Source organism: Girardinichthys multiradiatus, chromosome 4, assembly GCF_021462225.1.
Source record: "Girardinichthys multiradiatus isolate DD_20200921_A chromosome 4, DD_fGirMul_XY1, whole genome shotgun sequence".
NCBI classification, from domain to species: Eukaryota; Metazoa; Chordata; class Actinopteri; order Cyprinodontiformes; family Goodeidae; genus Girardinichthys; species Girardinichthys multiradiatus.
Genome location: NC_061797.1, coordinates 52116129 through 52185781, shown reverse-complemented (window position 1 = coordinate 52185781; position 69653 = coordinate 52116129). Strand labels below are relative to the sequence as shown.

General features: G+C 43.4%; 1 protein-coding gene across 1 annotated transcript; it reads left to right on the top strand.

Annotated features, from left to right (window-relative positions):
- The first annotated feature begins 27719 nt into the window (after nucleotides 1-27719).
- On the top strand, nucleotides 27720-28905 carry LOC124867281 (cocaine- and amphetamine-regulated transcript protein). Its single transcript, XM_047363652.1, has 3 exons — nucleotides 27720-27990; nucleotides 28193-28276; nucleotides 28368-28905. The coding sequence occupies exons 1-3, from the start codon at nucleotides 27796-27798 to the stop codon at nucleotides 28473-28475; spliced, it is 387 nt and encodes a 128-aa protein (XP_047219608.1). The 5' UTR covers nucleotides 27720-27795; the 3' UTR covers nucleotides 28476-28905.
- The last annotated feature ends 40748 nt before the right edge of the window (nucleotides 28906-69653 follow it).

Here is a 69653-nt window from a genome sequence, read left to right as displayed (position 1 = left end):
TCCATCCATCCACCCATCCATCCATCCATCCATCCATCATCCATCCATCCATCCATTATCCACCAATCCATCCATCCATCCATCCACCCATCCATCCATCCATCCATCCACCCATCCATCCATCCTTCCATCCATCCATCCATCCATCCATCCATCATCCATCCATCATCCATCCATCCATCCATCATCCATCCATCCATCCATTATCCACCAATCCATCCATCCATCCATCCATCCATCCACCCATCCATCCATCAGCTGACACAGCGTTGCCAGCTTATTCTGGGGAAGGTTTTTAAGCCCCGATTAAATAAATATTTTTTCTCGTGAGTTTTGGGGATCTGCCCTGGAGTCTCCTCAGATTTGGATGTGTCCAGAAAACCTCAGAAGAGACGCAGCAGGGAGACATTTGGATTTGATTCCCAAAACTCAGCAGCAGCTCTAATCTGAGCTGTTCTGGTAATAATTTATATCTCATGACTGAAGCTTTAAATCAAGAGATTTACCTTTTAATTCAGCCCCTTATTCACCACAACAGAGCTGAGCAGCTCCCCTATTACTGAAGATAAAGCTTTTATCCATCTACTCATCTCCAGCTCTGTCCTTCCATCACTCAGAAACAACACATGGACATTCTTAAACTCCTCTGCTTGAAGTAGATATTCTTATTTCATGCCACTGTATTTACATCTTGTTATTGGCCCCTCGTGAATTATTCAGGTAGGTATTTTTTTAACCCATCCTCTTATTCTATTATAATTTAATTTGTCAGACTGTTTTGTATTAAATCTTATTGCGGTTCTGGTTTTAATCCCCATTCAGGCCTGTTGACTGTGATATATGACAGATAATTTCTGTACTTAAGCCAAAATAAAGTCTCATAGATAGTTTTATCAGTGGCACATTACTCCATTTCTGTAAATTAAACTGTTAGCACCCTGAATTCAGGTAAAGTGGGACAGCAAGTAAATAGGGCAAGATACGTAAAAAGCCTTTTAGCCTTGACTTGAAAATTACGACACGATTTTAGTGATATGCTTCCAATGAATGTATTGCATGCATCCTTAGCTTTGCTATGTAACACTCAATGCAATGGTTAAATGTTTTATTTATCCTATCCCATTTTACCTAATGTCCCAATAGGCCTGTATTCAAGAAGATCATCAGCTGTTGAGGTAAAAAGACCAGTGACAGACAACACCTTTAACAACCAAAACTACTAACTGTGAAAAGAAAACAGTATTCACCAACGCTGCATTTTAATGTTTATAATTTAAACAGATTAATTGTGGAATATATTTGCTCTAGTTCAATTTGCCAAATGTAGTTCAACATTGAATCTTAGTTTTTGCATGCAAGTGCAATGAATTCCAAGATTTTATTATCTGCAGAAAATATAATAGAAAAATGTAAATGGACTGAACTTATATAGCGCTTTTCCAGTCATACAGACCGCTCAAAGCGTTTTACATTCACCCAATCACACTCACTGACACTCACACATTCATAAACTGATACACAGATCGGTAGCCAACTTGAGGTTAAGTGCCTTGCCCAGGGGCACATTGACATGGCAGGAGGAAGCTGGAATTGAACCCACAACCTTCTGATTGCAAGACAACTACTCTTCCTACTGAGCCACAGTCACCTGTTTCAGGTTTATCTTTGTGGAAGACTGAAATAAAAATCCCACTCTGATGTGTTGGTGATGTTGAAGACAGCTCAGATCTAAAAACAGACACAACCCTGCATTGAGTCAGCAGTTCACACCTGAATCCACTAATGCAAGATCAGATGTTATTATCCATACATTATCTGTATATTATCTATACAGAAAAAGTAGGTGCAAAGTGAGACCTTTACAGACCCAAAAAGGCACAGGTAACTATGACAACATCCCTTCCATTAAAGGCAAAGGAATCAAACCAAAGTTTTTTTGAAGAACTCCTCTTACGGTTTATTGACATTTTTTAGTGTCAAAGCAACAGCGTTTTTTTTTTCCACATGAAGAGAAGAATGAATCATCATCCCCAGCTGGTGGAAAAATGACTGAAGTGTTTCAAAACTACAGCTTGTGCTTGGACCTTCTACTTGTTGCCCCAGGAGACACGAGCTGACACGAATGAAGCTTTGTCAAAGAGCAGCAGGACATTAAAGCTGTTCACAGCTGACCTTTGAGCCTGAAATCATTGCCCTGACTGGGACCTTACTCTACTTTGACTCAAACAGAACTACGTTGCACAGGTCCGGCAGCAGAGAGAGAGAAGCAGGGTGACTAATGTGCTCATTACATCAGCTCTAATAACAGCTGCTCTCTGGGATTAATTATTTAGGACCTGTAATTGGTTTTCAGATGCTTGTTGAACAGTATCTTATTTTGGTTTTTATGTGTTGGTGTAAAAGACAGTTTTAATGACTCCCGATGAATGAACGGACAATTTCAGAAGCCTGTTTAGAAATTCAGCACTCTGCCTCCAATGCATTTATTTTTTCCCCAGACCTGAAGGGGATGATTACAGTTTAACATCCAAATATAAATACTTGACAGTTCATAGATTTGAAGGTAAAAAGTATAAATATCTCTAAGAGTTTTTGATGGTCTTTACCTTATGTGTATATTTTAGATAGATGTTCTTCAGATTGTTTCCTCCATTAATTACTTCTTAAAAGATTCTGTTTACCAACAGCTTTTGTTATGGAAAAAAGGCCTAAAAATTTGTAGATAGTCTTGCTTCTTTATTATTCATTTCACATTGTTCACTACACCAGTGCCACTGACAGTAAAACAGCCCCCACAGCATGATGCTGCCAACACCATGCTTGACAGTTTGTACAGTGTTGAGCAGACTTCTTTTTTTGATCAGCAGCCTCTCTGTCCATGTTGATGTCAAACTGGCTTCATTGTGGACCATGACACTGGTGTTTCAGTTCACAACAGACTGGAGACTGATTGAGTTCTGGGATGTTTCTGAACATCCTAATCTGTGGTTTTAAACTTCCAGGCCTCAGGTTTGGTGTCCTGCTACTTTTAGATGCATCCCTTGTCCATCTAACCTGAAACAAATGGCTGAATTACCCGCTAATGGTCTGATTATCTGGCTATGGTGTGTGTGAGGCAGTTGGAGGACACTGGCCTAGCGAGGACTTGTCTTTGAGACCTCTGCTGTAGAAGTGGACTGCATGAAGAGGTAATTCAGTCATTTCATTCAGGTGTGTTGGACCAGAGGCCCATCTAAAAGGTGTGGGACATGTCCCTGTGAGAACCTGTACTAAACAACTTTCTTTAATTTGAGAGTGACATTTTGCACCCTCTTCTAAACCAGGGATGCCCAAGTCCAGTCCTGGAGAGCCATTTCATTCAGATGCTGGAGAAAGGATGCATCTGAAAGTTGCAGGACAGTAGCTCTCAGGGACTGGACTTAAATTAGTGTTTAAAAAGGACCTGCAGCTGTACCTGTGGCAGAAGGTGGTTCTTCAAGATATTAATTCAGGGAGGCTGAAAAGAAATGCATCCCAAAATTTAAAGGCCTAAAAATTTGAAATAAATATATACAACATCCATAATTTTTGTGTACTGCAATACTTGGTTTATCACATACTATCCCAACAAAACACACCATTTAAACCTAATGATGTACTAAAGGTGTAATTTGCTGGAAGATAATTTCTTGGTACTTGCTGAAAACCGGCCTTTTTCACTGTACAATTATTTGGTGAATAATTGAAGAGGAACAAATAAAGGATGAGTGCATCTGTGTCACATTGGTCTTCTCACATTTCTTCCAGCTGCGCTGACATTTCCAGCATCTTGTCGGGGAAATATTACAGTTTCTCCCAGTAAGTTCCACATCAGCTGTGACCTTTCTCTCCTCTGAAGTGAATGAAAACTCAGGAACAGAAACAACCGTTAGGAGGAAAAAGAAGCCAGAAAGTTAGCAGAAGTTAAAGTCAGCATGTTTCACAAGTTTTCCAAACTGAGATTAAAGTTTGATGAGCAGCATTTTTAGTCATAAAAAGCACAACATGAGTTCATCTTAAATATAACCTGGACTCTTCACTCTGGGATATTCTATAACTTTTCTCAGCAGTGAGGTAAAATCCTCTTTTCATCAGACGGGGAAAAAGCTGACTAGGATTCACCTGCGACAGGTCTGACATTTTAATAATTATTCTCTACCTGTGGAAACACCTGCTGCTCATCATTCTGGACACTAAGGATTAGATAAACATGCAGCTCAGTCTGTCCTAATCTGTGTGCACAAGAAAAAAACATTTTCATGCATAACAACCAGGAGGAGACCAGATAACTCCAAAACCAGAACCTGGATCTCATCTTTCAGTCTATCCGTCCATCCATCCATCCATCATCATCCATCCATCCATCCATCCATCCATCCATCCATCCATCCATCCATCCATCCATCCATCCATCCATCCATCCATCATCATCCATCCATCCATCCATCCATCCATCCATCATCATCCATCCATCCATCCATCCATCCATCATCATCCATCCATCCATCCATCCATCCATCCATCCATCCATCCATCCATCCATCCATCCATCCATCCATCACCAGAGGACAGCCTCCATGGTCCTGCAGGTTCAGATGCCAGAAAAAAGCTTTATCATAAGACTGGAAGCAGTACGTTCAGTTGGATCAGAAAGGGATTACTTTAACAGAACCAGCTTGGGTATCTGCTGCAGGTTCGGTATCTCTCTGCTGGAAAGGGTCTTCAACCTTGACTCACACAGTTGATGTCAGCCTGGGGAGGTTCCTCTCAGGCTCGACAGCTGTTAGATGTTTCATTATCCTGCAAAAGATTAATGAATGAAATCCAAGCCTGGCTATAGTCCAACTGGGCTTAACATTTTGGTTCTGACTGGTCAGTTGGTTGTTCTTCTCTATCTCTTTATTCACTGACTCAGCTTTCAGAAAGGTCAGCAAGTATTTTTGACATTCCGACTGATATCCATCGGGAAAAATAGATTCTACTGTGTTTTTCAAACCTTTTTACCTTTTTAGGACACAAAATGTTTCCAAACATGCCAGATAAGACCAGGTAAGGTGGTGGAGACAGAAGGACTGAAGCAAAAACAATATCCCTCTTGGACAATGTCTCCCACCACATGCTTGAAGCTGTAGCAGAACTGGAGAGCTCCTTCAGTGGCAGACTGCTGCATCGTAGGGGCACAGAGGAGTGTCACAGGTCCTTCCTCCCAGTAGCTGTTAGACTCTATAACCATCACTGCTCCCAACAAACTCAATAAGTTGTTTGCATACCTGCTGTCATTTGCACAGTTTCACATTTAATATAGAGCACACTTTGTACATTTATTATATTATTATAGATTTCTTAGAGTTTGAGTATGCTATTTTCATAGCTGTACAGTTTTTTTATTAAATAAATTTGACCTTACTGTACAGTCTCTTATTTTTTTGTTAATATTGCTAATCTTTATGTGTATCTGCATGCTTCCATTAACCTTTCACGTTGCTGCTGGTACATCTGAATTTACCAACCCAAGGTAATATTTTCATTCCTTCATTCATCTTCTATACCACTTCTTCCAAAGTGGGTCGTCAGGGAGCTGGTGCCTCCAGCAGTCGTCGGGCGAGAGGCGGGGTCCACCCTGGACAGGTCACCAGTCCATCGCAGGGCAACACAGAGACAGACAGGACAAACAACCATGCACACACTCATTCACACCTAAGGGCAATTTAGAGAGACCAATTAACCTGACATTCATGTTTTTGGACTGTGGGAGGAAGCCGGAGTACCGGGTGTATATCTTTCAGCAGACTTCATTTTCTCTGTAATTTTCTTCTGTGTGAGCCAAGACCCCAACAACTCGGCTGCTGAACAGTCGACCAGCCTGAAAGTTTTGCTTAAATGGCGTGAAATGAACACAGACCTGGAAGTTTAAATCAGAAGCTGAATTACACGGCACAAATTGGGTTTTTCCATTTAAAATTTTTATATTCATTTTTTATGTGCAAACACTGACATTAGTATTCATGCAAGTAAAGCTGAAACGTGTTTGAATTTATGATTATTAATTTGCTGAAGCTCCTTAATGGAGACAAACTTAGGATTTGTCAGAAAACATTAAGCTGTGTTTCAGGGCGTCTCCAGGGTAGGCCAGATCAGGGCCCATTGATGATCCTGGAGTGATCTGTATGAATTTTATTATTCTGTCGTCTTGTGCTGCTGAGGTGTAGGCCGGACCAGGACCAAATAAATGTTATGTTCTCTTTTAAATCCATATTTATTAAATACATGATGCATATAGAACTGTGATCACCAATGCACGGACCTTCAAGAAGGGAAGGGATACTCTATTTGTCACCAGAACTGTGTCGAAGGTTGGTGTGTGTGTCTCTCCTCCTCTTCTCCTCCAGGATGTGACCACCTGGTGCAGCCTCCATAGCTGCAGCTCATCAAGGTTCATCAGGAAGACCTCAAAGAGAAGGTGGTTCCCTAAGGCAGACCCCAGATTGTTGTGCTCATAGAAGTGATAATCAGGCTCACTTTGTTGCTGTCTTTTTGCTCCTTGAAACGCTGGTATTTACTTCCCTCCTTAGATGTCCATCGTCTGAGCTCAGGTGGTTTGCTTCCTTGCTATTGTTCTCTGTGTGGAAGTGTTTTTTTAGCTCCTTCCTCGATCCTCTTCACTGTCAGCTGTCTGGATTTTCTACTATCTCCATCGCTTCACTGACCTGCCTGTGCACATCCCATTGTGTCACTGCTCCTCACCACCAACTGGGAAGATGAACATTACCCTCCGCCATACACCAATCCCTGCCATTCTCCTAGAAAGGGTTACCATCTTGTTTGCATAGGAGAGCGTGATGGATGCAAAACAGCCTTTAAAACCCATGTTGGTCATGTTTAAAGATTTAGTTGTGCCATTCAGTTTCACTAATGCTCCTGCTGTTTTTCAGGCTTTGGTCAGCGATGTCCTCAGGAAACTTTTCTGGATTAGGTTTTGGAAGGTGGACAGGTGAAGATGGATCCTGAAAAAGTTGTCCAGCAGTGGCCAATTCCTAATTCCAGGAAAGAGTAGCATGTTTTCAAATTTGGATTGCAAACTTCTACAAAACTTCTACAAGAGCTTGATCAGGAACTTCATGTTTCTGCTCCTCTCATTGCTCTCACTTCCCCTCAAGATTTCTAACCGGGTCTTCCGAAGATGAATGTGCATTTTCTGAACCAAAAGTGAAATTCTCCACAGCTCAAGTCCTGGTTCATCCTCGAGCTTCATGTCAGTTTATTCTAGAAGTGGATGCCTCCGATTGCGGAGTGGGGTCTGGCTCGTCCCTAAGAGCCAGACTCTAAGGTGCATCCTGTGCCTTCTTTTGAAAATGTTTTTCACCGCTCAGACATTGGAGATTGTGAACTCTTGGCTCTCAAATTAGCCTCTGGTGAGACTCTGGTAAGAGGGCACTGAAGAACCTGGCATTGCTTGAACTGAACATAAAGATCTTTCCTATCTATAGTCTGCCATACATCTCAGTCCTCGACAGTCACGCTGGTCCCTGTTCTTCTCCAGGCAGACCTGGTTCCCCAAATGTTAAACCTGAAACGCTTTCCCAACAGTTCACTTCTGATGAGGTAACTGGAGCTCCACAACCCATCCTCCCTTAATCTTGCACTGCTGGGCCTCTCTCCTGGGATCTGGAGAGCCAGATCCAACATGCTCTGAAGGAGGAACCAGATCCTGGCAGGGTCCCCCTGGTCACCTCTTTGCTCTTTGTCAGTTTGACCCAATGTCATTCATTGAGCTCATTCTTCCAACTTCTCCTGTGATCCTGGAGTTAGCCATGGTCTTCTCTGTAGTTGTTTCTTTCATTCCTGAATAAAGATGTGGTCGATTATGTCTCTGCCTGCACCACCTGTGCTACAAATAAAAGCTCTCATCGACCACCCTCTGGTCTGCTTCAACCTCTACAGTCAAGCCTAGTCTCACATTGCCATGTGTTTTGTTACCAGACTCCCTGCTTCAAGAACCAAATCCATCATCTTAACCATAATCAATCACTTCTCTAAGGCTTGCCATCTTCCCAGAGTCCCATGTGCTTTTTAACTATCAGAGTTCTCATCCAGCATGGAGGACTTCAAGCTTCTGTCCCATCTTTGTGTCCATCCTGTCTTCCTTGCCTCACAAGTAAAACCAGTCTTGTTCAGTTCTGAAATATAATTTCTCATTTATCTCTGCAGGAAAATAGTTTTTTCTTGTAGATAGATTTTTAGATGTGTAGCTTTTAGTTTTAGCATCTCTTTAACAGGTTTATTTAACTTTAGCGCAACCAGCAGTTTGGTCTCGGGGGCAAATGTCACGTTACATACAAATGACATTTAACATTGTCTCTGTTATTCACGTGTTATTCAATAAAAACAAATATATTCACTTATAAAGAAAGATGAATAATACCGTCTGCCATCATCAGTCTTACATGATTTGCACCAGCTGGTTTGATGGTTCTATCAGAACATTTTACAGCTCTCCATGGACCTGACCTAAAACATCTAATCCGTCTAATTAATGTACTTCCAGGCATTAATATATTCATTATTTCTCATATGTTAATGAAATATGCAATTATAAAGTTATAATTGCCTGATTTTCCAAGAAAAATGAAAGAAAGGGAAAGCCTGGACCAGTTTATATGTTTGTCAGGTGCTTCCTCCTAATAATTGCAATGTTTTCTAATGTGAACACGTTCCTCTGAGGAAATTATAAAAACTCCTTTCTGTGAAACGCCCTGGACACAGCATCCTGCAGCTTGCCGGCTCATCTCATCCAGGTGACCTCCCATGTTGCTTCCAGTTGCCAGTTATGACTCTAAAAAGCCTGAAATATTTCTGCTTGTATTGATTTCTTTGTCTCCTTTGACTTGCAACTGATGACTTCGTATCAGCGGACAGTCTCAGAAATGGCAGATTGGAATTGATTTAATTCCCAGGTGAGTCAGTGTGTGGTTTGGACACAAAGATTTCTGGATTTATTGGTTTGTTTTGTAACATGATACAGATTGAACTGATTAACCTGAACCGTCAGTGTCAATCATTAATGTGAGCAACAAAGGTTTTCATCCACAAAATGATTTTTTTCACATCTAATCATTAAATAGTAAATATGTTTATCCTCAAACTGAAGCTTAAATGTTGAATCTGTGTCCTAATTGTTAATTTATAGCATGCTCTGGGGAATAACTGGTGATTTACAACTCCTAATAGGTCGTCTTCAAATGGATTGGTAGTCAATGTGGTTATCTGTGGATCTCTCTCTCTCTCTCTCTCTCTCTATATATATATATATATATATTTCCTAAATGAATGGACAAAGTAGCCTCTGATTTGCTCTTTTTGTTAAATGATACCAATAAGATGCTCAAAAATTTGCACTATTTCAGAATAAGTCTCTTAAGTTGCAACATTGCTGCAACCTCACATTTCCTTTAAATGTTAACAGCCACTTGTTACGAAAGAGAAGTACTCCCACTCTGTTAGAAACAGCTGAAAAGTACATGTGCCTTTGTAGGTTTGTTTGCGAATAAGACTGCAGGCGGGTGTATTTTTGTATTTATGGACACACGTTATGCAGAGAAACAGCAGGGATGAGAAAAATTCTTCTCATTGCTGGAAAAAATGTCACTGCACAGTTTCTGCACACTGCAATTACACAAGGACGAACAGTGTGCATTATTTAAGGCCAAATGTACGCCGTGTAGGCAGACAGAAGCAAAAAGGTCCCAAACCCACAACCCTTAATTACCTCACAATGACGCACAAGAGCAAATCTAAAGGATGCAGGACTGACAGAGCGAAATTCAGCCTGTGAATGTTATTTACCCATCCAGCAAGCTGTGCCTTTGTCCCCTGGTTTCAAAAGGAATGGGTGGACTTCAGCATTTTCCTCAAAAAGACCTTAATGTTCATACAGTGTCTATTATTTCTCCACTATGATACTCTTTAAAATTCCTTCCTTTCTGGTCTTAAAAGTTGAAATATTAATCCTAGTGAAGGAGGATCAAAGCTGCTTCATCATCCCTTTAACAGGCTAGAAATGCTCTGTGAAACAACAGAAACATCCTGAGTCCCCATCAGGCCTGGCAGCCTTTAAAGGACTTATAATTAATTGGTGAGGAATGACAGGTTATGCAATAATTAGCTCGTCCACCCACACAAGTTGCAACAGATACCCTACCTCCGAATGTGCTATTGCAACTGAATATATCAAACAATGTGACTTTAATGACAGAGCAAGAAAAAGAAAATTCATACCAAAGGATTTCTGAGGTAGGACGCCTTCTGCAGCTGTTTGAATGTGTTAAATGTATTCCTGGGGCGGTCAGGAGGGGGTTCTGCAAAGCTGGTTGAGACCAAATAAAGAACCAGAAAGGGAGGAGATAAAAAAGGTGGCAAAATGTCCTGGGGCACATTTTTAATTGCAAATTAATATTTTATTTTTGGATGATCTGCATATTTTGCTCCAGAACCTGTGTATTCTGGTGGATCAAAATGAGCAGGGGCTGCTGCGGTTAAAAAGCCACGTTGCGCTGATAATTATGAGCGCCATGTGAACAGAAAAGCTGCCTCCTGCTGTGTTAAAACATCTCATCATACCTGGATCCACTGCTGATGGACGTTTAGGAGACATCTTTGAGATGATGCAAACACAAACTGACCAATAAAAGCAAATTGACTTTGATATTTGTTCATACATGGATAAACTGGATCCCTGTTGTATCATAAAGGGATTCATGGTTTTCACATTTTGTCAGCTGAACAATGAGGTTGTTGCTATGCAAACTGGTCTAAGGTTGGATCTCCCAGCTGAACAGCTTGTGTCCTTAAACATAAAAAAACCGTATGGTTATTCTTTGGTCTCAATGGCTTAAACAAAGATTAAATACATCAGTTAAAACCTTCAGAGGAAGAAACGTTAGTCCAGTCCTCATTTAACAGAAGATATTTTATTTTCCAACAACTTGCTAAAAGGCTGCGAATGTGATGTTAAAACCTCTGAAATGAGTTCACCTTTTAATCTGCTTAAATTAAGTCAAAAACAATAAAAACCCTAAACTTTACATTAAATAAAAACACAGATTAGCTCTCAAATTACCCAAACACAATCTCTCTTACATCATCACAAATCATCATCATGAAAGAAAGTAAATGCACAATTCATATTTGAACATGGGCTACATTTATAAACAGTTGGGCGGGTACTTGTCGATTAGCACAGTTTAAATAAAGATATTGCTTGTTGCCCCCCAGCTCAGCCGTCTCGTGTTGGGGTTTACCCCGGTGGATGAGAGGGTCGCATCCCTGCGCCTTCGGGTTGGGGAGAGGTCTCTGACTATCATTTCAGCCTACGGGCCGAGTGGTAGTGCAGAGTACCCGGACTTCATGGTGTCCCTGTTGGAGGTGCTGGATAGTGCCCCTCCCGGGGACTCCATTATTCTGCTGGGGGACTTCAACGCCCACGTGGGAAACAACAGTGACACCTGGAGAGGCGTGATCGGGAGGAATGGCCTCCCCGATCTGAATCCAAGCGGTGTTTTGTTATTGGACTTCTGTGCTAGTCACGGATTGTCCATAATGAACACCACGTTCAAACATAAGGGTGTCCATCAGTGCACTTAGCACCAAGACACCCTAGGCAGGAGGTCGATGATCGACTTTGTTGTCGTATCATCAGACCTTCAGCCGCATGTTTTGGACACTCGGTTGAAGAGAGGGGCTGAGCTGTCCACTGATCACCACCTGGTGGTGAGTTGGATCCGCTGGAGGAGGAGAAAGTCGTACAGACTTGGCAGGCCCAAGTACATAGTGAGGGTCTGCTGGGAACGCCTGGCAGACCCCTTGGCCAGGGATGTATTCAATTCCCACCTCCGGGAGAGCTTTGACCAGATCCCGGGGGATGTTGGAGACATAGAGTCCGAGTGGACCATGTTCTCCGCATCTATTGTCGATGCTGCCGCCCGTAGCTGCGGCCATAAGGTCTGCGGTGCCTGTCACGGCTGCAATCCCCGAAACCGGTGGTGGACACCGGCAGTAAGGGATGCTGTTAAGCTGAAGAAGGAGTCCTATTGGCTGTGGTTGGCTTGTGGGACTCCTGAGGCGGCTGACGGGTACCGTGAGGAAAAGCGTGCCACGGCCCGGGCGGTGGCAGAGGCAAAAACACGGGCATGGGAGGAGTTCGGTGAGGCCATGGAGAAGGACTACCGGTTGGCCTCGAAGCGATTCTGGCAAACTGTCCGGCGCCTCAGGAGGGGAAGCAGTGCTTCACCAACACTGTTTACAGTGGGGGTGGGGAGCTGCTGACCTCGACTGAGGACATTATTGGGCGGTGGAAGGAGTACTACGAGGATCTCCTCAATCCTGCCATCACGCATTCCCTGGTGGAAACAGAGGCTGGGGACTCAGGGTTGAACTCTTTCATCACCCAGGCTGAAGTCACCGAGGTGGTTAAAAAGCTCCGCGGTGGCAAGGCTTCGGGGGAGGATGAGATCCGCCCTGAGTACCTCAAGTCTCTGGATGTTGTAGGGCTGTCACGGTTGACACGCCACTTCAACATTGCGTGGCGGTCGGGGACAGTGCCTCTGAATTGGCAGACTGGGGTGGTGGTCCCCCTTTATAAGAAGGGGGACCGGAGGTGTTAGGTATTAATTAGTCAAACTCAGAGGAAAGAAGTATGACACAGGGTCTCTGTTCTTCTTGCGCAAGAGGTAGCTCACACTCTGCAGTGCAAATCTACAAAGTGTTGGCACCCCTCTCTCTTTATTTATATATGCTGGTTCACACACAGTTCAACAAACATTCAGGGTGTGTGTGTGTGTGTGTGTGTGTGTGTGTGTGTGTGTGTGTGTGTGTGTGTGTGTGTGTGGGGGGTCAGAAAGGTTAGGGTTCATGTGTCTTGATTTTAAACAGAGAGGGAGTGGGAGGGAAAAGCACTTAGAGCAGACATGAGTGATAAACAATACAAAAGTTTTCAAACCCTAACAGGAGGGTGTGTTCCAACTACAGAGGGATCATACTCCTCAGCCTCCCTGGTAAGGCCTACGCCAGGGTATTGGAGAGGAGAGTCCGACCGATAGTCGAACCTCGGCTTCAGGAGGAGCAGTGTGGTTTTCGTCCCGGCCGTGGAACACTGGACCAGCTCTATACCCTCTACAGGGTACTCGAGGGTTCATGGGAGTTTGTCCAACCGATCCACATGTGTTTTGTGGACCTGGAGAAAGCATTCGACTGTGTCCCTCGTGATGCCCTGTGGGGGGTGCTCCAGGAGTATGGAATCGGGGGCCCTTTATTAGGGGCCATCTGGTCCTTGTACAAGCAGAGCAGGAGTTTGGTCCGCATTGCCGGCACTAAGTCGGACCTGTTCCCAGTGCATGTTGGACTCCGGCAGTTCTGCCCTTTGTCACCGGTCCTGTTCATAACTTTTATGGACAGGATTTCTAGACGCAGCCAAGGGCCGGAGGGGGTCGGGTTTGGGGACCAGTGGATTTCATCTCTTCTTTTTGCAGATGACGTGGTCCTGCTGGCCCCCTCTAGCCAAGACCTACAGCATGCACTGGGGCGGTTCGCATCCGAGTGTGAAGCGGCTGGGATGAAGATCAGCTCCTCCATGTCTGAGGCCATGGTTCTCAGCCGGAAAAGGGTGGCTTGTCCTCTTCAGGTTGGAGGGGAGTTCCTGCCTTAAGTGGAGGAGTTTAATTATCTCGGGGTCTTGTTCACGAGTGAGGGAAAAATGGAGCGGGAGATTGACAGACGGATCGGTGCGGCTGCCGCAGTAATGGGGGCGCTGTGCCGGTCGGTCTACGTTCCTACCCTCACCTATGGCCATGAACTTTGGGTCATGACTGAAAGAACGAGATCCCGGATAGTGGCTGAAATGAGCTTCCTCCGTAGGGTGGCCGGGCACTCCCTTAGAGATAGGGTGAGGAGCTCGGAGTAGAGCCGCTGTTCCTCCACATCGAGAGGAGCCAGTTGAGGTGGCTCGGGCATCTATACCTGATGCCTCCTGGACGCCTTCCTCGGGAGGTGTTCCAGACACGTCCCACCGGGAGGAGGCCCAGGGGACGGCCCAGGACACGCTGGAGGGACTATGTCTCTCGGCTGGCCTGGGGACGCCTTGGGCTCCCCCTGGAGGAACTGGAGGAGGTGTCTGGGGAGAGGGACGTCTGGGCGTCTCTGCTGAGTCTGCTGCCCCTGCAACCCGGTCCCAGATAAGCGGAAGACGGCGAGTACGACAAGTACGAGTACGATTAAACTATTTCTGCAACTTTAGCTGTGTTTCATGTGGGCCTGAGATATACTGGTGTTCCATGTCAGGATGGATGGCTGGATGATATTTTTCTATAATCTGTTTTATTTCATTTATTTTACGCACCACGTCAGCTAGAAACAGAAACTTTGGAGTTCTTGGGTACACCTCGTGACTAAAACCCTGGATCGGGCACACTACCAGCTTGTTACCTATAAAACTCTGACACTGATGTGTAAATCTGCGACTTCTGGGAACATAAAACAACAACCTTTACAGCAGAACAAGGCTTTAGGAATACTGATGATCCTTATTAAAGTTTATCCAAACAATCAGATGGAAGATTTCCTTCACACAGAGAACTGGAATAACTTTCTTACAGAGCAGCAGAAAGCTCCATAGTTTTTCCAACATCTATTCATGAGGAACATTTGAACTTTTTAAAGAAATAACCTATATAATAATCTACTGTGATAAAAAACCACACAAAATTTGGGAGTAAATTGAGGACAAAGCCTTGAAACCGTGTCTGGGGATGGCAGTTACACTGATGAGTCACTCAGTCATGAAATTAGTAGTGATGGCTAACGGTGAAGTTTGTATTACAGCGACATGACACCGGTGCCATAATGATGCTCATTAATCATTGTCTCTTTTTCCTGCACAAACAACTCATGGGAACTGAGGTGCAGCAATTAGTGATGAGTCACCACGTTAACAGTCAACCTCAATCTGATGACCAATCAGAAACAGGTGATGGGACACTTATATGTGAGAGTCAGTCGAATATATATGGGACGGCTGTGATGTGATGCCCTTATGCCCCCTCGTCGTTCCTTCTTCCCCCCTCACATGTCCATTGGAGGTGTTCTCTGGACAAAAGGAGACGATAGTTGCTAACAAGAGAACTTGGCAGAAGTCAAATTGGTGTGAAATTAATCGTCAAGTTCAAGCTTCACTGATAAAAAAAAGTCTTCCTCTCTAACAGAGCACTTCGTTCTCAGACTGCAGGTTTACTGGTGGTTCCTAGAGTCTCTAGAAGTAGAATGGGAGGCAGATCCTTTAGTTATCAGGCTCCTCTCCTGTGGAACCAGCTCCCAGTTTTAGTCCATGAGGCAGACACCCTGTCTACTTTTAAGGCTAGGCTTAAAACTTTCCTTTTTGATAAAAGCTTATAGTTAGAGTGGCTTAGATTATCCTGAGCTATCTTCCTTATTTTTTACCTCCATCTTTTTCCCTTCCTGTTGGATGGAGTAAGGGGGAGTCAGGTTTAGCCTAAACTGGCTCAATTATGGTTGAGGTGCAAACACACCCTCCATTTCTGCTACCTGTATGACCCCTTCTCTTTTCCAATGGTTATAATCAGTCTGACAGAGAGAGGTATCCCAATCCTTGTGGTTTTTAGTATAACAATGGTCACCAGTGGGCTCTAGATGGACAAACTGTCTACTTTTAAGGCTTAAAACTTTCCTTTTTGATAAAGCTTATGGTTAGAGTGGCTTAGGTTATCCTGAGTTATCTCTGTAGTTATGCTGCTATAGGCTTAGGCTGCTGGAGGACATAATGACCACTTTCACCCTCTTCGCTACATTCTCACACTACTCTCCAGTTTTGCTTTATTTGCTGTTGTTTCAGTTTTTAACTTTAGGTTCTCTTTCTTTTCTCTTCCTAGAAGCTACACCTGGCCTGACTCTGTGTCTACCTGTGATACCTTTCTGGAGAGGGGCATCGTCTGAGCTTCTGCTGGCAACAACTTAATGCTCACCTTCTACAGATGATCCACATGGCCCTGTCTTTCAGTGTTTAACCCTTTTTCTCTCCTAGACATGGCTACTGACTGAGCTTCTACTGTGACTAACTCTATGTGCTCTCTTTCAGACTCTAACCTTGAAAACTGGCTCAGAGTTTATCTGTTCTTTCTTTCTAGGTGAAACGACTAAAGGAGCTACATACATTAACCCTGAATACCTCTGAATAAAGCTGAAGATCACTCAACATGCGGCTGCCCAGCTCTTGCCTGCACTTTGGTCCAACAACAAATATTAATGTGACAGTTGTCAAGCATCAAAGGAAAAGAAAAACACAAAAGGAAGAATATTATTCCCCATTGGGTTCCTACACTGATGACAGAGTTAAAATTGGGCCTAACACCTGGAATGGCCTGATGCAGGGAATCCCCTATCTAAAACTGCCATCAGGATTAGTTCTACTAGACAAACTGAGAGCGGATTTTGCCCCTTTTTATCCATCCTCAGAAAGTTATTTTGTCTCCAATATAGAGTATCATAGAAAAGCAGATCTGCAAAAGCCTGACCATGCTGGAAAATGCCAAGCCTTGCCATGGAATGTAAGTAACTTTTTCCTCTCATATCGCAAAATGTCCTGGCCTGGCAACGTAAGGCGTCACCCACTGGATACCCAAGTTATAATCTCACCAGAGGGGCCCGAAAGCCTGCCATGGATATTCAATACAGTCCAGTAAAGTAAAAGTAAAAGGAGCAGTTCTGGGAATCAGATGGGGACCACATTATCAAGAACCATTACAAGGCATATATTATGAAGTTTCAATAGCTGGAGCTGTAATTTGGGCCACATCACCTTCTATGTCAAAAGAAGTCAAGGGAAAAGAGCGCCAACCTGGCAGATATATCTTCAACAACAACCAATTACCCATTTTTGTGACAGAAAGCATGGTCTACCCTAACCCTCCACACCCACACTGTACCATTCCGGCTCGACCAGGTCGTTGGGTTGAACTCCAGATTCACAGCCATCCAATGTACACGTCAATCAGTACCCTGTCAGACGTGGGATTGGCTTAGGAGACCTATAGACAAAGGCGGGTCATAGACGGATATAATCTTGCAGGACCACAGATACAACCTGACTACTGGATAGTCTACCAGTGGACGTGGGTGTGGAAGGGGTTGGAACCTGGATTGCCTTACCCATCACCCATTTATCAAACCCTGCTCAAAGGACAAGTGGACAGAACTGAAGAAGCAGATCCACTGGAATTAGCAGGCTATTCCCAAGGATAACCATGCCAGAGACTCATTCGGACATGATTCCTCTAAGTTATTTAGCTATTTTTAATGTCCAACACGAAGAGCCTCCCGACGACCCTGACAACACAAGTCCCTCTACTCAACCCAAGCTATGGAAACGGATAAAGATCACGGATAAAACGTCTTGTTTGAAGACCTTGTTTAGGCTTCTTGCTTTGCTTATTGGCATCGTTCTTTGGTTAATTATACTTTACCAAGCTGGAGTGGGACCATGGAACTTAACCCATGTTAAGGTCGCTCATGGTTCTTCAAAATATGCCAACGAAACTTGCTGGATCACAACCTCTCTGAACGTCTTTTTGCCTTGGACAGAATACACTCCCATAAAGAACCAGTTTGTGTTCTTTTGTGAAAGCCAAAAAAACTATTTCACTAGACTGAAGAAGATTATACAGAGAAACCCAGCATGGATAAACGGCTTGACGACCCAACAACTTGTCAATCACACCCGGTCTATCTCCAACCTTGAACTCACTGACGAAGGAGTAATAATATGGGTGAGAATCCTGCAACGACTCATCCACCGTACAATTTGGTGCAATTGGTTACACCCTGACCGAGGGGTCCCGGAGTGGCACTGCGACTGAGCCTGTCGGCCCTTGGTACAGTTTAAAGGCCACGGTTATTGGGAGCCTGAAGTTATCCACAAGGCTCCTTCAAGAGTTGTGAGTTGCCCAGCCTGGTTTCCCTGTTGGGAATTTTGGGGGAAATATCAGTTAAATTGTGACGAGAATGTGTCCACTCAACCAGACGCATCCCAGCAAACTAGCAACCACACCGACTGGGGCCTTGTCATCCCCGCAAGAGGGTCCAACACCACAGCGCAGAATCGCACATGCCTTCCTGACACTCCTAGGCCTAAAAACACTTTGTCAACCAGAAACCGTACAAATTACCCGTTGGCTTTCCAGAATCGAGAAGCCCTGCAGGAATGTATTAATGCCAAGCTCAGACATTTGCCCAGCTGTTTTTGGAATATATTCACTCAATGGCACACTCAGAACTATCTGCCCTTAGCCCCTCTTGACACTCATCGAGTCTACCTCTCCTTCATAACCTCCTGGTTGAAAACCATCTGGACTGAACACGAAGAATGGCTGAACACGACGTTTCCCTGGGTATGGAAGGCTTATGGTGTTCCTCACTTCAAAGGAGACTTCCCAGAGGGTGAAAGCCGAACACATGAAGGTTTGAAAGGACCTTATTATGCAGATATGTATGTCCAAAAACTACCTAAGCCAGATGAATTATTGAATGTAACGGCAGGAGATTTTCATAAAATTGACCAGTGTGTGGCACAACAAGTTTTTGACAGTCTTAACAACTCTGTGTGGTCAAGCAATGGAGCTTCCCCCTGATGTGACCTGTGGCAAGCTGACATTTCAGTCATGTCAACATGGCGATATGACTGCTCCGTCCTCAATAAAATCAAAACAGCAAAGATGCTCCTGCAGGCCTGGGTTGAAGGACACAGCAGAGATTGGTCCCGAACCTGGTGGGGATTGCAGGAGAATGAAGTTGAAGAGTGGGTTATTCCCTGTTTGTCTCAGACTGATAACTACTGGGTGGTACCAATATCTAGCTACAATTTATTCCAAAGAGCGAGACATTTGGCCGCAACCCTTTTATTGGCCAGAAAGATTTGTTCACCCAAGACCCTGGCGTATGGAGTGTAACACTGCCGTACTCAGTGTACCATAGGCCTTGCCCACAGACCCTGCCAAGAGCTCACAGGTTGGACTGAATTATGCCAATCCCATTATGATAACGAATACAACACCTATGCACATGAAGTTGTGTGGAAGAAAATTGGAGAAGTGTGGAGAAGATCTCTCGGTGGAGGCTCGACCTGTGCCGAGACCGTAATGGGACACAATCTTAGGCATAGAAAAAGCATTATGGATGTTATTGTGCCTTTTATTCCCGATTCAATAATTGCTCTGGCCAAATTGTATGCTTTTAGACAGCACTTATGCTCTGGCAGCATAGATAAGGGTTTAGACTGGGTAGGATATAATCTTTTCTACTCCAACCTCACATGTAAGCCACCTAAAGAAACCTGGAAGAATTGTGGGGAAGGAGCGTATCAGCATGCTTGTAGTTGGTATGAGACATTAGGACACTCAGTCAGCAATGTAGTTACTACAGTTGCTCAGGAAGCCGGACACATTATAGGGGAAGGGGTTTCAGTAGTTGAAGGTTGGATCGCTAATTTGTTTATGAGGCCTTATTTGATTGCTGCTGTAGGAGTGATTATTGTAGTCATAATATGTAAAGTCCTTGCGCAACAATTTCTTTGGTCCATATTCAGCCCTGGAAGGAGGAGCTATCAGCCCCTCCCTGTGAGGGAGGGGCCACCCCGGGTATAAGACCCAGGGCTTGGGGAGTTTTGGGTCACTCTGAAGTTCCGGGTTTGAAGACCGCAGTTGAGCCTAAGCCTTTGCAGTTGCTTAACATCATGACTACCAATTCCACCACTATCTCCGAGCCTGTCCAAGTGAGTACAGTGGAGTTTTATGCGCTTCTCTGTGGATGGCTTTGCTATTGCCACACCGGGTCCTGGTCGGTCAGCCAACCATTACGGCTTCTCATCGTGCTTCAAGGCTATGTTAAACTAATCTTTGACCATTTCTGGATACGCAGATGGGAAGTGGCGTTGTCTCTGTTTGCGTCCTATCTTATGGGAAGGGTCAGTGTTGACTGGAGGAGAAGCCTGATGGTAGCACTGTGGCTTTGTGTCAACACCATTGCTTTAGTGCTTGAGATACTGCTGAGCGGACCTCATGCCACCTGTCGCGCACCTGCTAAGATAGTAACTGCAATAATGGAGGCACTCTTTTGGCATCATTGCATATTTAGGGCAATTAACTCTCCCCATCATCAGTTTCATCTGGAGAGATCCTAAAGATGGATTCTGGTTGCCCACCCTCCATCTACTCAATGGGAGGGTTGTTGCTGTTGGCACCCATAGCTCCCCTAATTCGCCTCCTCCAGGCACCGAAGTCAAAGGATGCCCGGTGTCAATCACTACTGCAGAAGGCAGCACTCAAACCTCGGTCACTACCAAGACCGTCACCTGTCAAACCTCTGCTGGTGATGATGAAGAGCAACACCAGCCGGTCTCGCTGGAGGAGCTAGTCTCCCAGAATTCTCCAAGAGGTGATTCCATGCGAGAGGAGACGGGTCCTCCCCAGCTGTCTGATGGCTTGCTGGCCGAGGTCATGTCGGCAATCCCTCCTCAACCCTTCTCCCCCCCCATTCGCCCTTACTCCCAATCCTCTCGCCTATCCATAGCCCTGTTGACACCACCTCACATGATAGACAAGGGGGATCCGTTGCTGATGGGACTCCCTCACCACCTGTCCTCCGGAAGGAGCCTGTGTCATCTCCCCTTTTGATGCATCCTGACTTCATTGACGAGTTTGAGGTTCTCGACGTCTGGTCCCCACCGCAAATCCCCCGATCACCATATCGCTCAGACTTCTTGGAAGATGAGGTCCTCTCTTTGTGTGTTTATGATACAGACCTTGATTTTCTCTGACTTTTGGGACTTTAGGCATGGATACAGTCTAATCTCAAGAAGGGGGTGTCAAAATAAGGTGAGATCTTTCCATGTAGTCCATGCAACATTCATTAACTGCTCACAGTGAGAGTGAAACAAGCATGTTCTCATATTCTGGAACTGAGAGACTGGAGAGGCCTGTGTGGAGCAACATATTATCTGTCTTATCTTTTGCAGAAATATAAACAACAAGTATCCAATGATGTATGATGATCTTTTCTATTATTTTACAAGTATTAAATGCAATCAGTAATCTCTGATCAATAAGTTAAAAGATGTATGATTGAAATGTGGGTAAAAACTGAGAATTAGAGTGAAAAACATTAAGGTTTGAAATTCTCAATCAGCTATATATGAAAGAAATATAACATTAATCATTTGTGAAGCATGAATAAAAAGAATGAAGTGATGGTTTTGTAACTGTGTTTTAAAGTAAATGCTGAAAGCTGAAGAATGGATTGTGTAATACTGTGTAACGAGAGCCAGCTCCATGCTGACAGCGAACCTTTTGAAGGCTAACGGGAGGAAGGGAGGATGCGACTACAGCCAGCTGCGTGGCTATTATCGGCATCTCCAAGGCCGGACGGGGTTTTTTCCTCGCAGAAGACCAGCGAACAAGATCGGACAGAGAAAATAAGCTTGGATGGAAAAGGAACAGAGACACAGCCCAACTGATCGGCTGCATTAAAAAAGAGGATCAACCCGTGAGCCCAGAAAGGACTGTGCCTCAAGATTAAGAATCTGATTTCATTTAAAGCCTTTTTATCCAGACAACAGAAGTGAACTTGATCGGTGAACAGCTGATTGCTCTAAGTTTCAGGTTTCTGGAAGTCCTGAATCAACTTCATTTATGTCTCTGGATTTCCTTCAACTCTTCAGCCTCTGGAAACTACTGTCTTCGGAGACATATGACAACAAAGATCCTGTTTAGCCATCAAAGCCTGGAGCATCAGTACCTGCCAGCAGCAGGTAAAGACCTGCACAGATAATCTCACCTACTAAAAATAAAAGCATGCATCATTTTTCTGTGTGCCATTTAGATGGAAAACTTTTTGTTCTGACAATACCTAATAGGTGATATTAGCTGATTTAGCAATAGACTTTAATTGGTTGTTCAAACTCAACTCTGAGTCCATGATGCCACAAAGTACTTCCAGGCCCAATGGTTTTCAGCCTCACTGAGTATAGCTCGACTGATTTGTAGCCTCACATTTTTGTGGCTGAAAACAAGCATTAAGTGCATGAAATTCTGATTCATCCTCTGAATATTTTGGACACACTGAAGCAGTGACTGTAGTAAACTATGCTACGGGGGTAAAGGAGAAATATATAGTTGTGTGTCATAGCACAGATAGTATTTGAGATGTTTTAGTACTTTTTAATCTGAGCTAGGGGGAATCATTTAAATGTTAACTAAAAGGAGTGAGAGAATGAGCCTTGGAGATCAATAATTTTAATATAGACTTTATTGATCTCACAATTAAGAAATTATCTTCTGCACCTCTGCGACACCCGGGGAGCATTCAGGGTCTCAGGGTCTTGCTCAGGGACCCAGTGTGACAGGATGTGGGACTCAAACCAGGGTACTTGTGGGTACAAATGCCCTGTTCTCTAACCACTAGGCCCCCACCCCCTCAGATCCCATGTCTGATCCTTGTTTTCATAGATTTATATTCACCAAATGACCTAAATTGTTCCAAAAAGAGCCGTTTTTAAGAAGGAAAAGCCTTTTTAATGCCCACACATGTTAGGTCAGATATGTGGCTGTCATTACAATATTATTGAGGCATCCAGATTAGGCTTCTTTAAATTAGGTTTTTTAACTGCAGTAAAAGGCAATAAGGGTTTGAAGCAGTGCTAAATCCAACATGGATGAAGTATGAATGTAACGAACACACAAACACAGACTGAAGGAGACAAACAACTTGATTGGATGAAATACTGGAGGCAGAGAGCTCATTAGAGGCCAATCTTAGACATGCAATGCAGCATGTAGGCAGAAAAAGCAACTTTAAATTTTTAAAAAGGGGAAAGGATTGTATTTATTTAGAAATGAAACGAACCCTGATCATGATTTTTGTTTCATTTGGCTTATAATCAGGATGTGTGGAAACAATGTAGCCTTTTAAGACAGACTGACTGTGCAGTTTAACTGGTTACTTAAAACTCATTATTACCAACATTAAAACACAGATGAAGAAGTTTCTAGACAGCAGTGAACCTTCCAGGAGACTCTAAAAATCCTCCCTGAGCCAAGCTTCCACCCACCGGCTTCTCAAAACAGTCTTCATTTTTGGCCTTAAAGGTTACAAAGGTTCATCGCCTCTACAGGTCCTTCTCAAAATATTAGCATATTGTGATAAAGTTCATTATTTTCCATAATGTGATGATGAAAATTTAACATTCATATATTTTAGATTCATTGCACACTAACTGAAATATTTCAGGTCTTTTATTGTCTTAATACGGATGATTTTGGCATACAGCTCATGAAAACCCAAAATTCCTATCTCACAAAATTAGCATATTTCATCCGACCAATAAAAGAAAAGTGTTTTTAATACAAAAAACGTCAACCTTCAAATAATCATGTACAGTTATGCACTCAATACTTGGTCGGGAATCCTTTTGCAGAAATGACTGCTTCAATGCGGCGTGGCATGGAGGCAATCAGCCTGTGGCACTGCTGAGGTCGCATGGAGGCCCAGGATGCTTCGATAGCGGCCTTTAGCTCATCCAGAGTGTTGGGTCTTGAGTCTCTCAACGTTCTCTTCACAATATCCCACAGATTCTCTATGGGGTTCAGGTCAGGAGAGTTGGCAGGCCAATTGAGCACAGTGATACCATGGTCAGTAAACCATTTACCAGTGGTTTTGGCACTGTGAGCAGGTGCCAGGTCGTGCTGAAAAAAGATCCACAATCTTCCTCAGGGTCCGGTCACCTCTTCTCGTTGTGCAGCGTTTTCTGCCACACTTTTTCCTTCCCACAGACTTCCCACTGAGGTGCCTTGATACAGCACTCTGGGAACAGCCTATTCGTTCAGAAATGTCTTTCTGTGTCTTACCCTCTTGCTTGAGGGTGTCAATAGTGGCCTTCTGGACAGCAGTCAGGTCGGCAGTCTTACCCATGATTGGGGTTTTGAGTGATGAACCAGGCTGGGAGTTTTAAAGGCCTCAGGAATCTTTTGCAGGTGTTTAGAGTTAACTCGTTGATTCAGATGATTAGGTTCATAGCTCGTTTAGAGACCCTTTTAATGATATACTAATTTTGTGAGATAGTAATTTTGGGTTTTCATGAGCTGTATGCCAAAATCATCCGTATTAAGACAATAAAAGACCTGAAATATTTCAGTTAGTGTGCAATGAATCTAAAATATATGAATGTTAAATTTTCATCATGACATTATGGAAAATAATGAACTTTATCACAATATGCTAATATTTTGAGAAGGACCTGTATGTAAACCAGACCCTCCTTCCTGGAACTTAAAACATGTTTTTCTAGAACCGACAAGGAACTTATTTGATAGGTTCATGGAACATACTGGTTACTTTCCCGAAGCATACTGGTTTGTAAATTCAAGCAATGCATCTAATTAGTTTCAGGAAAGGAAGGTCCAGTAAAGTAACTTTAAAGTTCCAGATAAGTATGCAAGGGCTTCCAGGACAGTCCAGAGAAATTCCCCTGTCCTGTTAATGACCCAGTTTGGGACAAGCTTCATCTTTTGGGCAGATGGACTCATATCTGGCTCTACAATACCTTGGTATACAGAGAAGTTCATGGTTGACTTTCAAGGTGCCCAGTCGTGTGGCTGTAAACAAGCCCAAATTGTCAGCCTTCCACTGCCTTGCTATATTCTTTTTAGCCCCTTTGTATCTGTCTTGTCATGAACTTTAACATTTAACTTGCTACCTGAGGTCTGTAGAGTCAGGCTGTACAAGCAATGAGTGAACAACTTGACCTCTGGGTGAACTTGCTGGGATCTCCACTCTTGGAAAGAAAGGCAAGTATCTTACTTTCATTTAATTTTCTGCACAGTGATTTGGTTCAGCGAGTTTGGACCTGCCCTTAGCCCCTTTCCAGATTAATGGGCAGCCTCTCTAACATCACTGCTGGTGACTTTCCACTCTGGCATTGTGTTAACACACCTTTCTGCTTCAGAGGGAAAATCTGGCCAAACTGCTGCCTTTATAGAGGTGCTCACATTGATGTGGTCATTTAATTGATCACACCTAACTGCTACATTCCTTCCTGAATTATACAGAAGCAGTGAGAGTGGATTTGTTTTTCCAGTGACTCTATCGGACCAGGAATGAGCTGTCATCCTCTGAGATGACTTTTGTTGCTATTTGAGCCTCTAAACAAACTGAATCGCAGGTTTTGTTTAAGCATCTTCCAATGCATGAAAACCAGTTTATTTACTCCAAACCAGACTGTATTTGTTTTCATATAAAGTGTTCAGTCAGAAAAGTCAAAGTTTACTTCTCTGATCATTTGTTGTAAAGACAGACAAAAGTCTGTGAGGAGATGGAGTCAAATCACCTAATGACCTCGACGATGCAGAGAAGCAAACAAGAGCGCGGAAGTGTCTCCTACAGAACTGAGCCTTTGACTGTAAGCGATGTATCGCACAAAAAACTAATGAAGTCATGTTTGTGAATGAAATAGCTTGGTTGTCCTGAATGAAACGTCAAATTGCCGTCTCAGTCATTAGAGCTGGTGTAGGGAGGGAGACATGAGTCATGCAGCTTCAAGCACAATCAAAGCTTCCTGCTCCTCCATCTCCGTCAGCTTCGACTGCAGCGATCAATGCTGGATTTAATGCTGGGATAACTGGAGCACAGGATGAAGGACACAACTGGAGCGACAGCAACACCAAGCAGGGGACAGCTTGTGTCAACATTCAGCCTTTGCAAGAGATCATTTGAAAATCACTTAAAAACCCTGCTAAAAAGACATGTCTTGAGCTCTAGCATTTCTCATTTTCCTCTTGATAATACTGCATAGATTCGTAGATTTGTGGGATGCTTGCTGGTAGTGAATGTCTTGTAAATCTCCCAAAACTTTTTCCACCACACTTTTTTCTTCCACCAAACTGTATATATAGTTTATATATATTTATATATGCCAAAAGTGTCAGTACCTGTCTTCTGGACAACTTTAAAGTCAGTTCCCTTCCCCATGATCTTGCAGCACATAATGTGGCCGCAACATAACTTTTCAGCACACTTTTTAATTGGTCTTATATAATACTCAAATTTTCTGACAAATCAAATTTTGGGTTTCACTTAACTGTAAATTATAACTATCAACATTCACAGAAATAAACACTTAAAATGTATCTCTTTGAGTAACCAAGAACCTCAAAATAACATGAGTTTCACATTTCAAAGTCCACCCATCCCTTCTCTATACTAGCTTCTTCCAGACTGGGTCGCGGGGGAGCAGGCGCCTCTCTCCAGTGGTCTACGGCGCAGTACACTCTGGAAAGGTCTGGACAGGTCTTCAACACAGAGACACACAGGACAAACAACCATACACACACATATTCACACCTAAGGGTAATTTAGAGAGACCAGTCATGTTTTTGGACTGTGGGAGGAAGCCGGAGTACCTGGAGAGAACTCACTCATGTATGGGGAGAACATGCAAACTCAATGCAGAAAGACCCCCAGCACACATTTCCAAGTACTTCACTGAAATAAATTAATTTCTTGATTCTCTTTTATTGATATTCATTTGTAATGTCGCATTTTCATGAGATACAGCAAGGTAAAGCTGTGTCTCATCCACATAACTGGAGGTTTATACCACGTCTTCTGAGAACATCGCCATGGGGCAGCATGTTTCAATAAAAAAAACAATGCCACGAGTTAGATAAGTAAGACCTCAACCAGTTAGACCCATACCAGATAGCCCAGTATAGTAGACCACAGCAAGGCCAGCAGTATTAAAGCCAGCACTTAGATCAGGTAGGACAAAGACTGAATTAAAGTTGCTTCCAAGATCATTTTCAAATTTTACAAGTGCTTTCTCCCCTGAACTCTCACAGTGATGATAACAGAACTGTTGAACTCTGTAGGATCTAAGTTTTTTTTTATTAAAGTGCAACCTGTCTTACTGCTGTTTGTTATTCATGAGATGACCACACTTAGTTTCAGGCTTCTTCACTCAATAACTGTGATTGCAGCTGATATTCAGCTGAGATATTTTCTGCTGCTGTTCTTTCAGCCACCTATCAGTGAAGCTGAAGAGATCAAACCAAGCCCAATTTCAAGCTTGAGAAATTCCTTTGCATGTCAGAGAGGCGTCTATTGAACATTTGATCGAACAAAGAAATATTATGACTTTTAAATGCAAATCTGGCCTTTTTGTGATCATTTACACAGGAACAGCCTGACTGAGTCACATTAAGTTGAAATTCAGGACACACCTGTAATCATTTCATCTGAAAATAGAAAAGTTCGACATTTTAGTTATCTACAGTAAAGTAAGTAGTATCATATGATGTGATGGACTGGTGGGGCTTTAAGTTCATTTAGACCTAAAAACTGCATGTTTTTAGTGCAAATGTGAGGTTATATTCAAGCAGAACTAAAGTAATCAGATAACATCATATTGTTTACATGAAACTGCTATTCATCATGCAAGTAATCCATTACTCTGTCAGTAACGACCTCATGCTGACTTTTTGCTATTGTTGACTTCTTGGAGCATATTTTGCCCAGCAACTTTTATAGGATGACTCACAGGCGGCTGTTACGCATGACAAAAAGAGGGTGTAAAAAAAATCAAAGAATGAGGTGGAGCAAACAGATGGCGCACATAAAAAGGTGTTTATCGCGGAGAAGCTGAGTACTATTTGCGATCTGAGAAAGGGCCACATGTTGCCGTGCACCGGGACCATGCAGAGCTCCAGGCTGCTCAGCGGAGCGCTCCTCTGCGCGCTGCTGCTGCTTTCCGCCGGCACCGCCGGAGCGCAAGGGCTGCTGGACGCAGAGTCAGAGGAGGAGCTGAGCCCCAGAGCACTGCGGGACTTCTACCCAAAAGGACCAAACCTGACCAGTGAGAAGCAGCTGGTGAGTCCGTCAATGTGCATGCAAAAAGACGGAGTTTCCATCCATATTTATCTTATGTTTTATGCGATTTTTCACATGAAAATGTAAAACAATTTTGTTAAAAAATGCACTTAAACTCTAATTTAAGCCAAAGTGTGTAAACACAGCGACAAAGTTTTACGTTAAACTGTGGCGTCTTTATGGACTTTATGTTTCCTCGCAGCTTGGAGCTCTCCAAGAAGTTCTTGAAAAGCTGCAGGCTAAACGGCTTCCGCCATGGGAGAAGAAATTCGGACAAGTCCCAACGGTACAAAAATAAAAATGTTAACATTTATTAAACCTTCTATATTTACTTATTCATCATAGATCTAATCAAACATTTTTTGTCTCCCCATCAGTGTGATGTTGGAGAGCAGTGCGCGGTGAGGAAAGGCGCACGGATCGGGAAGATGTGCGACTGTCCCCGGGGAGCTTTCTGCAACTTCTTCCTGCTGAAGTGCTTATGAGCCTCTTCGGATCTGAATGTAGCTTTGAGAAGAGAGGAGAAAAATGAGGAGGACGTCTCACTGAATCCCTTTGTAATTAAGCTCAGATTATTTTTAATTGCACAGCTCAGGCGCAGCTGGAGTGACCGTCCAACACTTAAAGAACTGCAGAAGTTTTATTGTTAGTAGTAAAAAAATTCCACATTATTCTATGGAAATCATCTCGGTAAGGATCTTATGAGTGTGACAATATTATAAAGAGTTTCTGTAAATATTAAGATTCACATCAATAAACTCACCTGAGGGACCATAAACACACTGTAATGTCAAACCAGCAATATTATGGAAACATTTATCCTTCATCTGCTGTTTTGAGCTAGTTTTGTTTCAGCTTAATGTCTTGTGTGTGTCTCATGTTAATAAACAGTGAATCCTGTTGTTTTGTAAAGCAGCGGAGTGGCTGTGTTATTTTAAATCTCCTATGTGTTAAAATCAGGTGCATAATCAGAAAGACCTGATGTCATAATCAGTGTCTGAGGAGTGATGTGCAGGAGGTGGTGTCAGGCCTCCTGCACATCACTCCTGGTCCAGGTCTGAAAATAAAATAAAATAAAATAAGAGAAGCAAAGAGGGGTTAAAATTAAACCCAGATGTGCCTCAGAGGAAGCAGACAGGAGCCAGAGAGTGAGAGTCACATCTCTATCAGGCTGTCACTGCGCCAGAAACACCCAGCCTCCTTTCATTTCCCCCAGGGGCAGCTGCACACTGTGACAAAAAATCCATATTTGATCTGTGGTTAATTAGTCGATTCAGCTCTCCTGGGTCAGTACTTGTAGAATCACAGTGCTCTGCAATTACAGCTGTAAGCCTTTCTGGGTACGTTTCTACCAGCATGTAGGGACTGAAATTTGGATCAATTTTCTTTATAAAACAAATCAAACTCCATCAAATAGGAAGGAGAGCATCTGTGAACAGAAATTCAAAGTCCTGACACAGATTCACAACTGGATGTAAGTCTGAACCTGCGTCCCAGTCTCCAGTCTTTTGTAGGCATCTAACAGGTTGTTCTCCAGGACTACCATTCATTTAGCTTCATCCATCTTCCCAGACAGCATGATGCTACTCTTTACATTTTGCATGTTGGCCAGGTCTCGTGTCACATGTGCATGCTCCCTGTTTGGCTTGAAGCAAACTGGAAATACTTCCCAACGCCTGCGTTTAAAATATTTGCAGACCCGTGAGCAGAGCTGGATTTGAATTATGTGGATAGAGTTACAGTCACTTCCAAAAGTATTCCCACCATTTGAAATATGTCACAGTGTTTCTTCTCTAATGTTCTCTGAGACCTTCACAGAACATTATTTGAACTATATTTGTTCTGGGAAGTTGACTCTATTACATGTCTTCTGAAGGCAACTGTATTTTATTTAGTGGTTCCAGAATAAGTTATGCACACTTTTTGTTAGTCTGTCACATGGAATCCCAAAAAATGCTTTGAGGTTAGTGGTCAAAACGTGATAAAATGTGAATATATTCAAGAGATATGAACACTTTCTTATGCACTAAAATTGAAAGGAAGCTCATTTAAACTGAATGCAATGAGGAAATAATCATCTATAGCTGGAATCCAAATTCTCTACTCTGACAGGATACTTTGGCTACTCATCTACCTGCAGGAGGAATTTTGAATTGAACAGACGTCCTCCTCCGGAAACAAATCAAATCCAACAATGTTTAAACATGGAGCTTCTTTAAAGTCTGTTTTTCTGGGCTTCACTTGATTCTTCCTTCATTTTCCATCCAGTCCTCGTGCCCGACTCTGGCAGCATATTGTGCTTAAAGAAATGAGGAAAGTAGAGAAAAGAAAAAGCAGAAAGAAATAAAAAACCTGATCTGCAACAGATGAAGAGGATCTGAACGTCACATCTGTAAATCAAGAGAAAATACCCCAAACATCTGAAACCTGAGCTGAGTGAGGCTTCATCCTTCAGGTGGTTGGGTACCCAAGTTCTCAGCTTCTTGCTGTTTCGGAACCATGTTGTGAACAGAAAGGCGGTTCTTTGTATCACTTTGTAATTTTATTTCTAACAAACTGAGTTTTCCTAAAGGAGAACCTCCGGGCTTAATTTTTAGACTACTAATTATATTCAATTCAGTTTATTTATATAGCGCCAATTTACAACACATGTCGTCTCAAGGCTCTTCACAACAGTCAGGTTCATACATTCCAATTAATCGTAATCATTGAACAGTTCAGTCAGATTCAGTTATTTATTCAAATTGGATAAAAAGTTTTTCTATCTAAGGAAACCCAGCAGATTGCATCCAGTCAGTGACTTGCAGCATTCACTCCTCCTGGATGAGCATGTAGAGACAGTGGACAGTCACTGGTGTTGACTTTGCAGCAATCCCTCATACTGAGCATGCATGTAGCGACAGTGGAGAGGAAAAACTCCCTTTTAACAGGAAGAAACCTCCAGCAGAACCAGAACATGGCTCAGTGTGAGCGGCCATCTGCCACGACCGACTGGGGGTTAGAGAGAACAGAGCAGAGACACAAAGAGAACAAAGAAGCACTGATCCAGGAGTACTTTCTATGGGAAGGAAAAGTAAATGTTAATGGATGTAGCTCCTTTAGTCGTTTCACCTAGAAAGAAAGAACAGATAAACTCTGAGCCAGTTTTAAGGTTAGAGTCTGAAAGAGAGAACATAGAGTTAGTTACAGTAGAAGCTCAGTCAGTAGCCATGTCTAGGAGAGAGAAAGGGTTAAACACTAAAAGACAGGGCCATGTGGATCATCTGTAGAAGGTGAGCATTAAGATGTTGCCAGTAGAAGCTCGGACGATGCCCCTCTCCAGAAAGGTGTCACAGGTAGACACAGAGTCAGGCCAGGTGTAGCTTCTAGGAAGAGAAAAGAGAGAACAAAGTTAAAAACTGAAATAACAGCAAATAATGCAAAACTGGAGAGTAGTGTGAGGATGTAGACAGGGTGTCTGCCTCACGGACTAAAACTGGGAGCTGGTTCCACAGGAGAGGAGCCTGATAACTAAAGGATCTGCCTCCCATTCTACTTCTAGAGACTCTAGGAACCACCAGTAAACCTGCAGTCTGAGAACAAAGTGCTCTGTTAGGAACATATGGACCAATCAGATCTCTGATGTATGATGGAGCTAGATCATTAAGGGCTTTATATGTGAGGAGGAGATTTTTAAATTCTATTCTGGATTTAACAGGGAGCCAATGAAGGGAAGCTAAAATAGGAGAAATATGATCTCTCTTTTTAATTTTCATCAGAACTCTTGCTGCAGCATTTTGAATCAGCTGAAGGCTTTTAACTGCATTTTGTGGACATCCTGATAGTAAAGAATTACAATAGTCCAGCCTTGAAGTAACAAATGCATGGACTAGTTTTTCAGCGTCACTCCTGGACAGGATATTTCTAATTTTGGCAATGTTCTGGAGGTGAAAGAAGGAAATCCTAGAAACCTGTTTAATATAGGATTTAAATGACATGTCCTAGTCAAAGTTAACACCAAGGTTTTTTACTTTATTATCCGAGGTCAATTTAATGCCATCCAGGTTAAGTGATTGACTAAGCAGTTTCTTTTTCAAAGACTCTGGTCCAAAGACAACAACTTCTGTCTTGTCTGAATTTAGAAGCAAAAAATTTAACGTCATCCAAGTTTTTATATCTTCAAGACATGCTTGTAGTCTATCTAATTGGTTGGGCTCATCAGGATTTATGGATAAGTAAAGGTGAGTATCATCAGCGTAACAGTGAACATTTATCCTATGCTGCCTGATAATTTGACCTATTGGAAGCATATATATAGTAAAGAGAATTGGCCCAAGTACTGAACCCTGTGGTACTCCACAATTAACCCTGGAGTTTAAAGATGATTTATCATTTACATGAACAAACTGGAATCTGTCAGACAGATAAGATTTAAACCAGCCTAGCGCTGTTCCCCTGATCCCTACAGCATATTCCAGCCTTTCTAAGAGAATATTATGGTCGACTGGATCAAATGCAGCACTGAGATCTAACAGAACCAGAACAGACACAAGTCCATTATCTGAGGCCATAAGAATATCATTAGTGACTTTCCAACAAATGCATGGACTAGTTTTTCAGCGTCACTCCTGGACAGGATATTTCTAATTTTAGCAATGTTCTGGAGATGAAAGAAGGAAATCCTAGAAACCTGTTTAATATGGGATTTAAATTACATGTCCTAGTCAAAAATAACACCATGGTTTTTGACTTTATTATCAGATGTCAATTTAATGCCATCCAGGTTAAGTGATTGACTAAGCAGTTTCTTTTTTAAAGACTCCGGTCCAAAGACGACAACTTCTGTCTTGTCTGAATTTAGAAGCAGAAGGTTAGACAATGAAAGTGAAACACCTGTCATTTTAGTGTGGGAGGTTTCATGGCTAAATTGGACCAGCCTGGTAGCCAGTCTTCATTGATTGCACATTGCACCAGTAAGAGCAGAGTGTGAAGGTTCAATTAGCAGGGTAAGAGCACAGTTTTGCTCAAAATATTGAAATGCACACAACATTATGGGTGACATACCAGAGTTCAAAAGAAGATAAATTGTTGGTGCACGTCTTGCTGGCGCATCTGTGACCAAGACAGCAAGTCTTTGTGATGTATCAAGAGCCACGGTATCCAGGGTAATGTCAGCATACCACCAAGAAGGATGAACCACATCCAACAGGATTAACTGTGGACGCAAGAGGAAGCTGTCTGAAAGGGATGTTCGGGTGCTAACCCAGATTGTATCCAAAAAACATGAAACCACGGCTGCCCAAATCACGGCAGAATTAAATGTGCACCTCAACTCTCCTGTTTCCACCAGAACTGTCCGTCGGGAGCTCCACAGGGTCAATATACACGGCCGGGCTGCTATAGCCAAACCTTTGGTCACTCATGCCAATGCCAAACGTCGGTTTCAATGGTGCAAGGAGCGCAAATCTTGGGCTGTGGACAATGTGAAACATGTATTGTTCTCTGATGAGTCCACCTTTACTGTTTTCCCCACATCCAGGAGAGTTACAGTGTGGAGAAGCCCCAAAGAAGCGTACCACCCAGACTGTTGCATGCCCAGAGTGAAGCATGGGGGTGGATCAGTGATGGTTTGGGCTGCCATATCATGGCATTCCCTTGGCCCAATACTTGTGCTAGATGGGCGCGTCACTGCCAAGGACTACCGAACCATTCTGGAGGACCATGTGCATCCAATGGTTCAAACATTGTATCCTGAAGGCGGTGCCGTTTATCAGGATGACAATGCACCAATACACACAGCAAGACTGGTGAAAGATTGGTTTGATGAACATGAAAGTGAAGTTGAACATCTCCCATGGCCTGCACAGTCACCAGATCTAAATATTATTGAGCCACTTTGGGGTGTTTTGGAGGAGTGAGTCAGGAAACGTTTTCCTCCACCAGTATCACATAGTGACCTGGCCACTATCCTGCAAGAAGAATGGTTTAAAATCCCTCTGACCACTGTGCAGGACTTGTATATGTCATTCCCAAGACGAATTGATGCTGTATTGGCTGCAAAAGGAGGCCCTACACCATACTAATAAATGATTGAGGTCTAAAACCAGGTGTTTCACTTTCATTGTCCAAACCCTGTATATAGTAAAGAGAATTGGCCCAAGTACTGAACCCTGTGGTACTCCACAATTAACCCTGGAGTTTAAAGATGATTTATCATTTACATGAACAAACTGGAGTCTGTCAGACAGATAAGATTTAAACCAGCCTAGCGCTGTTCCCCTGATCCCTACAGCATATTCCAGCCTTTCTAAGAGAATATTATGGTCGACTGGATCAAATGTAGCACTGAGATCTAACAGAACCAGAACAGACACAAGTCCATTATCTGAGGCCATAAGAATATCATTAGTGACTTTCAGCAGAGCTGTTTCAGTGCTATGATGAGCTCTGAAACCTGACTGAAACTCTTCAAACAGGTCATTGCTGTATAAATGTTCACACATTTGATTAGCAACTATTTTCTCAAGAATTTTAGATAAGAATGGAAGATTGGATATAGGTCTGTAATTTTTCAAGTCATCTTGATCAAGCGAAGGTTTCTTAAGTAAAGGTTTAATTACAGCTACCTTAAAAGCCTGTGGTTCTGATCCATTTACTAAAGATAGATTAATCATATCTAAAATGGGGCTGGTAATCAGAGGGAACACTTCCTTAAATAATTTGGTTGGGATTGGGTCTAACATACAAGTTGAAGGTTTAGATTAAGCTAATATTTCTGATAACTCAGGAAGCTCCACAGGATCAAAACAGTCCAAACACAGATCAGGTTCTACAGTTATTTCCAATGTTGTCTCACTTGCTGAGGATGAAGTAATCATCTTCAGGAGTATGTCAAAGATTTTATTTTTAATAGAATCAATTTTATTTAAGAAGAATCCCATAAAGTCATGACTGCTGAGAGCTAAGGGAATGGATGGCTCAACAGAGCTATGACTCTGTGTAAGTTTAGCAACTGTACTAAAGAGAAACCTAGGATTATTCTTGTTCTCTTCTATTAATGATGAGAAATAAGCTGTTCTAGCTTGGTGAAGTGTCTTTTTATACAACAGTAGGCTATTTTTCCAGATTAAATAGGAATCCTCTAGGTGTGTAGAGTGCCATTTTCTCTCCAATTTTCTAACATTGTGCTTTAAAGTACGCAGCTCTGAATTAAACCAAGGAGCTAGCCTCCTATTAATGATTACCTTCTTTTTCAAGGGGGCTGCATTGTCTAATGATGCATTTCTTCATCATTGCGTGATGCACGCAATGATGAAGAAACACTATGAACAAAAGAATCAATTTGTGAAGGGGCAGAAACATAATTATTGCCCTCCACTGTGCTTTTCAGTGATAATGAGGAAATTAAAAGTGGAACAGATTCTTTAAAGGTTGTTACAGCATCGTCTGATAATGATCTACTATAATGAAATTTTCTTTCAGGTGTGGAGTACTCGGTTAAATTAAACTCAATGGTTATTAAGAAATGGTCAGACAGGACAGGGTTATGAGAGAATATTGTTATGTCTTTACACTCAATGCCATATGTCAGCACAAGGTCCAGAGAATGAAGACAAAGGTGGGTAGGTTTGTTAATGTTTTGAGCAAAGCCAATTGAGTCTAAGATAGCATTAAACACTATATTTAGGCTATCACTTTCAGCATCAACATGAATGTTAAAATCCCCCACTATAATAACTTTATCTGTATTTAACACTAAATCAGATAAAAGGTCTGAAAACTGATCTAAAAATTGAGAGTAAGGGCCTGGTGGACGGTACAAAACAACAAACAGAAGTGGTTTTAGTGCTTTGCAATTTGGATGAGGAAAACTAAGGATTAAATATTCAAAAGAGTTGTAGCTATTGATTGGTCTGGGACTAATCAATAAATCAGACTGAAAGATGGTTGCTACTCCTCCTCCTCGCCCAGTAATTCGAGGAATGTGAAAATGTAAATAATTAGTAGGAGTTGACTCATTTATAGTAACATAATCCTCTTGCTGCAGCCAGGTTTCTGTGAGGCAAAATCAATCAATCTGATTGTCACAAATCAGGTCACTAACTAACAAAGTCTTTGAAGAGAGAGATCTTATGTTCAGTAAGCCACATTTAATTGTTTTATTTTTCTTTTTAGTCTGAGTTGTGTTTATTTTTATTAGATTTTTATGATTTCCTCCTTTTAGATTATTTTTTAATCTATTCAATTTTGGCCGTGGGCGAGACACTGTCTTAATAGGGTAATGGGTGGGTAGCAGTACAGAAGCTGCAGAGAGGAGTGTTAAACTACGACCCTGCTTCCTGGTCTGAACCCTGGGTTGTCAGAGTTTTGGAGAACTAATAAATTCGGCCAGATTCCTAGAAAGAAAAGCTGCTCCATCCAAAGTGGGATGGATGCCGTCTCTCCGGATCAGACCAGGTTTTCCCCAAAATGTTCACCAGTTATCAATGTAACCCACATCGTTTTCTGGACACCACCTAGACAGCCAGGGGTTGAATGACAGCATGCGGCTAAACATGTCGTCACTGGTCCGATCGGGGAGGGGACCAGAGAAAATGACGGAGTCCGACATTGTTTTGGCAAACTTACACACCGAAGCAACACTAACTTTGGTGACCTCTGATTGACGTAACCAGGTGTCATTACCGCCAGCGGGAATAACAATCTTACTGTATTTACGCTGATCCTTAGCCAGCAGTTTCAGGTAGGATTTGATGTCGCCCCTTCTGGCCCCTGGCAGACATTTGACTATGGTCGCTGGTGTCTCTGCTTTCCTTTACTATTGTTCAGACATAAAACACAGCAAATTATTATTTTGCAGCCGATTTCCAGCTTTACCAAACCCCCTCCTTCTGATGACACTGGCAGTGGTGTTAGTTATATCTGGTCCTTTGCTAATCAAGAAGCTAACTTTGAATTTGGGATCAAATGAAATATGATAAATTTGCTTTTAATCTGAAAGATGCCCCTGAAGTGTTTATAAAAATAGGTTAAAAACTTTTTTGTTCTTAAGCCTAATTCTTTCTCTTTTATATTTGCACTTTTACAGGTATTATTCCTTTGATGGAAAACATAGTGTAAAATATAGATAAAATCAAATGATCTGTTAAAGTGTATTATTGTAGGTATTTTTATAGATTCAACTAAAGGAAAAGGGAACAAACGGTTGTGACGCGGTACCAGTAAACAGCCCAACAATCCAGTTTAAAACTTTTTCTTTGGAATGTGGTGTTTCAAGTCAACAACACTGGTTGATCCCCAAAGTTTCCTCTATAAAATGGTCCGCTATTGCACTGAGGCTGAGTGAAAAAGCAGCCTAAGTCCAAAGGAAATCTCTGAAAGACTCAGAAAAACTATATGCAGACCAAGAGAAGAAACAAGGCATGACTTAAGACTTCTGCACACTGCTGCTCATGCAGGATATTTCACATTACAGATATATAATCCTATTATTTTCTTTATACGTTTTTATTTAATTTCCATGTTTCATTTCACTTCTCTTATGTTGAGAAAGGGTGTTATAAATAGAAGATTGCCACTTTTACTCTGATAAGCATGTATGAATTCAATGTTTTACTAATTAAACATCAGTCACATCAGACCACATGTTGTGAAAGAACACATCTGTTTAGGGGATGTTTCGGTGTTCTGCATGTGGCTGTAGGTGCTTCCTGGCCAGTCCAGCTTCAGCAGAGGGAGTATGACTAATAAGCTGCAGCTGTTCTAATCACACTCACCTGGCTCTGCTCCCCAAAGCTCTGACTGAGCCAAGCCACACCCGAACACAAAACCCAAAGCTCTATTTATAACGCTGGCTCCAGAGCTCCTGGAAGCAGCTGATTTTTAACACACAGAATCAGAAGACAAGCGTGCAACCTTCTGAGCATCAGTTCAGTGTAGAAGCTGCTCCTAACTTCTTTCTCTAGGTGCAATGATTCAGGTTAAATATGCTTATAGTGCCCTTGTAAAACATTCATAAAGTTCTGATGTTTTCTGCAGTTAATTGTGTTATAACCACAAACACCAGTGGATTTTATTGGGATTTTAAGAGATTGACAAGGGGTCATCAAGTCTATAGATGCCAATCCTTAATGAAAATATAAAAAATAGCTCATACACCTGCAATATAAAACTCATGTTTATGGTTAAAGAACCATAATTTTAACTCTGCCAAAAAATCTTTAAAATATTTTTTTCAATAAAATTTGGGAGCTTGCGAAAAAATCCCCAGAACTAACCTTGTGTTTAATGAGTTGCTCTGCTCCCACTGTGGAGGGCCAAAGGATCTTCTGTGGCTCTATGGTCCGCAGCTGCAGATAATGGAAGGAAAACTATACTGGGTTTTCAACATCTTTTACAAATAAAAATCTGAAAAGAGTAATATTCAGCACCCCTTTACTCTGATAATGCTGAATTAAGTGCAATTAACTGTCCTCAGAAGACGTGTTAGTAAGCATGTGAATATGAAAGAGTGGCAAGAAGAAGATCATAAGTCCAGCTTGGAGTTTGCCACACACCATGAAACTGAGGAAGGTCAAAATTCAACATCTTGCTGCACATTCAAATCGCTTTATGTGGCAGAAAAATAACACCAAACACCACCCTGAAAACACCACCCTCGCTGTGAAACATGGTGGTGGCAGCATCATGTTGTGTGAATGTTTCTCTTCAGCAGGGACAAGGAAGCTGGTCAGAGTTGATGGGGAGATGGAACGAGCTAAATCCAGGAAGGAAACCTGTTAGAGGGTGGAGAAGACTGGAGACTGGGGTGGAGGTTCACCTTCCAGCCACCCTAAACATACAGCTGGAGATACAATGGCATGATTTATATCAAAGCATATCCATGTTAGAATGGCCTAGTCAAAGTCCAGACCTAAATCAAACTGAGAACCTGTAGCAAGGCTGACTGTGCTTGAGCTGTTTTCCAAAGTGGGCAAAGATTTGAGTTTGTAGTTGTTCAAAGCTGGTAGAGACACGCCCTAAAATAGTTCCAGCTGTGATTACACTGTAAATATAACAATAATAGTAATATAATAGAAATATAGTTATAGATGCTGTAAGTGTCATGGTGGGTTTAAGGTTTCTGACCCACATGCAGGAGAAACAGGAATCAGTTAAATGTTTAATTACAATGAAATTGTGTAGTACAGAATCTGGTCCGGGTGGTACAGCAACAAGAACCAGGAACTCTGGAAGAGAGATGTTGGTGAGTGATCGGTTTCTAAAGAGTGAAGTAAATAAATTGATCAGTGCTTACAGGATGGGTTGATATTTTCAATTCAATTCAAAGATACTTTATTGATCCCTGAGGGGAAATTAGAAGTCCAGTAGAACCCATCCAGACATACATCATGACACAAGACAAGGGGGGGACGGGTCACCGAGGCTTTGCTGCCCACTCACAGGCGCTGCCCTTGCTAGATGAGAAAAGAGACCACATTAGGTAAGTAGAGGAAAAAAATCATATTTCACACTTTATCCTTAGCAGGATACAGTTTGAGATTGTAAAAAACCTCAGAACAAAGAAGCAACAAGTTGACAAAACAACATCATGCCGGGAACGGTGAAGGTGGTGTGAGGGGTGCATATGTTTATCTTGAGCATGTGTGTGTGCAAGTGAGTCCATGAAGCACTGTCACAGAGGCCATTGTCCTTGATGGTTCATTGGAAGGTTCATCAACCGGCCACAAAGTTCTGAGCAGGTCCACAGGTGTCCTCAGGGAAGGGAGGGAGCAGAGGGAGCAGAGCGTCATGGTTACATAACTTCCAAGAGAAGTTGAAGATAACCAGCCATCAAGGCCGTGCAGGGGAGCCAGATTCAGAAAAACAATAATTATTTGGGTTAAACTGACTCTTAATTTTCCGTCAGCCTTGAGAGTCTCGCTGGTTCTTCTCAAAGGCGAATCCAAACAGCTAAATTCCAGGTCCTTTCTGCCAGATGCAAGCGAACAACTTTCTCCAAGATTTATCCCATTTCACTCCTGAGTCCAGGAACCGCAACCTGCCTGCGATCCTAAGGATCACATCCAGTCTGCGATTCAGCTCACGTAACATCTCAGTCTGAGTGTTGATCGCTCTGAAGATCCCATCATACATGCCAGGCAGCCTTACAATGGCCAGAACACCTGCTGACATTCTCCGAATTTCTCGATATGCCAGGTAACCGCTGACTCCAAAAAGCAGAAATCCTGATATCAAACATCCAATTATATACACATCTTCCACATCCTCGACTGACATTATCGACAAACACACAATCCTCCACTTCTGGAGGAGTCCATCGTGTATCCGGAGAAAAATGTCCCGTCCAAGCAAGTGGGCTCTCCTTCACCCTGTCTTCTCATCGAGAAAATTTGATCAATTGCATTGAGAGACCAGCTGACCAAATCCATAATTTGGAAGAATTTGGAAGATGTGCAAAAAGAGGCTCCAAAAAAAAGACAAGACACAGAGCTGAAGCAGGGCAGATATGGGAGGGTGCGGGAGACAGAGAAAAAGCGTCCTCCTCCACCGAGAGCAGGAAAAAAGAGGTTTTCCGCCAGGGGGAAAGGTGAGTCATCCATTGGGTTGCCCAGTGGTTTCCAGTTAATGTGTGGCTGGTTAGTTTGTCTCACACTGTTTGAATCCAGAGAGTGTTGAGAGAAAAAGTGGTGGTGGGTGAACAGGTGGAGATTTCTGAGCCAGGAATTAGCCACCCTTTCAGCAGAGTCGTGCTCCCGCCAGTCAGCCGTGCAATCCAGAGGTGAAATGAGTCTTTGTACTTTGCAGAGATCCTCCACAGAGAGGGAAACGAATGAGGACTGGAACTAGCACCGGTGACAGTTAACATTTAGGCACCGAGTGACTTTCTTCCAGCTCTTTTATGCTGCCTGAAGGAAGAGGCTGATTGCCCATGATGAGCTGCACCTGTGTTGATAGGTGCAGCAGGAGACAGCACGTGGAGCCCAGCAACCTGCAACAGGGAGCCCTCTGGTGGATGGTAGTGGGACTGGAGACGAACAGGAAACAGAGCAACCCCATTCTCTGAGATCTCTGAGAAAACAATTTAACAAGATGCGAAACATTTTTACAAGTTCTGAAACAAATTTACATTTGACAAAATCAACCGGAAAGGGAATGTACCAACGCCGAGGCTGACCCGGAAGTCAGCCTCAGGGGCTGCATCCTTCTTCGTGGGCTGTGTCCTTCGTCGACCGCTAAACCCAGCGCCATAAAAAGAGAAAGGGTCCTTCTATGGCGCTGGCTAAAACCACGGAGGCCGGAAGTGAGCAGCTGTGGATTGGGACTGTCCAGCCTTTACCAGCTGTTCCCGCCATCACCTCAGCATAACAGCTGTCGCCTAGCAACCGTAGCTGAGGAGAAAAAAGCAGTTAAAGCAGAATGGAGCCGAACTTCTGGTAGTTTTATTTTAAATTTTTGAGGAACTTCAGCAGTTTAAACGTCGTCGCAGACATCTCCTTTATGAGACAATCATGTTCAGGTAAAAAAGATGTTTGATTTAACTTAAAGCTTCTAGCCAATAAACAAATAGATAGCAACTTTATGGCTAATGTATCAATTTTAAGATAGATGGGAATTATAAAGTATTTGATCCCCTCTGGCTGTTCTTAGATAATTATATAATAATGCAGTGTTTTTGGTGTATTAGTATCTACTTGCTTTGATCACGTAAAATATCTAGAAGCATGCCTTAAAAATAATGTGTTTTTCCATCTCCATTCTTCTCTTTTCTAGACCAGACCTCTTTACTGCAGGATCAACCTGAGTGTCCCAGTCCTGAAACGTTTCTTCAACCAGGAGGACACCAGGCCTGATTTTCAGCTGAGCAGGGAGTCTCTGGCAGTGCTGCTTAATCTTTTGCACCAGGATAGGTGACATGGATGGGGTGCTACTATTGAGCCTCCTCCAGGGTATTTTATCCTTGCTGATGGAGGGTACCCATGCCTCCAGTATCCACTCCCTCTCATCACTCCATACAAGAGGGCAAGCGCAATTCAGGGACACAAGGGTGGAAGTGCGGGTATTGGGACGTAACTCCTACTGTCCCAATTCTCCAATTTTGCAGCTTGTAACCTGCGCACTTCAACCCCTACATGCACTTGTACAAAGTACACACTTCATAAAGGGGCGTAGGGTGTAGTGTGGGAATTGGGACAGGGCCGAGTGCAACTGTTATCATTTCCGGGTCAGCCTCGGCGTTGGTACATTCCCTTTCTGGTTGATTTTGTCAAATGTAAATTTGTTTCAGTACTTGTAAAAATGTTTTGCATCTTGTTAAATTGTTTTCTGGAATGTTAATTTGTCTTTAGGTTTGTAAAAGTGTTTTAGATTTTGTAATGTTGGTTTGCACCCCCCGGCCACCGTACGTTTGTGTGTGTGGCGGGGTGATTGAGGGCAGTGATTGTGTAATTCCAGATGTTTCGGCAGCGGCAGATGTGATGGTTGACTGATGTGACCGAGATTTCTTTCTCATCAGATGGGAAGAGAAGCGACTGATAACCTAGGGCGACTTCGAAGGGTGAGAAACCAGTAGCTGCAGATACCTGAGATTTGTGGGCGTATTCAACCCAGGGAAGATACTGGTTCCAGTCAGATGGGTCGGAGGAGGTAAGGCAGTGGAGGGTGGCTTCTATCTCATGGTTAAGACGCTCTGTCTGACTGTTTGACTGTGGATGATAACCAGAGGTTAGACTGACCTTTGAACCCAGAGCTGAGAAAAACTTTTTTCAAACCTGAGATGCAAACTGGGGGCCACGGTGAGACAGAAAATCAGCAGGAATTCCGTGAAGTCGAAAGACATGTCTGTTTAGGAGCTTGGCAGTCTGGAGGGCTGAAGGCAGCTTTCTGAGGGAAATGAGATGGCAGTTTTTAGAAAAACGGTCAACTACTGTGAGGATAGTGGTCATACCCTAAGAAGAAGGCCGTCCGATAATGAAATCTAGTGTGATGTGACACCAGGGACCTTTACGTATGGCATGGGGTTGGAGTAATCCAGTTCGAGGTTGATTGTTGATCTTATTGCGTGCACAGATGGAGACGGCTTGAATGTATTCTCTGAAGTCTTTGTGGACGAGGGCCACCAGAATTTGCAGGAGATGAGAGTGATGGCCTACTGGAAACAGGATGGTAGGAGAATCTGGAGGTGTGAAACCAGTGAATGACCTTGGATCGAACAGAAGATGAAACGAAAAGAGTTTTCTGTGGGATTGCTCTTCTGTTTCCTTCCACTTGGCTGATATTTGAAGCTATGTCCAAGTAATTCTGAATACAATTCTATATTTTCGATCTCCCAGGTTACCGAGCCGATAATGCAACTGGGGTGTAGAATGGAGGAAGGTTGTGAAGGTTCGTCATCTGGGGAAAACTGTCTCGAGAGGGCATCAGGCTTGATATTTTTGGAGCCAGGATGGTAGGAGATGAACAGGTTGAAGTGGGAGAAGATAGACCAACGTGACTGTCTGGGGTTGAGGCGTTACGCTGTTTGCAGGTAGGACAATTTCTTGTGGTCGGTCCAAACCAGCACCGGATGTTCTGCACCCTCCAACCAGTGTCGCCATTCTTCTAATGCTAATTTAATAGCAAAAAGTTCCCGGTCCTCCACATCGTAATTTCACTTGGGAGGGGTGAGGCGACTAGAAGAAAGCACTTGGGTGAAGTTTCTCATATTCTGACTGTTGGGATAATACAGCTCCAACCCCTGTGTCTGAGGCATCAACCTCCAGAACGAATACTTTCTGGGGGTCAGCCTCTGGAAGGCTGACTCGGCCTCAAGAGTCCAGGCAAAGGGTTTCTTGGTGAAGGTGAGTGAGGTAAGGGGTAAACCTTCTGTAAAAGTTTGCAAAACCCAGGAAGCATTGTAGTTGTTTTCTGGTCTCGGGGGAACTCCATTCAGTGACTGCTTGTATCTTGGTAGGATCTGCACGTACCTGTCCGCCCTCGAAGATGTACCCCAGGAAGGTGACTGAGGGTTGGTGAAACTCACACTTTTCTGCCTTGACGTATAGCTGATTCTTTAGGAGACATTGGAGAATGAGACGGACATAATGTTTGTGTTCGACGGGTTCCTGTAAAAGATTAAGATATCATCCAGAAATACAAAGATGTATATGTTCAAAAGATCTCGGAGAACATCATTGATTAATGCTTGGAAGATGGAGCGTTACAGAGATCAAAAGGCATGACCAGACATTCGAAGTGTCCTAAGGGAGTCTTGAAGGCGGTCTTCCATTCGTCCCCCTGGCGGATGCAGACAAGGTGGTAGGCGATGTCTAACTTAGAAAATATGCGGGCTTCGTGTCAGGCTTCAAATGCTGCGGTAATAGCATTGCCACAGCATCAAGGGTAATAGGTATCTGTTCTTGATGGTTATTTGGTTTAATCCACGGTAGTCAATGCAGGGTTAGGGTTTCTTCTTCGTCTCCAAGAAGGAGACGAAGAAGAAACCCGTCCCCAGGGGAAATGAAGTTGGTCTGATGATGCCAGCTGCGAGTGACTTTTTCAGGCATGTTTCCATGCTTTCTCTCTCTTGTTGGGAGAAGTTGTACATTCAACTGGTTGATAGAGGAGCTCCAAGTAAGACGTCTATAGCACAGGGTCGGTGAGGAGGAAGGGAACAAGCCTTGTACTTGCTAAAAAATCCTGTTTCAAATCAACATATTCACTTGGAACATTTTGGAGGTCTGGTTCTTCTGTTTGAGGGCTTCCCATGGAGACAGGATCGGAGGAACGGCACCATGGAGACAGTAAGTAAGTAAAGTTATAGATATGAAAAAACACAAGTGCATGTATTCAAAAACACCACCCATGTACAATAAAACAAGTTAAGAGTAGTTAGTTATTTTCCAGCTTTGGAACAAATTAAAGCAAATCAGAGATCAATAAAAACAAAGACAATATTTATATGGTTACACTGAAAAGTTGAGTATTATTGACTGAATATAACTCAGAAACACAAGCAGTAAAAGATCCAAGAAAGATGGTGGCGTTGAAAACATCTACACCTTTTCAGTCTGAAAAGGTTTTAAAGCTCCGATCCAGATGAGGATGAGAGGCAGCATGAGAAACCGCTAATAAGTCAAGGAAAAGAAAAGAGAGGAGGGTAAGGAAGAAGAGGATGAAAATAAACGCAAAGAGGAAAAAAAACTGATGGAAAAGAATATGAATCCTGAGAAAAATTGAGAAAATGGAGAAAAAAGAAAGAAGAGAAACAGCAGAAGAAGTGGAAGATGATAAAAACAGAGAAAAACAGGATAGAAAAAACAAATCTTCCAACAGTCCTGAAACAATTTGGTGATGATCTCTGAACCTTCTAAAGTGATAATGAAGTGGTTCAGAGACCAGAATCATAACCTTTTGGACTTGTGGTCTGGAAACCCCACTGATCTGAATCCTACACAGAACATGTGGTCGGTTCTCAAAAAGCACATGGAGAAAAAGAAGCCAACGAAATGGGTTGAACCCCAAGCACTAATAAGAAGACTGGGTCACCATCAGCCAGGATCTGGTCCAGAAGTAAATATTCAGGTTAGAGGGAATGACTGAAGCTTGGAAGAAGAAAGATCAAACCTTCATGTCTTCTGAAACTGTTTAGTTCACCATAGAACCGTGTTTCATCCTTCTCCAGCAGATTTCACAGGTTTTATCTTAACCCACAGAGAAATTAATTTGGAAATTAATGAAAAGAAATCCGTCAGCTTGACTAGAAACACACAGACTGATGTGACACAAAAATATTAAACATAATAATGGTTATCTGCTTTCAGGTTTGCTCATATCCACCTTTAAGGTGTTTTCATATTCTCAGCTGCCCCTCATCAATAATGCAGTGTTAAGTACGTTTTTAGCTCATCTGGATGTTTACCTTCTCCTAAAGTCAACTAAATCATCTTTCCTGTTTGTTTCTATGTCCTGGGAGAAATTATAATCATCAATAAATCATCAATAGCTGGACAGGAATATCACACACAAGGGGAGCGTTCAGCTTCATATATTATTCATTCCCGAACTGGAAATTGTTCCTTACAGAGCGGGACGTTATCTAAAATGATTCATTGTGTGAAAATATGAATTTTCCTCTCACTTAAACATCAGACTAACGATGTTCAATATTAGACGTGGCCTTTACCTGTCCAGGTCCAAGCTGCTTTCATGTCAGAGCAAACGTTCACACTCGGCGGATGATGGAGACACTTCCTGACCTTTGCTGAGGAGATGCTATAAGCCATTCTGTCAGCATCACACAACTCTCATGGTTGGATTCCCAAAACATTCGTCATAGATGTTAGCCAAGTCATTGGTGCTAATTAAGGTAACCTGCTGATATTCTCTCCTAGGCTGGAGGAAAAACTGTGCAGCAGGTGCTTTGATAGTTTTGAGTCAGGTATGTTGGAGCCAGGTGTCAGCTAAAACAGTTGTTCTCACACCTTTAATAAAACCCCAGGAACTACAGCCTTCTCCAAGTGGCTCCATACTGATGTCATGACTTGTGGATTTAAAGGACCTAGAAGCAGGCAGGAGGCAGGCAAGGTCATGTGAAGTGTGGGAATTTGAAAGAAAAACAAAGCAAAAGGTCAAAAAGTTACAGACAGAACCATGGGAAACCAGGACCAACGGGAGCAGGTCAGCAGAAGAATCCAGCAAAGATGAAAACAGGGAACTTATGAAATGAGGAGGTTTGATTGCTGGAGCAAGAGAAGCTGGTGAGAAATGATCTAAACACGAGCAGGAACAAAATAAAATACCCAAACAGAAAATCAATGAACTCAGAATGAACACAGAACTGATTTAATCCAATCCAGCCTGGTCCTCTAATCAGTATAAACATCAATCTAAACCTAACTCTGGATGTGTCACCATGGCAACAACAACAGCAATCAGTTCTTTGTGAAACCTTTAGTCTTTCCCAGTGGAGGAACTTTGACCCACTCTGCTTTCCATTATTGTTTTTATTCAGCCACATTAGAGAGTTTTAAAGCATGAAGGCTAATTTAAGGTCAAAGTGCAGACTATGACTAGGCCATTTATAAACCTTTATTTCTTTTCAGTTTTTTGAGCTGCCCAATGGTGGATTTTCTTGCAGAGAGCAGAATGTATGGTTCCATTAATTAATTTCTTTAGATGTGATATGACCTATTGCTTTTTGAGCTCTTTTACCCTACTTCATGTTGCCATACAGGTTCTATTCACATGATTTCTTAAGTTTATGGGTCAGGCAGTAGTCAGGCCTGCTTTTTGCATTTGTTCAGGTTTCTTTGGCTCATATTAGATTTTGTTTGATGAACTAAAACATTTAAGTGCAATAAAAATGAAAAAGTCGATTTTCATGCCACTTCAGATGCGTCCAGATAATTCCCAATAAATCTGCACACACAGTGTTGTACAGCCTCCTTTAGAGAACATGCTGAGTGATCAAAAAATATGAAAAACTGAAAGATACTTGGTTATTAGCCTGCATTGCTAATAATATTCATTAGTTAGTGTAACTGAGAACGTTAGCTGTGAAATCTTACAGTTTTTCCATCTTACAGGGACACATTAATTTAGAAGTAAAGTCAGTCCCAAATCCAAATGATCCCGTACAGCATCGAAGGTTTCAGTTCATACTCCCAAAATATTCTAAAGGGCTTTGTTTAATGAACTTCCCTTCCTGTTAGTTTGTATCTGAAGCAGTGATTAATGTGTCCCACTTCATTTAATTATTTCTTATAAGTATAAAGGTCAAGTACCACCGCGGTACATGTACCCCACTTAGACAGCTGTAGACCCGAGACATTATCCTAATTGTGTTTCTCTAACCTTGATCCATTTAACAAACTAAAAATAAATAGGTTCAAATCTTTTTTACATTAAATGGTTTGAGTTTTGCCAGCAGAAAGAAACCTGCTGCTTCGAAGAACAGCAGGCAGCCTCTGATCTATTCTAAAGCCTGAAAGTGAGACACTAACCATGTCACAGTCAGCCAGTCTACTGAAAGCCCCTGAAGCTGAAGAGAATTTAACCATCACTAATTTCATTATTTACACTTATTTAGACATGTCTAAATCCTTCATGTGAAAGTGAGGCATTCATTGCTTCTCCTGTCCTCAGTTTCCTCAGATCTGATCTTCACCATCAAGTCAAAATGTAGCAAAATCAGTTAAATGATTAAAAGATTTTAGTTCTATGGATTTTTGACATTTTATTCCTCAAACATTGCTGTCCTCAACACATTTAACTCGCAGCCTGTTTTCTATCAGCCATTCTGACTCGTTAAAAGCTTTCGGTTTTTGGAAAATTGTCTTTTTTCATGAGCCAATAACACTGTCTAATGAAGCATTAGAAGGATGAACTGTTCCAAGAACATTTTACCAACATCCTTTAATTAAATGTGTCTGCATCGTGAGCCAATGAGATGGCAATTTCATCTTAAATAATCACGTGACTTTGAGCTGCAAAGTTAGATAAGGACATGACGTGAATCTCTTAGTAATGCCGATAAAGTTTTAAATTTGAATATAAGAGGTGAAATAAATGTCTTGTCTTGTCTGAGAAGAAAGGCTTTACAGTCAGTCTCTTCTGTGGTCGGGCTGTAAATTGTAGAAAAGCAATACTTTCAACAGACAGAGAGGCTTTCTCTTAATTCCTCAGAGAATTACCCTGGATTCTGTCAGAGATTGCATTGGAGGACAAAAGCTTTGGTGCTCCAGACAGGCACAACCTGCTGCTTATCAGATGTTTGCGCAACACAGTTTTAGCCCTCCAAGAATCCCTGCTTTAAATGTGGTGGAGGAGTTTGAGTACCCCAGTAATTTTAGGGGTGGTGTTGTCCAGGGATTTTGCCTGAGGTAAAGGCTCCTGTGGCAAATTGGTCTCAGGAGAACAAGAGAAGGGTCAGATTAAGAATGATGGTCATAGCAAACCTCCCCTAGCCTGGGAAGATCACTGTACCTTCCTGGAGCCAGGCCTGCGTGAAGCTTTCCGGCGAGTGCCTGGTGGTCGAGCCTTGGCTCCTGAAGCCCAGATGATCTCCGTCTAAAGAAGTATCAGGAAGCCACCTCCATGTGCTCCCATCACCTGTTGCTAGGAACATATTCAGATCCCATTCAGACCGGGTGGAAGGCAATGCCAGGGGCCTGGACAGGCTTATTATCGGCTGCACAATCTGGATTTTGGAACTTGGAACGTCACCTCATTGCTCATAAAGGAGGTGAATCTGGTGTGAGATTCATCGATACCAGCTAGAGGTTATTGGACTGATCTCTGCACGTTCTGAAGAAGAATGGGGAAATTTAATGTGAAAAGGCCATGTTCAGGACCTTATTTGCAGATTTAGCTTTCAGGCAACCAGAGGATACGTGGACACAAGCAAGGATGAAAGCGGTCAAGCAGAATAAGGAGGCCTTTAGGTCATGGTTGTAATTGGGAATACATAGTGGAAAACCATCAGGTGGCCAGGAGCCCTCCAGCTTCTCTGGTTGGGAAAACCAACCAGAAAAGGAGGATAGGGACCTTCAAATGATTTATATGTAAGAGGAACAATGGACCTAGACAGAGCACTTTCAGGATTTGTTAAAAGTTTCCCACTGACAGAGCACCAGTGGTGAACGAGATTTGTCCTGATATCCTGAAGCCTCTGGACATTGCTGGGCTGGTGTGGTTGACATGCCTCCTCAATGTCACATGGAGGACTGGGACAACACCTTTGGAGAAACACGCCGGGTTGATGGAGCCAATTTTAAGAAAAGAGACCGTAGAGTGTTTTTCAGACTATTGAGGATCGTACTTCTCTATCTCCTTGGGAGAGTTTGTCTAATGTCTTGTAAAGGATGCTCCGACTGTTAAGCAAACCTTGAATTCAGGTGGAGCGGAGTGGCTACTGTTCTTGACACTGATGTCCAGTCACTAAAGATTAGAAATTGCATTTCTGCAGAGGCCATATTTTTTACACTGCCAGAATTTAGAGACTTGTAGAGTTTGATTGTACTCGTACTTGTACTTGTACTCGTTATCTTCCGCTTATACAGGACCGGGTTGTGGGGGCAGCACACTCAGTGGAGACACCCAGACGTCCCTCTATCCAGACACTTCCTCCAGCTCCTCCGGGGGGAGCCCAAGCACCTCCCGAGGAAGGCATCCAGGAAGCATCCGGTATAGATGCCTGAGCCACCTCAACTGGCTCCTCTCGATGTGGAGGAGCAGCGTCTCTACTCCAAGCTCCTCACCCTATCTCTAAGGGAGTGCCCGGCCACCCTACGGAGGAAGCTCATTTCAGCCGCTTGTATCCGGGATCTCGTTCTTTCGGTCATGACCCAAAGTTCATGGCCATAGGTGAGGGTAGGAATGTAAACCGACCGGTAAATCGAGAGCTTTGCTTTTCGGTTCAGCTCTCTCTTCACCACAACGGACCGGCACAGCGCCCCCATTACTGCGGCAGCCACACCGATCCGTCAGAGTTTGATTGTCCTGTCCAAAAATGTTTTGATGTGGAGAGGGTTTGTGGTGTTTGGTGGTGGGTCTGGGTGAGTATGGGGTACTTTGTAGGGCAATCTGGGTATTGCATACCTAAAGCAAGTGGTGTGTCCATGTTCTTGGCATAATGTTGAGGTTGTGCACAGTTCAGGTTGGACTCGCTAGAGTTGTCCGTTGTGGTTGTTAATGGATGGGATCTTGATGTATAAACATGAAGAAGTGGTCTAGAAGTCTGGTTTGGGAACCTCATTGTCCTGTCTTAGTAGATGATGCAGTTCTACTGGCATCTTCAAGCCATGACCTTCAGTGTGCACTGCAGCCATTTGCAGCTAAGTGAAAAGCGGCCAAGATGCGAGTCAGCTCTGTTGCATTTATCCATCCATTTATAAAAGGCAGAACTGCTGAATTTGAATATGGATGGTATGTATGGATCTAGTAACTGCAAATGCCTGATCAGTTATAATACTGACATCTGCCTTATCTTAGATTTTATCTAAACCAAGTACTTTTAACTGAAAAGCTGTTCCTGCTTTGCCCCAACCACACATTTTAAGGTCATCAAGACAATCCCGATGAGAGAAAATCACGTCAAGGCTTGAAATTGCCATCTGTGAACATCTAATTTAATCACAAGCATCCGATACGCATCAAAAACAGCTCCTCATGTATATGCTGGCTTTAAAAGTCATGTAACCATTGGATTTCTCTGGAAACAAGTATTGTACTCATTTTGTACCAAAATGTTGCTGAAACCACAATTCTCAATTCAAAAATGGCAAAGATTATAACACTGCTTACTCTTACTCTTCCAACTTTTTCTTGGAAGGGATAAAAAAGCATAAAGAGTTTATTAGTTTACCGGTTCATTGGTTTGGAAAGGAAAACCACCTTTTTTTAGATTTACCAGATTTTTTGCAGTAAAAAGTCATGAAGGGTGTAAAAAAGTAAAAAAGCTTAATTTTTATATCTTGATGTTCTAAATTTAGTTCCGGGGCTGAAAGCACAAGCACACAGCTCGGCTGTAGAAAACTTTCTTTGTGTCTGGCTGGAGAAAAGAGCAGCAATACTTTTCCCCGACAGCAAGGATTTGTTATTGATTCTCCAGGGAATTACGTCTGATTCCAATAGAGATTGTATATGTGGACAAGAGTGTTTCTCCCCACCCACGTCGGGCCCCCTTCAACCTGCAGCGATTGCCGATCGAGGAAATCGTTTGTCTGTGTGTGATAATTTGACAGGATGACAGATGGAGATGTTGACAGAAGCAGGAAGAGGCTGACGGAGAGAAAGAGGTGCACGATGTTTGAGAGAGTGATTGATGGAGACACAAAGCAGGAGACAAACGATGCAGTCTGGAATAGAGAGCGCTCTCCAAGAATGATGTAGGCTGCAAAATGCTCAATACATCAACAGCAGGCGATGCTTCCGGCACGGAGGCTGATTTATGATGTCAGCAAACATGCTCGAGCTGCTTTTGATTGTTTATATTGTGCCACATTTTTGTCATGTTAAATAGTTATCACATCATGTGTTTATTTGTAAAGGTTAAGTGTCATCTCCTGAACAAAAATCCACAAATGTTTGTTTTCCTAACCAGGTGCATGATGCAGATTTGCTCAGAAATCATGTCCGTGGGTCTTTCTAACTTTCTAAGCACTTACAAAAAAGGATTTTAAAGACCTTTGCTGTTTGTGACAAAAAATTAAAGTGAAATGCAAACGTGAAGGCAGGTTAGGGTCCCCTATGTTGAATTAAATAAATGTAAAAATGTTTGATTCTTCAGATCTAGAGCTGTTTGAAACATTTAGTTATCAGAAAGTATAAATGCATCCCCTTGGCCAAAAAGTGTCCCAAATGTATGTCAATAAAGACAAAAAGTACGGTACTTATGAATGCAAGATGTATTTAGTGGTAAATGCGGCTCAATATAGAACATTTGTGTATCTGTTAACACCTGAATCTAAACACCTGTGGATCTGAGTGTGAGCGCACTTGTATATGTAAGGTTTCTCCATAAAAATATGAAATAGCGAGTGTGAGGAGCCACAGACCAGCCACCCTGGACCCAAGACAGATACGGAGGATATACGAGCCACAGACCTCCAAAGGCCCCCCAGAGCACAGGAACCCCTGGAAAACCACCGCTGGGACTACTGCAACCTCCCCAGAGAAGAGCAGGGGAGAATCCCAGAGGAACCACCCAGCAGCCACAGTGTAGAAGCCCCAGGGAGCTGCAGCAACGAGCCCACAGGCCCCACCAGCAGCAGTCTACGCCTGAGCAGATCCAGCCATGAACCCAGAGACCCGAGACCCTGGGACATACCACTCCCCAAGCAGAGGCCCAACCGAGCCCAGGGGTCCAGGCGCCGGCAAGTAGCCAACGAGAGTGAGCCGGCACACACCAAAGCACCCAGCCCCGGATACCGAGAACCACAAGTACACCAGCGGGCAGAGACACCAACCACCAGCAGGTAGTGTGGCAGGCAGGAAATAGGCATTAGAGATAGAGATCAAAAGGCATGACCAGACATTCGAAGTGTCGTAAGGGAGTCTTGAAGGCGGTCTTCCATTCGTCCCCCTGGCGGATGCAGACAAGGTTGGCCCCACATTTAATGGGGGGGCTAAACTGATCCAGGAGAGGGAGCAGCCCAAGACCTAACCTGTCACAAAAACAGGCACACACTGTCACGATCACACATTCCCACTGTTGAAGTACCCCTTTAAAGGGGCCTTCTGCACGTTCGTTTATTCACCATAACCTGGAGGAATTCACAACACATTATAATAAATCACACGGAGACAGCTGTATGTTATTCAAAAGTACCTGGACCAGGGGAAGCTCTCATGTGATCAGGACACACACCGAGACGACTTCGGAGCTTCTCACTGGGCTCATTGCTTTTATTAAAACACATTAAAATGGGCAGCGCCCTGTTTACAATATTTTCTCACATGTAGTCACGTACACACTTTTCCGGCTTTACCATATTTAGACAGTCATTGTTCCAGCACCTGCACTCGTATCTACTGATATAAGCAGGGAGTCCCTCAGTCTCTACTTTTCACACACTCCTGCAGTTCCCAGTAATTTTCCACTTCACCTCTCCTGTGAGAAATACTTCTGCAGACCACACAATACACAATGTCTTTATACTAACACATGTTACACATTTTATTTCCCACACTGTTTATGAACATAATAATAATTAACGCACACACATAATATATTTACACAATTTCCCCCTTTTGAAGTCACCTATGTGACTTCACCACTACTTGGAGATGCTAAATAAAAGATTTTAACAATCATTACAACCTGTGGAGCAGAAGGAAATGTTTGTCATCATGCTTTTGACCCTGCCTCCAATGCCACGCCATGTGCCCAGGGACTATTGCCTGTCCGGCCTTCGTAGTCCCAAGGATGCTTACAACCTTCTAAATCTTGACAGGGAGTATTGACCCCTCTAACTGGAGGGTGTCTATCCGTGCTTTATTCCATAGTCTGTCCAAATATGCCAATATAATATTCTACCATCCTAGACAGTAATACATATCAGACGCCCTGTCACTTACTCTTACAGGTTAATCGTCGTCCTCCTCCTCGTTAGCATCCACTGCAAGCAAAGGCATCATATGGGAAGGAGGAGGAGGTGCGGTTTTCCCTTCAATGGTTGTAGTAATAAAGCGAACAATCAAAGATCTTATACATGGTACACAGCAACATCCACAGGTAACCATAATAGCTACAAAAACAGCAATGAATATAAACAATGACATAATCAACCCTTTCCAGTGTCCAAACATGCCCGCCATCCAGTCTTCTAACAGATTGTCTATTTCTGAGTGCTCATGCATGGTCGCGGAAAGTGTTTTTAACCCTTCTAAAGCTTTTGAGACGGAACCATCAGGTGCAGTGTTGTTGGGAATAAAAGTGCAACTCATATCCCCAAACATCGAACAGACGCCCCCTTTTTCTGCTAACAACATATCTAATGCCATTCGGTATTGCACAGCCATGAGGGAGGTTGGTGCCAATTGTTCAGACAGGCCTTCTACTGCATCCCTTGTTAGGTTAGCTAGACGTAAAATATTATAATGGATGTAGTTGATGCAGTCAACATTCTTATTTGGGGTCACCGGAAAAAAGGCTGCAATTATTGGGATATTTTCAAAACCTGCTGAGATTTGATTTTATATTCATTTGGCACTCCCCGAGGTACATCTATGGCATCAATGTAAGTGGGGGAGCCTTGACTCAGGTCAAAGGTTCCTGCGCTCCTTTTCATGACGTGCCTTCTTCTTCTACGTGTTAACGCCCTGGTCTTATCATGAGTGGTAGTGGCATATGTTATATTAGGTCCTATCAGGATCAGTGGTGCCTGTAGCCTAACCATGGCACACAATCCTACCGTCTTTGGTGGGATATTAGTGAGCAGTCTATGGTCTCCGCAATAATAGTAGAGTCCTGATCTTGCCCAACGTCCAATACCCCTGCCTGAAGCGGTCCTATTGCACCAATCTAAGGGGATCTGTCCCACATTGATTTTAGGGTTTTGAGCAGTAAAATTAAAACAAGTATAAGAGCCATTCCCTTTTTGATGGGTAAATGGTCCTGTTTTGGTGTTATTGGGGATGGGAGGAAAAATGCTGGCTAGTGCGGTGCAGTTAGCTGGTGTGGCCTCCTTAGTTAGTTGTATCATACAATTGTAACCCCACGTATCCTCTGGATACAGAGGGGCAGGATCGGTGGTAAAATGTGGTCGGGCCGAGGCACAGGCCACACACTCAGCTTTGCTTTGTTCTTTTGCTGTTTGTGTTATCCACTGAAGCCAAAGGTTATCTTCAACATATCCTGTGGCCATTTGGATTACCTCTATAGCACATATGTCAAAGTCAAGGCCCGTGTGCCGACTCCGGCCCGCAAATTAATTATCTATGGCCCCCTGGATGATATTTAATTACTATTAGAACCGGCCCACAGGACACAGCCGCACGCTGGCGTTTTGCACGCACCAACACTACATTCCCCACAATGCAACGGTAGTCCGCGAAGTCACTGTAGTGCACACAAGCGGCTTCATTGTTCATCAGCAATCACAGCAGAGATCAACTTTCAGGTACCCCCCTACATGTTCACGGAAGCAAAAGGCAAACCCGTGTGTCTTCTGTGTGGAGAAAGTTTGGCTGTAATGAAAGAATATAATGCAATATAAAGTTTATAATGCACACACTTTTATTTATGTATTCATCTTGATATTAAGAAACATACTTTGTTTTTCAAACCAATTAAATTTTTTGCTGTTTGCCTGTTGAAAATGTTTCCCCTTGAGGTTACTTACAGAGCCATAACAAAACATTGCTTTATTCATTTAATTATTAAATAATGTACTCTGTGTTAGGTCTTGGTTCAATAGGCTATGTGCAATCATTTCAATATGTTGCAATAAACATTGAACCAGTCTGGCCCTTGGCTTGTAACAAATTTGGTTTTTTGGCCCTCGGTGTATTTGACTTTGACATCCCTGCTCTATAAGTTTCAATTTGGAGTAATCAAGTTCCATCACCTGGGGTTTATTTTTTGGCCTGACTGTCGGTGGGATGGTAATTGTGTTGTCCTGGTGCACAGACGGTGTTCGAAAATTAATTTTTATTGGTCCCCATGTGTCTGTTCCTGACTGCCATACTGCAAGAGTAAAATACTCTACAAAGCGTTGAGTGCAGTTAACGTACATGGAGAGCATAAGGGGGTTACGTCCGTTGGTAATGGCTCCACCTGGCGTGCCACGCTGGATGCTGATAATTGTCAAATTACCGGGTACTGCCTTTTTATCAGGAATCCATCCCGAGCCCATCCAACTAGTCACCCCACTCCAAGAGCCACATGGTAGGGGTATGGGTCAGGAGTCCCCCCGTTGTTTACAGTACTTAGACCATCTTTCGTCCGTGCATAAATAAATGGCAAAACCTTCCCACCCGGTTCCGCCATTCCCGCAATCCTCCACCGGACAGAGGTCAAAAGAAAAGGTGGTGGTGGCCCCACAAACATAATTGAGCTCTATCCCCTCGTATTTAGCCATACACCGGTCCGCTTTTCCCTTATTGGTTGCACGTTTGAACATTTGCTCAGTTTGGCGGTTGTCAGAGCATGTCTGGAATGGAAGTTCACAATACAAACCTAGAATCAATGTGACAATAAAAAATGATAAAACACCTATACCTACCATGACCCAACACTTAAGGGGCCTGGGTCCTAGATTTTTACCTCCCATTCTTTTCAAAGGTACCTGCAAATGAAGATAAGGATTAACAATATGGTGAAACACAAAAGACCTCTTTTTATTTTAAAAGTTCAGAATGTTCAGTTCAGTTCGTTGGTGGGAGAGCAGCTACAACCACCAGTGAAAGAGAGGAAAGCTCAATCACATCCGCCTCTTCTGTGTAATGTCCTGGTCTTCACTCACAGGTGTAGACTGACCTGGAGCTAAGTGGTCTCACCAGGGGATTAGTCTGCCCCTATTGGTGGGACCACTGATCTGACGGTGCACCTAAGGTGTAGACTAACCTTTAGGTGTAAATGAACGCTTTCTCACCCTAGGGGATTATTCTGCCCCTTGAATTGGGTGAGAAAGATCTTCTGGTGTGCTGGTGTTGTCCCTCAGGTTCTGCTGGACCTCTGACAGCAATCTCTGTGGTGCCTCTGGTGCTGCACACTGGCTCCAATGATACCACGTGTCTCCTTTGCCCTTGACCCTCACCACATGTGAGGTTCTCTCTGTGACCTGGAATGGACCCGTCCAGCTGGGCTCTGACCACTTCCGTTTGATGACTTTCAGAAGGATCCACTCCGCGTCTGAGGTGGTGGCTCGAACCTCAGATGGTTGGGCGGCCACCTGTTTTGAGAATGCTGCAACCAAGCTGTGGAGAGATCTATAGTAATCACGGTGAGACATAGATTGTTCACATTCAGTCAGAAAAGGTAACCTGGTTTTTGGGCCTGGAAAAGGTCTTCCAGTCTGCAGTTCATGGGGCGTCAACCCATGTCTCTGGCTCACTGAGCTTCTTACTGACATCAAAGCTAAAGGTAATGCTGTGACCCAATTCATATTGGTCTGTGCACAGATTTTAGCCAATTTGGTTTTGATTGTCTGGTTCATCCTTTCCACCTTCCCTTGAGATTGGGGGTGGTACACTGTTCCAAAGGAATGTCTCAGTCCCAAGAACTTTTCAACCTCTCTAAGTTCTTCATTTTTGAAATGTGTGCCGTTATCTGACCTGATTTTCGCTGGAAAACCGTGACTGGGGATGTAGTGATTAATCAGATACTTCACCACTGTTTTGCTGTCTTCCTTTTTTGCTGGCCAGGCTTCTGGCCAACCGGTGAACGCATCCACACACACCAAAAGATATCTGAACCCATTCACTCTCTCAGTCATGTCTGTGTAGTCTATGATGATTTCCTTACCTGCTACCGGGTCCACAGGGAACTTACCTGGTGCAGGCTTCAGAGTGGGTCTCACATTGAATTGTTGGCAGGTGCTAGACGAGCTTATCCAATGACCTACCGTCTGTTTCAGGTATGGATGCCACCAGTGCTCAAGACTCTTCATCATTTGTGCAGTTCCTGCATGTCCCGGTCCATGTGCTTCTTCCAGCGCTGTTGTGGTCAACCCTGGGGGTAGGATGGGACGTCCGTCTGGACTTCTCCATAGTTCATCTTGGTCTTTTTTTCCCCCTCTTGCCTTCCAGACTGATTTCTCTTCCGGTGAGGCCCCCTTTTGCAGTCTACTCACCTCCTCCAGAGTCGGTTCTGGTGTCCATTCAACTTCAGAGTTCATCAAGATGTGTATGGGCAGATATCCAGCTTTGGTTTTGGCTGCTTGGTCTGCAGCTTGATTTCCTTGAGTCACCCTAGTGTAGCTGTTATCATGTACTTTGCATTTTATGACCGCTACTTCTTGGGGAAGTAGTAGGGCCTCAGCTAATCTTCTCATTTCTTGCTCATGTTTAATGGGTTTCTGTCCTGCTGTTCTAAACCCTGTTCTCATCCATTGCTTCAGTTCCACGTGCGCTGCTCCCGTGACATAAGCTGAGTCTGTGTAGATGTTCACTTTTTATACTTCCCCTAGTTCTAGGGCTGCTATTACTGCTAGCACCTCTGCTCTCTGTGCTGATTGGGTGTCTGTCAGCCCTTCTGCCTTAAGAGTCACAAAGTTCGTCCCTGTGTCTTCCACCACCGCATAGGCTGCTTTCAGACCCTCTGTGTCATGTCTAAAACAACAGCCATCTGTGTACAGGTTTCTTGCTTCTGTCAGTGTTTCTCCTTGAAGGTCTGGTCTGATTTTCTCACTTACCTCAACTTTTTCGGTGCATACGTGGGGCTCTCCTTCTGTCATTCTGTCTGCCATGTTGATCCCTTCATGGCTGTAGATGATGTTTGGCGCCTCCAGCACCTTACTCAATCTCTGTTGTCTCAATGGTGAGAGTGTGAAAGTTTTGGAATTGACAAATGCCACTACTCCATGTGATGTTAGAATATGTAGTGGATGTCCCATCACCACGTGGGCTGTTTTTTGGATGATTTTTGCCAACCCTGCTGCATGTCTGGTACATTCATGGTGTCTTTGTTCCATGTTGTCAAGCATCACGCTAATGTACATTAGCACTGTTCTTACTCCCCCTTTTTTCTGGAACAGCACTCCGTTCGCGGTGTGTGCTGTTACAGAAACATCCAGGTGAAAGGGCAATGTGTAGTCTGGATGTGCCAAGTTAGCAGCTTGGGAAAGGCTGGTTTTAAGAGCAATAAAGGCTTCCTCTGCTTCTGTTGTCCATTTTAGAGGCACCGTCAAATGGCGCAAGCCCTGTTTCTTCACTAAGTCGCGCAGTGGACCAGTTAGGTCAGTGTATCCTGGAATAAATGACCTGCTGTATCCGGTGAGTCCCAAGAAGGAAAGCATGTCCTTCACCTGCACCGGTTTTGGATGAGAAAGGACAGCAGATTGATGTGAAGGGGACATTCCTGTCCCGGGCTGGGAGATCACCCTGCCTAAGAAATCCACCTGTTTCCGGCAAATTTGTAGTTTGGCTTTGCTGACCTTGTACCCAGCTTTTGCTAGGTGTGAGAGCACCACAGCCGTGGCCTCCAAGCATTCAGAAACAGTTGGTGTCGCCAAAAGAATGTCATCCACATATTGAATCAATGTGGTGTTTGGTGGAAGGGGACAGTCTTGGAGGGATTCCTTAAGGACCTGATTAAATATTCCTGGTGACAGAGCAAAACCCTGCGGCAAACGAGTGTAGCGGTACCTGTTTGACTTATATGTGAATGCAAAAATATCTCTGCACTCCTCAGCGAGAGGCAGGCAGAAGAAAGCGTTGGCCAGACCGATGCAGGTGAACCATGCATGTTCGGGGTTTAGATTGGTAAGAGCAACATAAGGATTGGGCACTGGAACTGTAGGAGTGGAAAGTGCTGCATTTACAGCTCTCAAGTCGTGGGCCATTCTCCATTTCCCAGTGCCCTTCTTTTCTATTGGTAAGATGGGTGTGTTCCAAGAAGAGCCGTCAGCTGGTTCCAGCACCCCAGCATTCCACAGGCCTTCTATGGTGTCAGAAATTCCAGTTTCGGCTGCTAATTTGTGAGGGTACTGGGATTTCCAAATGGGTCGGTCAGAGTTAAGCTGGAAAGTGATGGGAGAACACTGAATGAGTCCCACGTCCGTGGGGCCCTCAGCCCAAAGTGAAGATGGCATGCTCTGAACTACAGCTGCAGCCATTGGATGATCTGTTTTTTCTCTCCCATGATGTCTTTCAAGTTGCACATGTTCCAAGGTGCCAACGTCTGTGGACATGTTAGTAATGTGGTAGGTGTTACCTGAGGGGGAATAAGAGAGATTGGGTGTGGACGTAGAATGCCAGTCAGTGAGACCCAGGGAGCGTTTTAACACTCCTCCCAGTTCACGGGCTTCGTGAGCAGGGTGTATCGCCAGTGAAACATGGGGTACACCATCAGACCACATTTTAAACCAGTTCTCCTGTTCTGTAGACAGCTGCACAGAGGCTACGACACCTTCAGGGGCTACATAAATGTCTGCGGTGGCGATCTCCCAGGAAGTCCCCTCCAGCTCCTCAGCAAAGCTTTCCTGATAACACTCACAGTTATTCCTGTCATAGAAGAGGGTGACATGTGGCGGGTCAGGGGGAGAGACGTAGGGCACCAGGGTCGAGATCCAGGATTTCCACCGAAGGAAGGACGAGAGGATGCCTGCACCCGCTGTAGTTTCTGGATGCAGGAGGACCCAATATATGTCAGCCATAGGGTCAGCCAGGGGTTGTATGAGATACTGTCCATGAGAGAGGCGGGAATTGTTGCCACAGGCTAGTTGAGCTCCATTGGGCAGATGCACAGACAGTCCATCAGGTCCACATAAAATGGTGGCACCCATTTTAATCAACATGCCTCTGCCCAATAAGTTGACAGGGGTGTCCGCTGACACCAAATAGCTGTGGTTCAAAGTCTGTCCCCCTATCTCGGTTTTTAGGGGTGTGGTGTAAGGCAGCACCTGTTTAGCCCCAGACAACCCCATGACAGTGGTAGTCCTTGTGGAGAGGGTGGTAGGAGGGGCTTGTTGAATAGTTGAGCATGTGGCCCCAGTGTCCACCAAAAAAGGAAGAGTTTGTCCATACACCGTCACGGACAGTAAGGGGTCCTCAGTCCCTCTGTCCGGGGGGTTCTGTGGGGGCCCTCAGTAGTGGTCTGGCCCAAAGCTGGGTTCATCCCAGGCTGGCAGCTGAAGTGAAGGTTGCTGCTGTTGACCTCCACGTGGTGGACCACCCCGTCCTCGATACGGGCGTCGCCCTGGGCCTCCTCTGGGTCCATACCGACACTCATATGCCTCTAGGTTGTACGGACATTCTCGACTCCAATGACCCTGCTCCTTACAGTAGTAGCAAGCGTCAGCACCCCCCCATCGCCTTGGTGGTCCTCCACGGAATCCACGGCCCCTTGGCTCGCCTCTGCCCCTGAACCGGCCTGGTTGGGCATGATAAGGACCAGAGGTTGCAGACCTCTGTGCAATCGTGTCCTGATGGCCAGGAAATGGAGGAGTCTGGGGGCCCTGAGAAACCGCACCTTCATACATTATTTTGGGAGTTTTGTTGTCTTTCTTCTTTTCTCCTGCTTTCTGCTTTGCTTCGGCTAACTGTATTTTTAGCAATTGGGTCTGCAGAGTTTTAAGTTCCTCCTCATCTTTCTTATGGTCCTCTCTTATTTTGGACAGGTGATGGATCAGATGGCGATCCCAAGTTCCAGCATCCGCTCCAAACATGTCAGGATTGTCGTCCATACTGGCCTTCACCTGTTGGGGTAGTCCTTTAAGGACAGCATCTCTGAACCAGTCTCGCTGTGCCCCCTCATTAGCTGGGTTAGTTCCTGTCTGAGTTTGCCACATAGATTTGCACTGGTCCAGGTATTCCCTGGGGTTAATTTTAGGGTCCCATTCAAACTTAGGGATGGTGTGTCCCCTGGTTACAGGGTATGCTGTTCTCAATGCATCACCTAGCCAGTGGACATGCTGGGTGAAGAGGTCAGAATCCGGGGCTCCTGAGGTGTAAGCAGCAGTCTCAATCTCTCTACATGTGTGGTGTGGCATGCACCGTCCTGCTACTGCTCTATAATCTCCCAATGCTAGTGTGGTGCCTGCTGTCAGGGTGTCTAAATTCTGTAGCCACACTGCTGCTCCTTCAGTTATGGGGGGCAGTTTGTCACAGAGAGCCATAATGTCGCCCAGAGAGAAAGGTTTATACCTATAGGGGGCTCCAGAGCCTTGTTGCTGTAAAAGGGGATAATTGGTTTTTGGGGCATAACTAAAGCCTTCTGGTTTGGCTGCAGCTTTGCGGGTTAAATGATCCCTTAACTGTCCAACTGTGTGACTGTGTATTGGGGATCCGTCCTCAGGATGGATCTGCTCTGTCTTTCCAGTTTCCTGTGGCATGCTGTACCTGCGTACCTGCACCTCTACAGCTGGGGTAGAGGTGTAACAAGGTGTGGGTGTGAGAAAAGAATTGGGACACAAAACCCTATCTGGCCTCCAGGATCCACTTAGCATTAAAGCCACTGAACCTTCCGGATCAGTCCCTGCGAGTAGAAGGGGTTTGTTTTACTCATGCTTCGTTGTTGCTGTTCTTGTCTTTCTCTTACCTCTCTGTCCTGAAATGCTTTCTTTTCTGCATCATAGAAGGAACCTGCAGCTACTGACATGGATGAGCTGGAACATCCGCTGAAAGATCCACCTTTATCAGCTAGAATGTCCAAGCCCTGCACTACAAGTGTTCCATTTTCTACTTCCAATATGGGGTACAATCCACCAGGGGGCGGTGTGGGCGCACCAGTGAGGGAGCTGCATGGGGAGGAGTCTATATATGGGGGCGGTTCCTCTGGGCTCGTCCCCTGAGTTGATTTTGACCCCTCCTTCTTGTCTCCTTCTCTGGGTTTTTTTCCGCTGCATCGTGTGAATTCCTCCTTGGTAAATCAAAAGTATGTCTCCCCAGAAGCGCTCGTCTATTTCATATTTATCTATGTTTGTCCTGTACTTACTTTTGGACCAGACAGAAGCATCATTCAACTTACTTTGTGCTTCCTGTCTGTTTGTCTTCGCTGTGTTCAGTTTCTTTCTAAACCAATCACCTAAATTCCACTTGTCCGTCAAAGTAATTCCATCTGCCTTCATTGTTTGTCTTACCTTTTTTTCGATCTTATTTTTAATTTTATCACCTTCCTCCTGACCTCTCGTTTGGAGAACCAGTGCTTGCATGTTAGTTACTTGTGTGTTTAAATCGAGCCATCCTGGTTTTTCAAAAAAATCCTCTTCCATGTTGTTTAAAATCCTGTGAAATAAATGTTCAATTAACGTTTCACAATATGCATATAAAATCCGCTTATCACTGTATTGTCCTTGTTAACACCGCAAGGTTGACCAGACAATACAGTGTATTTAATAAACAGCGATGGTGTGGCAGCTCTCTGCTGCTTAACCTGGTCTCACACACAGTCAGCGCTTGTCACAGTCACTCCCGTTTAATATCAACAAAAACACTTAATATTCACATTTCTTCTATAATCCGCACCACAGATAGTTATATCTAGTATTTGTCTTTTATTTTACCCCAAATAATCATCCAGGTCAGTTGCAAACACACACATTCCAGCTCGTAGTTCCTCAATACAACACAACTGTCTGTGACAGACACTCACACACAGGAAATATGCACAAATCTGCAGAAACAATCCACTACAAGCCACTTCACCCTATATTCAATAAATGCATTTCATTTTCCCTCAAATAATCAAAAATCCAACCGTATTTTTAAGTCAGAATGATTGTTCAATGATTTAAGATGGACTGCACTCCCAGTCGCTTGTGTAATTCCTCAGTGTGACCACTAGATGGGACTCTAACCCTTCATAAAATTTCTGAATGAATCAGTCACCTGTTTAAAAAAATTCTGATGAAGTTCTCCTCTTTTAAGCTTTTGTGTTTTGCCAAAACACGGGACTTAAACCCAGCTTTTCTTACTGCTTCGTCAAACAATAAGTTGAGACGCCAACCTCAGCAATTAGGCCTCTAACCTTTAAGGACTTTAACCTTTTTCAGCTTTAAATGAACTTTCAAGCTGCCTTATTTTGCCGACCCTGTCAGCAAATCTTATCTGACTATTTTAACACGTCCAGTTAACGCACACTCTTCATATGGAGGACCGATCCTGACAAAATTAAAAATAAAAGCAGAAATATATATATTTTGTTTTTCCTTTTCCTTAGACATGCGTTTGTTCTTTTGACATTTCCTCGTCTCTCTTTTTCCTTTACCGTATGCATTTCTGCTTCATTATGCAAATGAGGAGGGCTGTCTTCTTCTCTCCAGCTCCTCTCCTATTGGTCAATATACAGGAAGGAGGAGGATCCATGTGCAGGCCGAGGGTGTGTCCCAATTCAAGGGCTGGATCCTTCCAAGTGCGTACTTGTGGGCTGATTATATCACAGCGCGGCGCGTAAGGTCTGTCAAATGCTGCCGACAAATGTGTCCTTCTTTTGCCCGATTTGAAGGATGCGTTGTGAGTATCCTTCTTTTCCCATGATTCATTGCGGGTCGAAGCGGTTTAGTCAAACAGGGCAGCCATGGCGGACCATAGTGGCAAAAGCTGTGAGAAAACTGTGAAAAATTACACTTTCTGTGACACAAATGAACTTTTACCATGTTTTTAGTGCGGGAATATAACTATGTAGACATGAAAAATCTGCTTGATTTATCAAGACTTCGCTTAATTTCAAACGTGCTCCGACGTTTTCGGAGTTTTCCGCTCCCACCGTAGTAACTGCCGGCTTGCTTCACCAGTCCTACTGGCGGTGGAGCGAGCTAGACCCGGTAGAGATCTGACTGGACTATCGGTACTGAGCTCCTGCTGCCAGTCATCACAGTGAACGTTAAACACAAGTGATTTCTAACAGTTTATGTTAGTATTATTTTAATGTATTGTGTCATTTGTTCATGTAAGTTGATTTGACATTACAGGTGATATTAAAGTTAACCTGAATAAATGGACGATTTTATGTAATCTTACCGTATCGCTGGAGAGTGTGATTGAGAATAAATAAGCTTTTAAATATTAATTTTTGATGAAGAAATGTGCTATATGTGTTTTTAAAAGTATATTTATAATTCAGCTAGCATTATAATTCATGATTCCAGGTACAGTTGAAGAGAAATACACTTTCAAATGTAAGTAAATGGACAGACTGTTTTCCATCTTAGAAAGAATGGTACTGAAATAAGGTGCTATATAAGAAATAATATTAAGTTTTGTTCAGATTGTTTCTTAAAGTTTTAAGCTGTTCTAATAAATTTCAATATTGTTTTTGTCACTAATGTATTTTATTTCCATTTGATCTAACAATACATCAACTTCATTTAAAGTTATAAACACAGTTTATTATGAAAATTACAAACAGCATTTTAAACAGAATGTGGAAAAAAACAACATTCAAACAGATCAAGATTATAAGACAAAAGGCATAAAATAAAACAATGTACAAATATTTACAATGGAGACAGCAGGATCAACCTGAATGACCAGTTCCTGGAAAAACCTCTTCAACAGAACCAAGAGGCAGATGTCTTTCTGAACAGAAAGTCTCTGACGATGTGACTAAATCTTTCACAAGGTCAGAGACTTGGATGGATGCTGCAACTGAGACCTGTGGTTTGTCTTTCTGGATGTTGAGCGAAGCATCACACAGGTGGTCTGCAGATGTTTGTGATTCCTCTCTCCACTGTCCACGTCATCGTCCATCAAGTGGGTTTAAAGGGCGGCTGAATTGACGGCTGCCACATCACTAAGAGGTAATCAGGAATATGCAGAATTAGAAGATGGTGCTCACAAAATATTACAATTAGTTATACCCCTCAAACATTAATCACATCTATAATATTATACTTGGCTGCACACAGTAGTCATGTTCTGGTGGTGTGTATATATATATATACTCTGCTCAAAAAAATAAAGGGAACACTTAAATAACACAATATAACTCCCAAGAAAATCAAACTTCTGTGAAATCAAACTGTCCACTTAGGAAGCAACACTGATTAACAATCAATTTCACATCTTGTTGTTCAAATGAAAAAGACAACAGGAGGAAATCTTTGGTGATTATCAAGACACTCAATAAAGGAGTGGTTCTGCAGGTGGGGACCACAGACCACTTCTCAGTACCGATGCTTTCTGGCTGATGTTTTGGTCACTTTTGAATGTTGGTGGTGCTTTCACACTCGTGGTAGCATGAGACGGACTCTACAACCCACACAAGTGGCTCAGGTAGTTCAGCTCATCCAGGATGGCACATCAATGTGAGCTGTGGCAAGAAGGTTTGCTGTGTCTGTCAGCGTAGTGTCCAGAACCTGGAGGCGCTACCAGGAGACAGGCCAGTACACCAGGAGACATGGAGGAGGCCGTAGGAGGGCAACAACCCAGCAGCAGGACCACTACCTCCACCTTTGTGCAAGGAGGAACAGGAGGAGCACTGCCAGAGCCCTGCAAAATGACCTCCAGCAGACCACAAATGTGCATGTGTCTGCACAAACGGTTAGAAACCGACTCCATGAGGATGGTATGAGGGCCTGACGTCCACAAATGGGGGTTGTGCTCACAGTCCAACACCGTGCAGGACGCTTGGCATTTGCCAGAGAACACCAGGATTGGTAAATTCACCACTGGCGCCCTGTGGTCTTCACAGATGAAAGCAGGTTCACACTGAGCACATGTGACAGACGTGACAGAGTCTGGAGACACCGTGGAGAGAGATCTGCTGCCTGCAACATCCTTCAGCATGACTGGTTTGGTAGTGGGTCAGTAATGGTGTGGGGTGGCATTTCTTTCCATGTGCTCGCCATAGGTAGCCTGACTGCCATTAGGTACCGAGATGAGATCCTCAGACCCCTTGTGAGACCATATGCTGGTGCGGTTGGCCCTGGGTTCCTCCTAATGCAGGACAATGCTAGACCTCATGTGGCTGGAGTGTGTCAGCAGTTCCTGGAAGATGAAGACATTGAAGCTATGGACTGGCCCGCCCGTTCTCCAGACCTGAATCTGATTGAGCACATCTGGGACATCATGTCTCGCTCCATCCACCAACGTCACGTTGCACCACAGACTGTCCAGGAGTTGGTGGATGCTTTAGTCCAGGTCTGGGAGGAGATCCCTCAGGAGACCATCCACCGTCTCATCAGGAGCATCTCCAGGTGTTGTAGGGAGGTCATAAAGACACGTGGAGGTCACACACAATACTGAGCCTCATTTTGACTTGTTTTAAGGACATTACATCAAAGTTGGATCAGCCTCTAGTGAGTTTTTCTACTTTAATTTTGTGTGTGACTCCAAATCCAGGCCTTCATTGGTTCATAAATTTGATTTCTATTGATGATTTTTGTGTGATTTTGTTGTCAGAACATTCAACTTTATACAGAACAAAGTATTTAATGAGAATATTTCATTCATTCAGATCTAGGATGTTATTTGAGTGTTACCTTCATTTTTTTAGCAGTGTATACATATATATATACAGGTCCTTCTCAAAATATTAGCATATTGTGATAAAGTTCATTATTTTCCATAATGTAATGATGAAAATTTAACATTCATATATTTTAGATTCATTGCACACTAACTGAAATATTTCAGGTCTTTTATTGTCTTAATACGGATGATTTTGGCATACAGCTCATGAAAACCCAAACTTCCTATCTCACAAAATTAGCATATCATTAAAAGGGTCTCTAAACGAGCTATGAACCTAATCATCTGAATCAACGAGTTAACTCTAAACACCTGCAAAAGATTCCTGAGGCCTTTAAAACTCCCAGCCTGGTTCATCACTCAAAACCCCAATCATGGGTAAGACTGCCGACCTGACTGCTGTCCAGAAGGCCACTATTGACACCCTCAAGCAAGAGGGTAAGACACAGAAAGACATTTCTGAACGAATAGGCTGTTCCCAGAGTGCTGTATCAAGGCACCTCAGTGGGAAGTCTGTGGGAAGGAAAAAGTGTGGCAGAAAACGCTGCACAACGAGAAGAGGTGACCGGACCCTGAGGAAGATTGTGGAGAAGGGCCGATTCCAGACCTTGGGGGACCTGCGGAAGCAGTGGACTGAGTCTGGAGTAGAAACATCCAGAGCCACCGTGCACAGGCGTGTGCAGGAAATGGGCTACAGGTGCCGCATTCCCCAGGTCAAGCCACTTTTGAACCAGAAACAGCGGCAGAAGCGCCTGACCTGGGCTACAGAGAAGCAGCACTGGACTGTTGCTCAGTGGTCCAAAGTACTTTTTTCGGATGACAGCAAATTCTGCATGTCATTCAGAAATCAAGGTGCCAGAGTCTGGAGGAAGACTGGGGAGAAGGAAATGCCAAATTGCCAGAAGTCCAGTGTCAAGTACCCACAGTCAGTGATGGTCTGGGGTGCCGTGTCAGCTGCTGGTGTTGGTCCACTGTGTTTTATCAAGGGCAGGGTCAATGCAGCTAGCTATCAGGAGATTTTGGAGCACTTCATGCTTCCATCTGCTGAAAAGCTTTATGGAGATGAAGATTTCATTTTTCAGCACGACCTGGCACCTGCTCACAGTGCCAAAACCACTGGTAAATGGTTTACTGACCATGGTATCACTGTGCTCAATTGGCCTGCCAACTCTCCTGACCTGAACCCCATAGAGAATCTGTGGGATATTGTGAAGAGAACGTTGAGAGACTCAAGACCCAACACTCTGGATGAACTAAAGGCCGCTATCGTAGCATCCTGGGCCTCCATAAGACCTCAGCAGTGCCACAGGCTGATTGCCTCCATGCCACGCCGCATTGAAGCAGTCATTTCTGCAAAAGGATTCCCGACCAAGTATTGAGTGCATAACTGTACATGATTATTTGAAGGTTGATGTTTTTTGTATTAAAAACACTTTTCTTTTATTGGTCGGATGAAATATGCTAATTTTGTGAGATAGGAATTTTGGGTTTTCATGAGCTGTATGCCAAAATCATCCGTATTAAGACAATAAAAGACCTGAAATATTTCAGTTAGTGTGCAATGAATCTAAAATATATGAATGTTACATTTTCATCATGACATTATGGAAAATAATTAACTTAATCACAATATGCTAATATTTTGAGAAGGACCTGTATATTGACCCTGTGGAGCTCCTGACGGACAGTTCTGGTGGAAACAGGAGAGTTGAGGTGCACATTTAATTCTGCCGTGATTTGGGCAGCCGTGGTTTTATGTTTTTTGGATACAATCCGGGTTAGCACCCGAACATCCCTTTCAGACAGCTTCCTCTTACGTCCACAGTTAATCCTGTTGGATGTGGTTCGTCCTTCTTGGTGGTATGCTGACATTACCCTGGATACCGTGGCTCTTGATACATCACAAAGACTTGCTGTCTTGGTCACAGATGCGCCAGCAAGACGTGCACCAACAATTTGTCCTCTTTTGAACTCTGGTATGTCACCCATAATGTTGTGTGCATTTCAATATTTTGATCAAAATTGTGCTTTTATCCTGCTAATTGAACCTTCACACTCTGCTCTTACTGGTGCAATGTGCAATCAATGAAGACTGGCTACCAGGCTGGTCCAATTTAGTCATGAAACCTCCC

What these genes read in the sequence shown, in the direction of transcription:
- LOC124867281 (XM_047363652.1), top strand. Translation starts at nt 27,796, where the DNA reads ATGTTGCCGTGCACCGGGACCATGCAGAGCTCCAGGCTGCTCAGCGGA. An exon ending in TGACCAGTGAGAAGCAGCTG is followed by an intron (nt 27,991 to 28,192) that starts GTGAGTCCGTCA and finishes GTTTCCTCGCAG; the next exon opens with CTTGGAGCTCTCCAAGAAGT. An exon ending in AATTCGGACAAGTCCCAACG is followed by an intron (nt 28,277 to 28,367) that starts GTACAAAAATAA and finishes TCTCCCCATCAG; the next exon opens with TGTGATGTTGGAGAGCAGTG.